The sequence below is a fragment of the Panthera leo genome, chromosome B2 (assembly GCF_018350215.1).
Source record: "Panthera leo isolate Ple1 chromosome B2, P.leo_Ple1_pat1.1, whole genome shotgun sequence".
Lineage (NCBI taxonomy): Eukaryota > Metazoa > Chordata > Mammalia > Carnivora > Felidae > Panthera > Panthera leo.
Genome location: NC_056683.1, coordinates 6,433,177 through 6,505,265, shown reverse-complemented (window position 1 = coordinate 6,505,265; position 72,089 = coordinate 6,433,177). Strand labels below are relative to the sequence as shown.

At 38.6% G+C, this 72,089-nt stretch overlaps 1 long non-coding RNA gene across 2 annotated transcripts; it reads left to right on the top strand.

Annotated features, from left to right (window-relative positions):
• Nucleotides 1-29,262: 29,262 nt before the first annotated feature.
• LOC122218928 lies at nt 29,263-46,264 on the top strand. 2 transcript variants are annotated; one of them, XR_006202174.1, is made up of 4 exons: nt 29,263-29,414; nt 42,675-42,801; nt 44,622-44,773; nt 45,759-46,264. It is a non-coding gene; the product is annotated as an uncharacterized LOC122218928 (long non-coding RNA). The 2 variants fall into 2 exon arrangements; XR_006202175.1 differs by lacking the exon at nt 29,263-29,414 and adding an exon at nt 32,426-32,509.
• Nucleotides 46,265-72,089: the final 25,825 nt, after the last annotated feature.

Genomic DNA, 72,089 nt, shown 5'->3' with positions numbered 1-72,089 from the left:
AATTTACTAGAGGATCAATAATTAATTTCAAAAAATATAATGAATAATTAGCATTTAAGGGGTGCCTAGGTGGCTCAGTCAGTTGAGCATCTGACTTCGGCTCACGTCATGATCTTACACTTTGTGGGTTTGAGCCCTGCATCAGGCTGTGTGCTGACAGCTTGCTCAGAGCCTGCAGCCTGCTTCAGATTCTGTGTCTCCTTCTCTCTCTCTGCCCCTCCCCAGCTCATGCTCTGTCTCTCTCTGTCTCTCAAAAATAAATAAATGTTTAAAAAAAATTTTAAATTAGCATTTAATATATGAAAAACATTTAATGAGAATAACAAGGATTCCAACATAAACTATTTTCATAACAAAATGGGTATATTTTCTAATAAAACTGAATCGAAAACATGGATGGACCTAGCAGGTATTATGCTAAGTGAAATAAGTCAGTCAGAGCAAGGCAGATACCGTATGATTTCACTCATATGTGGAATCTAAAGAACAAAACATCTGAATAACCAAACAAACCAAAAGCAGAAACAGACCCACAGACGGAGAACAAACTGATGGTTGACAGATGGGAGAGGGGCAGGGGCTGGGCAAAATGGGAGAAAGGGAGAGGGAGGTGCGGACTTCCAGTTATGGGATGGAACAAGTCATGGGAAAGAAAGCACAGCCTGGGGAATTGTCATCATGTTGTAGGGTGACAGACGGTAGCTACCCTTGAGGGGAGTAGAGGATAACAGAGAGTCGTCAATCACTGGATTGTCCACCGGAAACTAATGTAATGTGTGCCAACTACACTCAAAATGTCTTTTAAAAAACTGAAAAGTATTACCTAAAAGAAAACCTGCAGTTTAACTACTTTGTCATCATAATTTGTGTTTCTGGGGTCCCTGGGTGGCTCAGGGGGTCAAGCGTCCGATTTCAGCTCAGGTCATGATCTCTCAGTCCGTGGGTTCGAGCCCCGCATCCAGCTCTGAGCTGCTTCAGATTCTGTCTCTCTCTCTCTCTCTCTCTCTCTCTGCCCTTCCCCCCTCCCGCTCTCTTTCTCTGTCTCTCTTGAAAATAAATAAACATTAAAAAAATAAAAAAAAAAATAATAATTGTGTGTCTGTTCTCTCTGTATAACAAGTGGGACTATAGCACATGATCTTCCAATGTTGGTGAATTTGTGAGGAAAAATAGGAAATGAATGAATGGATGAGGGAATAAATAATAAAAAAGAAGGTGTAGCGACAGTTCTGAGGTTCTCAGTTCTACCAGCAGGAATGATTCCATTCTGCCTCCTTCCTCGGGGAGTGCAAAGAAACTATCATGACATGAGAGACCATGCATTGTTTGCTTGTAAACCTACGTGGTAAATTCTCTACTGTGGTGTTACGTTTTCCTCTCTCTACTTCTCTATTTTTATTGAGTGGTGAAGTGGCTGTCCTGCCTTCAGACAGAGAACAAGCTGGAGAGACTCCCTTGAAAAGCACAATTAAGCTGTACGTAGATCATATCATACTACTCGAAAATATAAATATGCACGTAAATAAATATATTTTACCTACATAAAACATTTGTAAGTAGAAATGCATGATGCTATTACAAGCCTATTGTGTTCTTAAATGAGTACATTATACTATTCACATCAAATGTTACATTTGACCTTGCATTTCGTTTTACTTGATCTTTTCAACCGGAAGCATAAACGTGGCCTTCTCATTTATGCAGTTCTTCTTTTTTTTTAATGTGTATTTATTTTTGAGAGAAACAGACAGAGAGAGAGAGAGACAGCGAGAAAGGCAGAGAAAGAGCAGGGGAAGGGAAACACAGAATCCACGGCAGGCTGTCTGCACAGAGCCTGACATGGGGCTCGAACTCATGGACCATGAGATCATGACCCAAGCTGAAGTCAGACACTTAACTGACTGAACCACCCAGCCGCCTCTCGTTTATGCAGTTCTGAGTAAAACATTCCTGAGTGGTAAAATAACTCACCAGGAATGGTTCTGCCTCTACTATAGCTGTATTATAGCTGTATTATCACACTGTATTATAATCACTGATTCATCTGGTTTCCCCTTCTTAACACAAAGAGGACCTCTAGCTCTGTATTTATAATTTAGCATCATGTCTTTTTTTTTTCTTAGCTCTTATTTAAATTCTAGTTAGTTAACCTACAGTGTAATATTAGTTTCAGAGGTACAATTTAGTAACTGAACACTTTCATACAATACCCAGTGCCCATCATGACAAATGCACTCCTCTTTCCCCATTACCTTTTTTAACCCATCCCCCCACCTACCTCCCCTTTGGCCACCATCACCTTGTTCTCTACGGTTAAGAATCTGTTTCTAGGTTTGCCTCTCTCTCTTTTTCCCTTTGCTTGTGTTGTTTCTTAAATTCCACATAGGAGTGAAATCATGTGGTATTTGTCTTTCTCTGATTTAGTTCACTTAGCATAACACACTGTAACTCCATCCATGTCTTTGCAACTGGCAAAATTTTATTCTTTTTTGTGGCTGAGTAATATTCCATTGTATATAAACCACATCTTCTTTATCCATTCATTAGTCAATGGACATTTGGGCTCTTTCCATACTTTGGCTATTGTTGATAACGCTGCTGTAAATATCAAGGTGTATGTGCCCCTTTGAATTAGCATGTTTGTACCCTTTGGGTAAACACCCAGTAGTTAGCATTATGTCTTAAAATTTACAACAAAGTGGGCGTTGGATAAAAACTTTATAAGTTTTAGTGGAAGAAAAAACATGAACTAATATCTTAGCAACTTTATTTCCAAATATCTTGATTGCTTCCAGACCTGTTGATATTAAACAGCTTTGAAATTTTGAAATGGAACCTAACATTCCTCTCTACTTTCCACCATCTCCTCAAAATTTAAATACTACTAGTGACACACAATGACATAGTCACAATTTCAATGACACTTAGAGGCAACATCCATTTATATGGCTCGGCAAATTCTACCTCGTATTTACTAAGAGTATACAGTAAGAGGAGTCAGACCCAACTGAATGAATATCATGAAGAGGGCTACAAAAGTTCTTGTCTCCGTAATGCTATTGTTGTCTATTTGCTTTGACCTAAGAAGGTTTCATTTATGAGAGACAAATGGGGAAGGTTAAAACGAAAATAATACCTACACAGATACTTCTATTTAAAGCAAAGAAGTCACTGCTTGTAAACTTCATGGGATATAATTGAGGAGAAACAATCTCTGCAAAGGAAATCCATTGCCAAAATGGACATTTATTTAAATATAAGTACTACCTGCTAAAGGGAGGGGCCATCATGAGCCTGTGCCAGATTTATTCTTACTAATGCTTATAACCAACAAGGATGGACTGCCAGGTGACCTAACCAGGAGTGACGGGTCTGTGTCACTAAGTGAAGGCCCAAAAATGTGCACTAAGAGAATGACTGGGATAATGAGATAAGTAAATTGGAGATCTGAAAGCAGGCTAATTTTATTAGGGCTGGAATAGAATAGTTACATAGGATGTCAAAATGAAAAATATTAGCCGACCAAGGGCGAATTAGGTAGGAAAACCCAGGACATGAGGACATCAGAATTGTTGATCAACAGCCACACATAAAGGATTTAAGGGGATTTCTACGAAAGATGGCTGAAAATAGTACGAAACGGTGGCTAATTGTAAGAACTGAAAATCAGTAGTCAGGCCTTAAATTTCTATTTCAATGGCACGCTTTGGAATTCTAAGCAAGTTATTTATAGCTTGGTTTCTTCATCTTTGCAATGGAGTAAATTATAAATCTGTAATAATAGTTACATTTATTGAGATTGAGATTAAGTGAGATAACATATGTAAAACACTTAGCATAGTGCCTGGTACATATAAACGGTCAATAAATAACATAGAAGCATATACACATTACTATTATTATTAGCATACAGTTTTAAATCAGGGAGCTACTTGGACACCAGTTTGTCATATGTTAAAAAAAAAATAGAAGAAAATGATTTTATTTTTTCTGTGCCTTAGAAAGCTACCCAGTAAGATTCTGTGCGAAATTGACAGAGAGGCCAAGTAGAACATTGAGAATTTTAAAATGGCTTAAAATCTTGGCTTCAATGGAACAATCTATCAGGTTATAATGAAAAGGCTGTGTTCTGTAGTTCACCAGTTGAAATATAACCTGTGCTCCTGTGACCTCAATGTGTGTTAAATTGTACTCTATAAATCGTAGATCACGTGTTCTGTAGAACGGTTCAAAAAAATTAAGTGAAATAGAATAAAGCCGAATGCCATATGCTTTGGTTTTAAACTCTCTAAACTCTTCTAGCTGCACAAGTGCAAGATAATCCTGTTAGCCACATACCAGTTATGTTCCATTCTCTCAGACCCATCATTGTTTCAAGGATAAACATTACCTAATTACCAGGCAACCTGGTAGTTTTTGTTGCTAAGAAAATTTTTTATAATAAGTCTTGACTTACAAAAATATGAATAGGGGTGACCGTGGTCAGGTTTAAATAATATGGAGATTCTTCTGGGTTATATCCACCACTTCTAGGTCCTGAAGAAGCGTCACGAATATTTAGTCTTTTCTCAATCAGCAGGTTAACGTTCATGCCAACACCAAATAAAAAGTGGCCACTGATTCTCTCTGTTGTTTTGCCTTGAGTCTTTAGAACGACCCGACTCCCCTTCAGCTTTCTGATCTATTCCTGATGTTTCTGGGTTCTGAACTTGTGACTTCCTTTACAATCACAGTTGTGTTTGTTCCAAGATTTGATCTCAGCATCATTGCCAGTGGTGTCCCGTTATGTCCTTGACAAGAGATGGATTTCTTCTTTGTCTCCACCGCCATGAGTTATTCTTTATAAATAACCCAAGTAGTCCAGCCAGGATTTGAGACTTTATCCCTCACCACCCACCCCCGAAGATAGATATGCATGTCATTTTCAGAGGAACCAGATCATGGGGCAGTCCCCAAGTTGGAGGCAATTTCTGTATAGAACTTCTAACTTCAAACTTGAGCCCACATGTATCATAGTGATGAAGATGTTGTAAAGACTCCTTTTAATACTCTTTCATTAGTTTGGTAAAATCCCCACACTTCCGTTCTGATCAGAAGATCCAAAGCCTCTTTTACTCCTCAAATGAATACATAATCAAGAGTTAAGTTACTTCTTTATTCAAGCTACAACCTAAAATTCCCTTCCCTGTCGTATATGGACAGAAAGATGTGTAGGCTTCAATAAGTATGTCTCCAGTGGCTTGTCTGTTTCTAGAACACAGGGAAGTGTGCCCTCTTACTACATCCTCAATCTTTTCTTGGTAGAGTCATATTTAGATCTCTTGACTCTATATCCATGAAACTTCCTACAATTTTTTCCCCTGAGAATTCGTGTGAGAGGCCAAAGTTAAGTGTGGGAAATCAAGTTATATCTCAGATCAGGTGATAGTGTCAACATCATCCTCATGACATCCCTGGATTATTTGATTTTATACCTTCCACCAAAGCTACCGGTTCCCTCCAGATTCCAGCCAGGCGATTCTTCCAGGTTCTGCTTGTACTTATAACTGTAATTTCCCTAGTTTATAATTAGTTTTCCACATTCACTGGGGAAGAAACGATGGAGGAGAGGGAAGGGAATGGCCATAATGCTTCAATTCTACAACATGATCAATTAGAAGAAAGTGAGATGAACATCACTGATTTAGTATTGGCTTGGGGGGGGGGGGCAGGAACCTTATAAAACACATCACAGATGTTTTAAAGGTGCAAAACATCTTAGGATGGAAAGAATGTAATACCTGTAGATTTTTTATTATCTTCTACTGGGTCAGGCAGTGTATGAGGCACATTTTAGGTGCATTAATTCACTTATTCTTCTCAATAGTCCCCACCTGCATTCGATTTTATCCATTTTGCAAAATGAGGAAACTGAATGACTTTATACCTAATGAGCTGGCTCAAGGTTTCTGATGTAGTCAGTCAAAGAAAGGCCTATGTTCTTTCATTTCAAGCACCAAGCTCATGAGTGCTCTCCTGGAGGTATGGTGGATGAAACATTCTGCCTACTAGCCTCAAGGAGCATTGGAAGGGACAGGGGTTTCAATGACTTCGGACGAGGCAACTGTCTTCTCCAACAACCTCTAAGCAACTCATTTCCAAGGTCTTCTATTTTCATTGCCTGAAATAATTGTAATCCTCAAAATTTGAATCTACAGTCCTACTCAAACCACAACATTTTGTTTACTGCTCATGTTTCCTTCATCTTCCTACTCACTTTCCTGATCTCCCAGCCCTTGAAACCCCTCTTTTCTTCCCACTGATGGATCCCATGTGTATCCTCACTTTCTTTTCTACTGAACTTGAATTAGCTGGCCCATCTTCTCATGTGCTCCTTCACCAGCAAACTTGCTCCCTCAGCCCCCTGTCCCTCTGTCCTCCCAACTCAATCCCCAATTTAGAATTGATCTAATCAATTCTCTGTCAAGCACTGTGTTCAGAAAATCATGCGACCATTCAGACCGTTTATATCCGTCACATGTGGTTGCTGTCCACCGACCTACCTAAGCCTCCAGCACTGCTGAAAATGTGTTTTCTACTCTTGCTGGTTACCTCATCTTGCTTGTCCCATAGTGGCTCTTCCGAACTCTCATTAGTTTCACTAGTTCCTTATTCCAAGCCCGTGTTGTTCTTAGATGATCTTGTTTCCTACTTTCCGGATAAGGCAGAAGAGTGAAGCCCCTTTTTTTCAAAACTCCTCCTCCTCTATGGACTCATGCCAGTAGCCCCCAATATCTAGAGATTCACTTGAACTCTTTCAAGACTTGGCTTACATGCCATTTATTTTTCTCAGTTCCAACTGCTTTATATAATTAAAAACATCTCCTTCCTCTGCTGATTTAGTCCTCCTGGTTCTTCTTAAAGCGATCACTTTCTAATATATTGTCTAATTTATTTACAGTGTCTATTATTATTGCTCACCGCCCCCAGTACAATGTAATCTCCACTAGGAGCTTCATCTATTTTGAACACCGATGTATTCTCAGCATCTGAGACGGTACCTGACTCATGGGAGGTGCCAATAGATATTTGCCGAATGAATGAAGAAACGTGCAGAAGTATTTTGGTTGCCTGCTTTCTTCCTTGTCCTTCCAGAGGAAGAGGTTATATAATCCACCTTCAGGTAAAAATGGTTATGAAACTGTTACTCCAGCAGAGATCGGGAAGATGGTGTAATTTTCTTCTTTACATCTGAATTATGATGCTAAGGTTGCATTCTTGATGCCCAGTCTGAGAAAGCTTTCCTTGTGACCCCTTCCACCTAACTAGTTCAAGGGCCGGGAATGCATTTGCTGACCCCCTCACCTCTGACTATCCCTCAATAAATCTGGGCAGAACACATACCTCTGCTCTACTCCATCTCTGTCACTAAATACATTCCCCCAAATGACTGGCCTCCAGGTTGACCCAAAGGCACTGAATTCTGCTGTATTTCATTTTTGTTTGATAGCTTTGGCCAGGGTTTTTTCATTGCAGTTGAATTCTGTGCAGACGATAGTCTACCAGAGACATCATTGACAGCAGCAAGTACATTTCTCTTTGGAACACAAGTCAAACTTGAGTCACAGTCCCCAGTGAACAGGAACAGTCCAGTGTAGAGCAGTAATATAATCCACTATCCCCTTTGGCTAAAAACTGTTTGCCTGGCATCCACAACCTACTGAAAAAAAGCAATGCAAACCTGCTGTTTACCAATTTCCTGGGATAAAATCTGATTCTGAGAAATACTTTATCAGATAGATAATACTTCTGAATGCTGAATTCCCAGGCTTTAGCGAAGAAGGCATTCTTAGAAGGTCCATTGCATTTACCCTGAGGGTCTAAGTCCCACATAACAAGTACATCTTTTCTTAATGTTTGAAAATGCTATTGTTGCCTGCCTTCTCATTCCCCTTTTGATGGACAATAGCAATTCCTCTCTCTCTCTCTCTCTCTCTCTCTCACACACACACACACACACACTCACACACACAACTCACAATGGTTTCGTTCAATTGACTCTTGGAGCTGTCTTTAATTCTTGCTTCTTACTCTTACCTGGGGTTGGCTTCATTTTGTTGATGTCAAATCATCTTTTTGATTAAGTAAAGTACTGCGTTAGACATGTGATTGTGTTTTTTTGGGGGGGGGGATATTAATACATTGTTTTAAGAAAAGAATTATGAATACAATCTGCAATCTGTATTTCATTGGCAACAATGTTTGACAGGAATGACTGCCATCCGCGTGCCTGCTATGGGGATGGGGAATTAAAGCAGTTTGTAGCTAAGGAAATTAGGTATGGAATTGTGTCCTCCCGTGTTTTCATTTAAAGAGCCTTTGTAGCTCTTATTTTCCTCTTTAAATAAACTATTGGATTAGAGATCTCACTTCACTTAGGCTGTGACAAGGCCAGACAAGCAGTCAGCCTCCAAATTACAAATGAATCATGTCACTAAAATGTGTTTGTTATCTGCCTTTGGTCCTGTGAATCCCTAATAGATTTTTATGCAGAAATGACATTCCTATGCCAGTTAACATGAGCCTCCTGTCATGATATTTCTTAGGTGAGAAAGGAGTGGCCATGGCCAGTCACTGTGTTTTGCTCTTTTATATCTCTTGTCCTTTCCATTTCTCTCTTTGGTTTCCATCATGCTTTCCCTCTGACCTTTCTGAGCCATTTCGTCCTTCCATTCTTCCTGTTTACTCTCAGTCTCTGAGCCTCCTGGTGTGGCTTCCATGCCATCCCTGCCAAATATCAACCCACTTGTCCGTAACTACACACTCACCAGCAATGTCGGCCTCTTGGCCTTCCATGACAAATATCTATCAAGGTGCTACTCCCCTGCCATCTGATCTGATACATTTATGGTTTGAGTCTTCACCTGGATATGCTACAATGTTTGATAATCCTCTTCCAAATTTTCACAATATCCTTTGGTTCTTTTGCTTCATTCCCACCCACTCTTTCACTCTCTCCAGGAAATGTGTTCCTTATAGAGAAATTGGAAACCACGGGACATGCATTCCTTAAACTTGCCACTAATGTAAATATTTCTCCTTATCTTCTTCCCATCTCTTTAAAAGGACATGTTGTTCCTCCTCTAACCAAGTTCAATCCTTCCACCTATGCTTTTGCACTTTTCTTCAGCCTTCTTAGACGTTTTTCTCCATCACTAATGATTATAGTGATGAAAATTATAATTTTCAACCACTTATTCTCCATTGGATCCTTTTTAAATGTGTATTTGAAAATATTCTATGTAGGGGCACCTGGGTGGCTCAGTCAGTTAAGCACCAACTCTTGATTTTGGCTCAGGTCAAGATATGGTTCGTGGATTTGAGCCCCGGGCTGGGGTCTGTGCTGGCAGTATGGAGCCTACTTGGGATCCTCTCTCTCCTTCTGTCTCTGCGCTCCCTTCTCTCTCTCTCAAAAAAATAATAATTTTTTAACAAACAAAGGATTCTGTGTATAAAAAAGAAATAGTAACAATCCATAAATGTTTCCTCTTATTTTCTCCATTTTTGTCCATCTCAACTAAGCTTCTAAAAGATTGGTCCAGTGCTAGGAGAATTTCACATGAAGCCAAGTTCTGGGATAAGCCCATGGTGACAGGTTGACAGGAAGCAAATGGAACAGGATGAGAAAGGAAAAGAAATAGAGAGGCTATGATGTTAGATGGATGCCAAAGTCAAGTTTGAAGTCAAACTTTGAAGCCAAAATAAAGGCCCAACTTAACTGGGAGAAAGCACTATGGTCAGGCACTAAAATATTAGTAAAATATTAATAAATGAACAGGAGACATCAGAAAGTCCATGGATGAGTTATGAGATGGGAAAAGAGGGGTTGGTATGAGCCTCCATGGAGCAGGAGTTTTACTCCATGGAGAAGGAAAAACAGTATAGATTCTAGAATGGAAGTCAGAGAACTGCCAAGGTAATTCCCAGATATGAGGTCCATGAGATGTTGGAGAAAAAATAGAATCCAATTGAAAGGGTTGCAGGAAAAATAGCTTTGCATGGCAAAATCCACTTCTAGTTAAGATTGGGAAGAGTGGGGATGTTGAGGAAACAACTCACATATGAGTGAAAAATTGGCTACAAGATCAGGGTCTTCTGAAGGCAGATGGAGGGCGAGTACTGAGCAGTGTACATTAACTGAGGATGTATTCTGTCAGTGAGTAGAAAGGCTCAGATCTCAGGCAATGAGCAAGGAGAACAGACCTGAGTAATGGCAGATTAAACTGGCCACCGACTGCCGAGATTTGCTGTGAGAATTTCTTTTTCACTTGGGAAAGACTAGCTATGGCTTAAGTTACGATCATTCTGAAGGAAGGGATACTCACTGAGGAACTTCTGACTTGAGTTCACTCTGCTAGCTCTGATGACAGGCTCTGGGTGTGTGGTTCCTACACTGAGGCCCCCTCCGTTGAGGTGTGCGTGCTGAAGAGTTAAGGTGGAGATCTAATGCTCAGAGGCTGAGTCATAGAAGCTAAGAGAAGATCCTCATTAATCCACGCTTCATAAATCCACAGGAGCCACCAACTACCAGAATCTCCATTAAGAGTACTCAGTCTTGTTCTAATTGACATGCCCCACAGTGGCCTGCATTACCCAGGGTTCTCCTCAGCAATCTAAGAGTTATGATTGCTGTGCAATTATTGAAGTGCTCGTCACCCCTTCACCTTCTTTCTTTTCCCCAGTAGATACATATTTTTGTTTAAAATACAGCCATCTCATGAGCTTGACTTGAATTTGTTCCTGATGCATTCATGGATGGAAAACAGAATTCGGCCAGCCTCGTTTCTGGGTTTGATGTGCTTTCCAGACTTGTTGGGGTTAGCTGGAAGTAATCTTACCCCGTATAGTGTTTAGATGTTTAAAAGTGCTTTGCTGCACATACAGAGCGGCTTTTTACTGCAGCTAATCAGAAATAAGCAAAGGGACAGATTTACAGTTGGAAAGACAGGGAATATAAAGGAAAGAGCTCTGCTTAACGAAACTGAATATAAAAATAAAGTGAAACCAGGATGCCTGGTAGGGGTTGCCATGCCTCCCATCTCCAGTTTTCATTTAGCTATTGTACATCAGGTAGACGAAGTTATTCATACCAAATCTGCTATAAAACATATTCCAATCTCTCTCATCTGCAGATTATGTTCATGCAGATGTTATGTGTCTTAAGATGGAAAGGCTTCCAAAAGAGGAAAGTGGTTTTCTTCACGTCAAATGTAATAAACCCAAACCAGGTAAGTCAGCTTTGCAGCCTGGAATCCTATTTGTTTGCATTAGGTTGGCTTTTGTCATTGATCTTTCACCGGTAATATCAGACCATACATCCATTCTGATGATGTATAAATGGAAAATTCTCAGTATAAGATCACATGGGAACCTCTACAAGATCATGCTTTTTCTCTTATTTTTTCCTGCTGCGATTTTGGAAGGCTCTACTTTTCTCCTGTTAAAATGATTAGTGCTTTAAGTGAATGAGATCACTTACTGAAATAAAAGTCCAGCCAAACCATATTCTCATATTGTGATCTCATACAGGCTCAGCCTCAAGAGGGGCCCCCTGAGAGATTTTGCAAAGTTGTTCATCCAATTGTTGTATGCAGCCTCCGTTCAAAAAGGAAACACGGTTGACAAAATGTAGTAAAAAGGGCCCCTGGATGCCAAAAACAATATAAACGCATGTATGCCTTAATACAGGCTGCTATCTTGCAAAAATAATCTTCCTCTGTTGTAAAGCTCGTGGTGCATAAAACACCTGAATACTTATGTAATTCTCACTTTCTGCATCGTGAAAGGCCCAAGACTCTGAGGTCTCTGTAGCCATGTGCCCACAAACAGACCGTGGGACATCTGGAAATCCTGAGACCCCCTCCCAGCATCGCTTGGCTTCAGAACTTTTAAACTTGCTGTTCCTCTGACACATATATCTTTCGATTTTCCAATTGCTATCCACTCCCAGCTAGGGGCCGTGGTTCTTGAACATGTCTTAGGTTCTAAGTCATTCCAAAATGATTATGAAAACATGAGATAAAATACAGTAATAATTGTTGGCTTACCTGCAGGATTAATCTAGAAAACACTACAAAGTAGTGCCTGCCACCTCACTGAGCTCTCTCTAGGACCTCCCCCATTCCTTCCCGTTAGAGTCTTTTTCTTCCCTCTCTAAATTCTCTCACCACCCATCCTGCCTACGTCTCGCTTACTCCCTCAAAATCTTCTAAAACAAAATGCATTTCATTTTGCCTACAAATCTATCTTATTTTTGTATTGAGGTAAATTTTACAGAAAGCAAAATGCCTACAAATCTGTCTTTTGTTTTTCATTTAACAAATATTTATTCAATGCTTAGTTGGGCAGTGTTGTGAGCCAGGACCTGGTCATGCATGGACCAGGAACCACGGGTTTAACTTCCAGACTAAAGCCTGAGCCCGAGGAACAGACCCCATCTCACCATCTTTATTTCTGATACTTCTCAGGCATTCTCAGGCATTATATATATATATATTTTTTTTTAATTTTAAATTCCAGTGTAACTAACGTACAGAGCTATATGTGTTTCAGGTGTACAACATAGTGATTCAACAGTTCCATACATCACCCTGTGTTCATCACTTCTTTTTTTTTTTTTTTTTTTGTATTGGAGCAAACTTTACATGACGTGAAATGCATAGAGTGAAATTAAGTGTATAATTTGATAAGCTTAATAAATCAACACACGCTTGTCCCATCTGTATCAAGGCAGAGACCACTCCTAACAGCCAAGAAAGTTGCTTGATGTTTCTGTTATCAACTCTACCCCCTGTAGGCAACCACTGTTTTGATTTCTAGTGTCATAGACAAATTTTGCTTGCTTTTGGACTCCTAACAAAAGGGAATCCTAGAGTGTATCCTCATTTCTTCCAGATCCTTTCAACTCACATGATTTTGAGATTCATCCGTGCACACCAGGAGAGGATTCTTTATAAGCTGTAAGTCCACCTTGATATGAATACCCCATGATTTATTTATTATTTTTCCATTGATGACTATTTGGTTTGTTTCCAGTTTTTGATATGATGAATTAAGCTGCTATGAAAAAAGTCTCATAGAAGTCTTTTGGGGGACACGTTTTCATTTCTGTTGGGAAAATACTTAGCAGTGAAATTGATGGATATGTTTAACTTTCTAAGAACCTGCAAAATAGTTTTTCAAACTGGTTGTGCCATTTTTTTTTAATTTTATTTTTTATTTTTTAAAATTTACATCCGAATTAGTTAGTGTATAGTGAAACAATGATTTCAGGAGTAGATACCTTAATGCCCCTTACCCATTTAGCCCATCCCCCCTTCCACAACCCCTCTGGTAACCCTCAGTTTCTTCTCCATATTTATGAGTCTCTTCTGTTTTGTCCCCCTCCCTGTTTTTATATTATTTTTGTTTCCCTTCCCTTTTATTCATCTGTTTTGTCTCTTAAAGTCCTCATATGAGTGAAGTCATATGATTTTTGTCTTTCTCTGACTGACTAATTTCACTTAGCATAATACCCTCCAGTTCCATCCACGTAGTTGCAAATGGCAAGTTTTCATTCTTTTTGATTGCCGAGTAATACTCCATTGTATATATATACAACATCTTCTTTATCCATTCAGCCATCGATGGACATTTGAGCTCTTTCCATACTTTGGCTATTGTTGCTAGTGCTGCTATAAACATTGGGGTTCATGTGTCCCTTCGAAACAGCAGACCTGTATCCCGTGGATAAATGCCTAGTAGTGTAATTGCTGGGTCGTAGGGTGGTTCTATTTTTAGTTTTTTGAGGAACCTCCATACTGTTTTCCAGAGTGGCTGCACCAGCTTGCATTGCCACCAACAATGCAAATGAGATCCTCTTACTTCACATCCTCATCAACATCTGTTGTTGCCTGAGTAGTTAATGTTAATCATTCTGACAGGTGAGAGGCGGTAGCTCATCATGGTTTTGATTTGTATTTCCCTGATGATGAGTGATGTTGAGCATTTTTTCATGTGTCAGTTGGTCATCTGGATGTCTTCCTTGGAGAAGTGTCTATTCATGTCTTTTCCCATTTCTTCACTGGATTATTTGTTTTTTGGGTGTTGAGTTTGAGAAGTTCTTTATAGATTTTGGATCCTAACCCTTTATCTGATATGTCATTTGCAAATATCTTCTTCCATTCTGTCGGTTGCTTTTTAGTTTTGCTGATTGTTTCCTTCTCTGTGCAGAAGCTTTTTATTTTGATGAGGTCCCAGTAGTTCATTTTTGCTTTTGTTTCCCTTGCCTCTGGAGATGTGTTGAGTAAGAAGTTGCTGCAGCCAAGATCAAAGAGGTTTTTGCCTGCTTTTTCCTTGAGGAGTGTGATGTCTTCCTGTCTTACATTGAGGTCTTTCATCCATTTTGAGTTTATTTTTGTGTCTGGTGTAAGAAAATGGTCCAGGTTCATTCTTCTGCATGTCACTGTCCAGTTTTCCCAGCACCACTTGCTGAAGAGACTGTCTTTATTCCATTAGATATTCTTTCCTGCTTTGTCAAAGATTAGTTGGCCACAGCTTTGTGGGTCCATTTCTGGGTTCTCTATTCTGTTTCATTGATCTGTCTGTTCTTGTGCCAGTACCATACTGTCTTGATGATTCAGCTTTGTAGTATAGCTTGAAGTCTCGGATGGTGATGCCTCCTGCTTTGGTTTTCTTTTTTAAGATTGCTTTGGCTATTCTGGTTCCATACCATTTTTGTTCAACTATCTATGAGATTTCCAGTTCTTCCAGACCCTGACCAATATTTTGTCTTTTTAATATAGCTGTTCTAGTGGATGTGAAATGTATCATATTCTGGCTTTAATTCACCTGATAATGAATGATATTGAGAATACTTCATGTATTTATTGGTTATTAATGTACTTTTATGACTGCTTTTTGCCCATATTTGTTGGGAAAGAGGTATTCTTTGCCCCTTCTATTGATGTGTTGGTGTTCTTTTATTTTCTGGGTACAAGCTCTTTATTAAATATTTGTATTTCAAATATATTGTTTCATTTTATGACCAGTCTTTTTAACTTTTTAATAGTGTCTTTTGATGAATAGAAATTTTTATTTTGCTTTAAGTTCAACTTTCCAGTATTTTATTTTATGCTCAATTTTCATGTCCTCTCTAAGAAAACTTTGCCCACTGCAAGGTCATTAAGATACTCTTTGATGTTTTCTTTTAGATATTTTATACTTTCAGCTTTTACATTTCTATAATACACTCTGAATTAATTTTTGTGTGCTGTCTGACAAAAATGCCAAATTTATTTTTTTAGTGAATCACTTTAATTTAGTTTTTACAGAGCAATTAAAAACCTGTATTTTTCTCATTGAATTGATTTTAGTGCCTTTGTTAAAAAATCAACTGACATCTACTCCAGGGACTAATATTAAGTTCTACATTTTGTTTCACTGGTGTTTTTGTTTATTTCTACACCAACACCATGGTCTTTTGATAACTAGCTTGATAGCAAGTCTTGAAATCAGACACCAAGAATCCTTCAATAACATTCTTGTTCAAAATTCCTTTTGCTATTCCAAATCTTTGGCTTTTTCATACAAATGTGTATAATTAACCTGTCAATTTTTATGAAAAAGGCAGTTGGCATTTGAGTTGGATTGCATTAAATTTATAGATCAATTTGGGGGCAATTCACACTTTGAAAATGTGTCAGCAAATGCTTTTTGTAAAGAACTAAAGAGTAAATATTTTAGGCTTTGAGAGTGGGCCATACTGTTGCAGCATCTGTTGTAAGAAATCAACTCTGCCATTGTGGGATGAAGGCAAAGAAAATACACAAATAAATGGCCATGGTTGTGCTTAAACACAATTTTACCAAAATTGGGATGGGGAGCCTGTGGGCTGTGGTTTGCCTTGCATTTAAAAAATTGAGTCTCCTAAATCTATGGACATAGTACATCTCACCATTTATTTAGGTATTATTTACTTATTCACTGCAGAGACTTGTGGTTTTCATTAAGGTCTTGCCTCTCTTTTTTAATTTATTCCTTGTCTCCTTATTTCTGATGTTATGGAAGTGGGATATTAAGATTTCATTTTCCAATATTTGCTGCTGCTCTAGAGAAATACAATTGATCTTAGTATATTGAGCTCATATCCTCGGAACTTGCTAAATAAACTGAATTTAGCAATTATTTTGAAGATACCATATGATAATCCATGAAAACAACTGTGCTGTCTGTGGAGAAAGATACTTTCATGTTTCCTTTCCTATCATTACACGATTGATCATCTCTTTCCCTCCCATTGCACTGGCTATGATTTCTAATAATAAATACATCCCAGCATTGTTCTTGACAGTAGGGGGGAAATACCTGATGTTTTACCATTAATTTTAATTTTAGCACTAGGTGTATGTAAATGCACTTTATCATATTGAAGTTTACTTCTATTCTTGGATTGCTGAGAATAATTATAAGATATTGAATAATGTCAACATTTTTCCTATATCTATTGAGATGTTCATATGAGATTTATCTTTTATTCTATTCGTATGGTGAAATGCAGTTATATTTGAGTCATTTTATTAAGGTAAAAATGATATATAATACACCACACATATTAAATTGGGCAGTTTTGCTATGTTTTGATATATGAATACACCTGTGAAACCATCGCCACAATCAAGATAATGAACATGTCCAACACAACCACTTATTTAAATTTTCTCTCTTAGCAATGTTCTATAGTTTTCTGTGCTATAGGTCTTAAACATCTTCTGTCAGACTTATAGCTGAGTGTTGCATATCTTCCTTGTTATTTTAAGTGATTTTCATTTCTGTTATACTCCTTATGTCTAGTACTATATGAAAATACATGGGAAAATGTTTACATTCATCTTACATTCTGTAAGCTTGCTAAACTCATATATTAGTTCTAGAAGCATTTTTGTAGATTCTCTAAGTTTTTATGTAGATTATTAGGTCACCTGAATAAGAACTGTTTTACTTTGTCCTTTCCAATCTGCATGCCTTTTCTTTTTACTGCCTGCAACGCACTGGCTGGAGTTTCTAATGTTCAATAGAAGTGGTGAGAGAGGACATCCTTGCTTCATTTCTGATCTTCGAAGAAAGACTTTTGGTATTTCACCACCTGAGTGTAATGTCAACTGTAGGTGTTTTGTGGATGAAGAACTAACCTATTTTTCTCAATTTAATTAGTTCATGTTTTAATCAGAAGTAATATTGGCTCTTTAAATAACTTTTTAGGATCTGTTGAGATGATTATATGGTTATTCCTATTTGGTTATTAATGTGGTGATTTGCCCTGATTGCTTTTCAAATGTAGAATCAACGTTGCCTTCCTGGGACAAATCCGACACAGTTATGACGTGGTAAGCTTTTTATATATTATTGAATTGCATGTGCTAAAATTCCATTTGTTTGATTCCTTGTTTATAAGTGACTTTTTAAAAATAGATTTGCTTTCTTGTAATGTCTTTGGGTTTGGTACCAGATTAATCTTGGATCATGGAATGAATTAGGAATAATTCTCTCTTCTCCAATATTCTAAAATAGTTGTGAAGAATTTGTATTATTTTCTCCTGAAAAACATTTCTTTTTAATTTCACCAATAAAGTCATCTGTGTTTGCAGATTTCTCCGTGGAAAGGTTTTTAACTACAAGTTTGATAATTTTTATATATCTAAGGCGGTACAGATTATCTACATATTGTAGTGAGAGCTCTGGTAGTTTGTGTCTTTGAAGGAAAGAATTTATCCATTTTCATCTAAGTTGTCTAAAATATTGGCCTAGAATTGTTCATAATATTCTCTTATTATCCTTTTAATCCATGGGATCTGTAATGATGCCACTTCCATTACAGATAATATTGTTAATTTTTGTCAAATCCTTTTTATCCCTGATCAGACTGACTGGAGGCAAGCTGACTGTATTGATCTTCTCAACAACGCCCCTTTGATTCTGTCAATTTTCTCCTTTTATTTTTTTTATTTCAGCTATTTTCCTTTTATAATTACTGTTTCCTTTCTTTTGTTTACTTTTGGTTTTATTTGCTCAATTTCCCCTCTTGATTCTAAAGTTAGAAGCTGATATCACTGATAAAAACTTATTCTTTCCTTACATGGGCATTGAGAACTATAGTTTCTCTCCCTCATTCCGATTTTTTTATATGGTATACTTTGATTTTCACTTGGTTTAAAAACAAGCTATATTTTTTTTTAATTTGACCCATGGGTTATCTAGAAGTATGTGCTTTGGTTTTCAGATATTTGGGAATAATTCCTAATCTAATTTCAGTGTGGGCTGTAAAAAGTTCTTTACTAATCCAAATTTTTTGAAATTTATTGCGACTGGTTTTATGACACAGAATATGGTTTATGTTGGTGAATATTTTATGTGCACGTGAAAAAAGCAAGTGTGTATCCTGCTGTTGTGTTCATTGTTCTATAATTGTCTATTAGGCCAATTTGATTATCTTCACATGCTTTCTGGGTTTGTTGTTCTTGCTGTTGTTGTTGTTGTTGTAATTATTGGAGACACAAGGGCTTAAATCTCAGACTCCAATTATGGATTTGTCTATTTTTCCTTGTACTTTTCTCATTTTCTGCTTCTTATATTTGGATTACTTCTGTTAATGTATACATATCCAGGATTGTTATGTCCTCTTGATATGACTCCATTATAATCATAAAACTGTGTTTATTATTACTCATATGTTTTGCTCTGAAATCTACATTGTCTGATGTTATTTAATATAGCCTTTCCAGTATTATTTGGGACAAAAGTGGGCCAGAGTATCTTATTTGGTACTTTATATTAACCATTGGTATCTTTATATTTAAAATAGTTTTCTTGTAGACACCTCATAGTCAGGTCTTGCTTTCTGTATCTAGTTTGACAGTCTCCTCCATTAATTATGATGTATAGATCAAATAATTTAACACAATAATTGATATAGCTAGCTGAATTTAAATCTTGCATCATGGTATTTGCTTTTTATTTGATCTATTGTCCTTTTTTTACTTCTTAAATTTTTTTCCTGTTATTTTGGAATGAATATTAATTATGATTTAATTTTTTCTCCTTTTCTGGCTTAGTAGCTATGACTATAATTTGTTTTATTTTAGTGTTTGCTCTAGGGTTTATATTGTACATCTTTAATTTATCATAGTCAACCTTAAAGTGATCTTTTGCCACTTCACACATAATAGGAAAATGATAGAATATTTAAAATTCTCCTCTCCTCAAACTTGTGTTTTCTTAACCATACATTGTACTTATTCATGTATTACCAACTCAGTAATTTATAATTATTCCTTTTCAGACCCACATTACAACAAATGAAACATGTTCTTAAAGTAGAACAACAATGATACCAAATGGAAATATGTATCTACACACAAAAAGATTAAAAGTCATGAAAATAGTGAATAAAATGATAAAAAGAAGAAGAAATTTTCCTCACTTGTAGATATTTTTTTAAATTTTTTTAATGTTTGTTTATTTTTGAGAGAGAGAGACAGCACGAGCAGGGGAAGGGCAGAGAGAGGGAGACACAGAATCTGAAGCAGGCTCCAGGCTCTGAGCTGTCAGCACAGAGCCCAATTTGTGGCTTGAATTCATAAACCTTAAGATGATGATCTGAGCCGAGTCAGAAGCTTAACTGACTCAGTCACCCAGGTGTCCCTCCTCACTTTTAGATATCTTTAAAAGACCATGGACAGTTTCAAAGAAAACAGCAACTATATGTGAAAACAATTACACATTTACAATAATATGGGTAAGTGGAAATATTCTAATTTAAGGCAAGCACACTATATGTAAAGTAGCATTATATTATTCAAATACTGACCACAAAAAATTAAAGATTCATATTGTAAATTCTAGAACAATCAGAAACATAAAAATACAGGGATATAACTAAAGAAAAAAGAAAAAGAGGAACAATATGCAGATAGGTACATAGGAAACATTCAGCAAGAAGGAATATTTAAAGGGGGCATAATGATAATTACTTTAAGGGTCAATAATATAAATAATGCAAATAGAAATCAGATTGTGTATATTTAAAAAAAAGCAAACACTTGATATATCTTAACTGCAAAAGGACATATATATTACATGGGATTAAGTGGGATATTTATACTCATAAAGAAATTAATACTCAAGAAGACATAATAATTTTAAATGGATATGCACCTAATAACAGAGCTTCAAAATGTGTAAAGCCAAAACTAATAGAATGGAAAGAAAAAAAAAAAACTATATTTATCGTTAGTTATCAACATTTAGCTCACAGTAACTAATAGAAAAAATTGACAAAAAAACTGTAAAAATATAGAACACTTGAGCAACACTATTGATGAAATTGATATAATTGATGTCTTATCAGGAGCTCAAGATAAATTATTAAATGGACACAGATATTGGCAATTATAGACATATTTTGGATGACAAGTCTCAACAACTTTAAAATATTTGAAAACATAAATCATATATGTTTTGAGCAAAACAGAATTAAAGTAGAAATCAGTAACAGAAAAATATCTGGAAAACCCCCGAATATTTGGAAATTAAGCAATTCACTTCTGAATAAATGCATTTTTGGAGAAAGTACACACATTATTTCTAATTGGATCATAGAATTAAATGTAAGAACTGAAACTATAAAATTTATAAACATTATCTTCGGAAAAATCTTCGCAAACCTACATAGAGTAATATTAATTCATGCAGAGAGAAGACTAACCATAAAAGAAAAAAAATTGATAAATTGGACTTTGTTGAACTTAAAACTATTAAAAGACAAGTCACAGACTGGAAGAAAATAGTGGCAAAACATATATCTGATAAAGGAGTCCTATCCAGAATATATAAAGAACACTTATAAATCAATAAGAAAGAAAAAATATATTTAAAAAGCCAAAGATTTGAACAGACATTTCTCAAAAAAATAAAATAAAATAAAATAAAATGACCAATAAACACATGAAAAGATGACCAGAATCTTTAGGAAAATGCAAACTAAACCCACAATAATAAACCACTACATACCTATTGGAATAGCTAAAATAAAAAAGCCTGATCACATCAAGATTATAGGGCAGTAAGAACCATTTTATAGTGCTGATAGGAATCCAGAATGTATAAATCACTTTGGAAACACTTTGATAGTCCCTTATAAAGTTATACATATTGCTCTAGGATTCAACCATCCCATTCTTAGTCATTTACCCCAAGAAATGAAACATGTTTACATAAAGACTTGGGGTCTAATTTTCAGGGGAGCTTTATTCACAGTAGTCAGAAAGTGGAAACAACCCAAATGGCCATCATCTGGTGAATGAATATACAAATCATGGTACGCACATATGATAAAACACTATTCAGCCATAAAAAAAGACACTAGCTGTTGATGCTATCAACTGAGTGGATGCATCTTGAAAGCATTATGCTAAGAGAAAGAAGCCAGAGACAAGAGATTATACAGTCAATGATTCTATTCAATGAAATTCTAGAAAATGTAAAACTATAGGGACAGAAAGTAGATATGTTTGCAAGTGCCAGAGGGTGGGAGTAGCACAGTGATTCCAAAGGGGCCCAGGTTACCTTTTGGGGTGATGGAAATATTCTATGTCATCACTCTGGTGTTGGCTACTTGATTATATGCATTTGTCCAAACACATTCCCTCGTATTGTTAAGATTGGTGAATTTTATAATATATAAATAATGCTGTTTAAACATCAATAATGCTGTTTAAAAACCATACAGCTCCAAAACTATAGACGACATATCCCAAACAATACAAAGAATACAGAAAAGAGAATTTCTGTGGAGTAGAACCAAAACCTGAATCATCTCTCCAGAGATTAATGATTTAGAATGGCCTCAAGAAGTACCTATTTTAAAGGGATGTGCGTATTCATAAAAGATCTCTATTTGATATTCACATAAGGGTGTGTGTGTGTGGGGGGGGGTTCTTGCGTGTGTGTATGTTTGCGTGTGTGCGTACGCGGATGTTTGGGGTTGTGGGACCATTGATGGAGACTGAGATACCAAGGGAGCCAACGGAGACATGAACTGGACCCCTGCCCTAGAAGGAACAGTGCCAAGAGGCTGGCCAAGAAGAGGCTCTTGGGAAGGCTGGCCAGGTTTGCAACATCTCTTTGAAAGCTCTTTGCTTATAAGTGCTTGTTTGCAAACATTAACCCATCTCTCCAGGTAGCATTCCCTATGTGTAAGTACCTTTCCTCAGCAACGAAGGAGGTGCAGATTTGCTGCTAATATGCAAAGTATTTCATTTAGTAAAGTCTTTCAGTAGGCTCATTTGAAGCTCTCCTACGGCTATGTTAATAGATTGGATCTATATGTTGTTTCCTAACGGTTGCCGTTTGCACTAAACACAATCAAATGGCAACATACCTCTAAAGTAAGCAAAGAAGGTTTTATTTATTCTGTTGGGGTTTTCTCCAAACAAAATTAACCTTACCACTATTTCTTGGTTCAAGTTATTTTCTCCCAAACTGCTTGGAGGCTTTCTGAGAATATCTGAGGTCCTTGTTTTCCCTCGTAGCAGGCAGGAAATTATCATTGGAGGGACAATAACACAGACAGGACTTTGTCTCCATGCTTTACCTTATAGCAGTCACCCTTGCTCCATCATTCAGTCGGTCCCTTCCCTTCCTCGCTCCTGAAAACAATGGGTCACCCTTACTGTACTTCAAAACCCTGGGTCTGGAGGATAAACAGAAGTGGGGAAGGTGTGGTAATGAAATAGTAGAGCTTGTTTGGGGAATGTTTGTTGATTTTCCCAGTGAACTGTTACCTGCTCAGCTGGGTTCGTTTGCCAGATCCTTCACAGAGGAAAGAGGTGCGAGGGTTTAAGAATTGTTGAAAGCAGTTGATAGAAACTGACTGATGATAGTCTGCTAGTCTGATTCTTTTCCATTCCACACGGGAAAACAGGATGCAGAAGGGGCTTTGCGTGGCAACCTAGTGTTTGTACATATTTGCCTGTCATTTTATTTCTATTTCCCGCAAATACTTGCTGATTTCTCCAGGTGAGACTATGTTCTCCATCAACATCTATTCTCGTCCACCTACAAAGTGAGCAACTGAACAACAAAAACAAAAACATCCCTTCATAGTAAGCAAGTGTGAATTGGTCTTTTAACTTATGAACCAATGTATTTCACATGTAGTTGAATCGAGTTGACGTCATCAGAGAGGATATGAGTGGGATATGCTGAGATTTATACTAAGTGACAGCATTCATCTGAATGTGCCTAATTACCTTCACGTAGCCATTTTATTCAGCCACTTTCTTGTCCCCATTGATGTGCATGCAAAATAATAATAAATAATAAAAACAAAATCACAATCTTTATCATGGTATAAACATGATTAACATGAATATTTATTTCTCTTCAAAAACCTAGCCGGTCTTACATGTCAGGTGGGGGGTTCTTGCTCTATTCAAACTCAGAATGTCATTTGAAATCTCCTAAAAGTCTCCAGGCTAAGCTATCAGTATTTGGGAGAAAAAAAAAAAATTACCTGATGATGCAATCATAGGATGGATGTGGGAAACAAAGGCAGAAGGGAAATGGCAAATAAAATGAAATTTCTGTATAACCTGCAGCCCATTGGCAAATACTTGAGGCCAATACAGAGTATAACATTTCTCCAGGAAATCCCTATTGTCTTAATGGTAATCCTTTGCTGGAGGGGAAAACAAGCTTAGCTTGACAATAGGTAGACCTCCAGTATCCTGTGAGTCTTCTTTAGCATAGGGAAATACCTTTGGAACTTCCTGTTGACTTTACCTCCCCAGCTCCCAAATACATAATCAGTATCCCCTCATGGTCCCCAGTGCAGCTTTTCGTGCTCCCGGGTCCTGTTCCCGTGCTTTAATAAAATCACTTTTTTGCAGCGAAGACATCTCAAGAATTCTTCCTTGGTCGTTGGCTCCGGACCATCACCACTCTAAAACTCCATCAGGATTACTGAATTTTATAGTGATTAGGGGCCATCAAGAACAAGTCAACCCCAGGAAACTGAGATTTACAGAACTCGCATGGATTTGCCCTTGAACATGTAGCTTGTATCAGACAGAGCTGGGATAAAATTCTCTAGAACTTTTAGTCTCAGTGTGGCGCCTGTCCCACTGCACCAGCAGTGCAGGAAAATGTGGCAATAAAAACACTGGCTATGTGTATTGATAAAATGGAAATATGTGTGCGTGTGTGTGTGTGTGTGTGTGTGTACTATACCTATATAGTAGATGGAAAAGAATTCCCTACTATAGGTAGTCAGAGAGGTTTGTGACAAGCAACCTGTTTCCAACCCAACCACAGATGCCTCACACACCCATCAGTAGGGAAGAAGACCAAGTCAGACTAAGTCACAACATGATTTACCTCTGATCATCCACTGGTTTTTCATTCCACCCCAAATTCTGTCTTGTGGTTCCAATTGATAAGGGGCATAAGGCGAGCTGAAGGCAAAGTATGAGATAGCACTGCCCTCCACTCCCAGGTGGGCTATGTGTGATGTTCCTCGGACACTGCTGGCTGCCCAAGAACGAAGGAAAGGAAAGGAAACAAATGGTCAATTGATAGAGATCACAGGCATCCGGGACAAGGGTCTCCACCAGTTTGTAAATATCTTCGTAAATTACAAGAAAAAGGCAATCTTATCAGTAGCCTAATCTCCAAAAACCCATAGACTCAAGTTTCCTGGAGCCCTTAGTATCACCCTCTCCTCCATAGGTGTGGGAACAAAGGAACAAAGGCAAGAAGGAAATAGCAGGCAAAATTAAATTTCTTTATAACCTGCATCCCATTGACAAATACTTGAGGCAAATACAGAGTAGAAAGTTTCTCCAGGAACCCCCTACCATCCTAAAGTTAATGTCTTACTAGAGTAAAAACAACCTTAGCTTGACAATAGGAAGGCCTCCGGTATCTTAAAAAGTTCTGTTTAGCACATCAGAGTCCTTCTGGAGGCCTCCCTTTTGTCTTTACCTCCCCAACTCCCGTAGTATATAACCAGTCACTCCTCACTACCCCTGTGCAGCTCTTCCTGCCCTGGGGTCCTGTCCCCACGTAATCACCTTTTTGCACGCAAAGATGTCTTCAGGAATTCTTTCTTGGCCATCAGCTCTGAACCTCACCATCATACCCAAACCTCATCACAATGGCTTTTCATTTTCCCAGTCTTCTGTCATCTTGTCACAATCTACAGAATTCAAAAGAATCTGGTTCCAGATTCAACAAATGCTGCTGGCACACATAGAACATAAGCTGCCTCGGGGCGCCTGGGTGGCTCAGTAGGTTGAGCGTCCGACTTTGGCTCAGGTCACAATTGCACAGTCCGTGAGTTCGAGCCCCGCGTCAGGCTCTGGGCTGATGGCTCAGAGCCTGGAGCCCACTTCCGATTCTGTGTCTCCCTCTCTCTCTGCCCCTCCCCCGTTCATGCTCTTTCTCTGTCTCAAAAATAAACATAAACATTAAAAAAAAAAAAAAAAGAACATAAGCTGCCTCTTGCAAGGCGCTGGCTGGACAGCACTGAGCCAACCAGAGATTACCCGTGCCCTTGTGTTGCTTACAGTCAAACTCAAAAGCGTCCTGGGTGACTTTTAAGTAAGTTTTTAACTTTTAACTTTTAAGTAAGTTTTCCAAAGATGTTGCTTGAAGAAGTCCACGGGCTCAGGCAGCTCAGGGGTACGAATCTTGAGAGCCATGACATCTGTATTGGTCTGGCTGGGGTTGCCTAACAGAATACCCTCGATTGTGTGGCTTTAACACAGAAATGCATTTCCCATAGCCCGGGACCAAGGTGCCAGCATCGTCGGTTTCCAATGAGGGCTCTCTTCCTGGCTTGCAGACAGCTTGTAGACAGCTACCCCAATGGCCTGTCTTGGGTACACATGCACAGAGCGAATGGGAAGAGTGAGCAAGCCTCTTCTTGTAGAAGTACTACTCCTACCAAACCCTACCCTCAGGACCTCTTCGAATTCCCTAATTACCTCCCAAAGGCCCCATCTCCAAAACCCATCACATTGGGGGTTAGCAATTCAAATATAAATGGGGGGAAGGGAGCATAATTCGGTCCATTGGAGCATATTTAGTACTTCCAGTCATTGTCCCATTGACCCTCATTGTCTTAGAATCTGGGGATCCTCTTGCTGGTGCTTCAACCTGTGACAGAATTAGAATCTCAGACAACTTAAACCTGCTCCCTGAGAGGATGCAATTTTTTAATGTTTATTTATTTTTGAAGGAGAGAGAGACAGAGAGTGAGCAGGGGAGGGGCAGAGAGGGAGGGAGACAGAATCCCAAGTAGGCTCTAGGCTCTGAGCCGTCAGCACAGAGCGCAATGCGGGGCTCGAACTCCCACAGTTCCCTCATGACCTGAGCCGAAGTCAGACGCTCAACCGACTGAGCCACCCAGGTGCCCCTAAATGCCTTTTTTAATGAAATAATAACTACCTTAAAAAATAGTCATGAATCATTTAGCTTAGGGTAGAAATAACTATTAGACGACATTAATGGCTCCCCCACCACCGATGTGACGTCTTCATTTGAGAATTCTAAACAGTGAACCTTCTAAAGGGATGGGTGGGGAGAACTGTGAACTCCAAGAGCATTTTGCATTTCACAGAAACATCTGAAATCTCTGCAAATGTATTCTCCCTTCCATATGTTCTGAATCAGTCCAGAGTAAATACATTCAAAATAAAAAGGGGAATGATATCTTGCTATTTTATAGCTGTAACCCAGGCCTTTCCCTGTCTTGAAAATAGCAGTTAAAATCTTTTTCTCAGAATTGAATCTTTGCATGTTTGGTGCAACTTCACACACACACACACACACACACACACACACACACAGTATAAAGATATTCTGAGTGTTTAGGTGCAAGAGTTGGCAGAGTGATGTAAGCATTTTTGACCATTACACACTTCAGATTTTCCTCTTCCATTACCTTGGACTTTTTGAGGTATAGTTGATATAAAAAAACGAAACCCCAAAACCCTGGACACATTTAATTTACATACTCCGGTGAGTGCAGAGATACGTATACACCCATGGAACTATCACAACAATCAAGGTGATAAACATTCATCACCCCCAAAAGTCTTCCCTTCCACTTTCATAGTGTCTCTGTGTATATAAGAATACGTAACATGAGACCTACCTCCTTAACAAATATTTAAGTGTACTATATTGAATTATCAGCCATAGGCACTGCGTACTACAGAAGAGAGCTAATACTTGTTTATCTTGTGTAACAGAAACTTGTCTAGAGTATTGTAAAACACATTCTTACTTGTAGATAAAGACAAACAAAAGTCTTGGCTTCTTTATATTGAGACATTACATACTGTGAGGCAAAGAGAGACTATGTTACCGGTCTCCAAGCTCTTTCTGGCTCAAGATCTGTATTCATGCTGACACTTGACCCTTCACTCTGACTTTCTATCCTGCCCCCTAATCCCAATCATATAGTTTGTTTAGGTCAGTGCCACCTCTGTGTTCTCTATTATCTCACTCAGAGAGCAGTTTTCACAATTTGGTGTTTCCTTTTTGGCCGATTCCGATATAAAATCTTTATTCCCTTTGCACCGTAAGCATTGCTTTTGGCACATAGCAGGTGCTCAAACATTTATTTGCTAGATTTATGAATTCACTGCATTGATAGGCAATCAGGACAGATGCATAGGGCAGGGGTTAGGAGACTTATATGCATTTTTGCTTAGTTTTGTGGATTTTTCTCCCCCAGAAATGGAATGCATGAAAGTATGCTAATCCTTCTCACTAAGAACACCTGACAGGATGTCACATTTCAGTATACTTGATAGGTCATGTTTAGTAAAATTAATTTGTTTTTTAATCAGATTTTGATTCTTGCATACCTGCCAGTGTTTATGAGAGAGAGAGAGAGAGAGAGAGAGAGAGAGAGAGAAGCCAATGGACCTGATATTCCTAGGAGTGTTGTTTTTTTTTCTTACATGGGTCTCTATAAAAAGAAATAAATAAATAAAAGGAAGAGATGTGGGTGATTACTGGCTCTTGCAATATGATTTTTCAGGTAACCACCATAGAAGAGAGTCAAGGAAATGTTGAACTCTTCCCAATTCCAAAAGACAACAGCTAAATTCATTTGCAAGCCAAACCCTTTGATACAAACGGAAAATATTCTTAAGCATACTGGTTCAAAGTTCAGCTTAATTTGTTTCTCGTCCTTACCAAATTATCCTACCCTTTGGATTCAAGCATATAGAAGTGACACAATCTCACCTCAAAGAAAAAAAAAATGAAAGGAATAAAGTGGAATAGAACCGATTCCAAATAATATCATGGGGTTTTACAGATAAGCACTTAAGCCCTAGAAGGTAGGCAATTATTTCTAGGGAACGAGAAATGTTGTCGATGCCCTTTACAATTAGGATGAACGTATCCCAGTTTGCCTGGCCTGGTGAAATTCTTAATAGTGCCTATTTTCACTTTCAAAAATGTTCTAGTTCAGACAGTAAATTATATGACCACCTTATTTATGATTTAAGAACACCTGCAACTTGGAAATCTAGGAATTCCAAAATGTGTCTAACTAAACAGCAAAACACACCTTCTAGTATTGGTTTTGCCATTTTAAAACATATTCTGGAAGATAACTGTCCTGAAATAACTGTTCAGAATAACAACTTGAATTCTTATTCCCCATATAGGACTGGATGTGGCAAATTCTTTCTGATAATGCATCCTGTGGTAATCATGCTTTGAGAATGTGTGTCAAATCAAATGCAGGGCGTTGAAACACTGATAAGTCACAGGATAACTATGGAAAACGCCCTCGACATTTAGAATTTCTTTTTTTAAGTTTAAAAAAATGTTTATTTGTTTTTGAAAGAGAGAGCAGGGGAGGGGCAGAGACAGGGGGACAGAGAATCTGAAGATGGGTCTGTGCTGACAACAGATAGCCTGATGTGGGGCTCAAACTCATGACCCATGAGATAGTGACCTGAGCCAAAGTCCGAAGCTTAACCAGCTGAGCCCCCCAGGCACCAGACACTTGGAATTTCTGCTCAGTGGACCCGGATTCTGGTCTAGGCTCCACCGTAAACTAACTCTGTGGCCATGGGCCATTCATTTCACTTTTCTAAACACGGATTTCCTGATACGTAAAAAGGGACTAAAAATATTTTCCCTTCCCATTGCGCAGAATTAACAGCATCTACTAAGAAAATGCATCGTGCGATTGCCATCATTCTACTTCATTTAAGGAAGATTTGCACGGAACCTTGCCTGGGAGAATAGACAACTGTGAGGCTCATGAGGTTCAGAATATGACTGGGCTTCCAGAGGTCCTGGCTTACCAGGTGACTTACTTGGGCAACTTACTCAATCTGCTTAATTCTAAGTTTGTTCATCTGCAAAATGGATAGAACTGTATTAACCTTAGGTTCTTTTGTGGCGAGATCATGCGAAACATCTCACAAATAAGTATTAGCTTTGGTGCTTCCGAGCCGGTTTCTGTGAAGATACATGATTTCTTGCAATACAAAGCAGGCAGTAGAACCCCAAGCACTTCTAGAAGCCTGAAATGTGTCTCTACATAGAGGAGACCCAACGAAGTGGTGTGGGTGGGGGTGGGGGCGAATCCAAACTGTTTTGGAAGCCAAGGAGTGACCACCTCCATAGACTCCATGTGGTAGTAGTTTGGGTTCCTTGACTTCTTCTCTATTTGATAATTGCCTATATATCCAATGGTACCAAATATTCAGTTTGCAGTGTGTTTGACTGTGAAGAGAATTTGACATGAAATAGTCACCGAAATGGAGACAGGAGAGTGTTAGTGATTATAGAGCGTCACTGGCTAGATTGAAGCAGATGGAGAGAGACCCAGGGTCTGATTTTCAGAGATTTAGAGTGATTAGGAGAAACATAAAGTAACAGGTGGATTTTCAGCCACATGATATTCAAAAGTTGTCACTGTGGTAGAGATTGATAACTGCAGTTGGAAACCCTAATAAAACTCAACCACAGTTACCTGGTTTCGCCTGTTTCTTGCCTTCAAGCACAAAAGCCTCACGTTTTTCATGGGCAAGAAATGATTGCAGATATTCACACATTTCAGAGTAAGGTTAATTATATATTTTTAATGTTATTTTTTATTGAGAGACAGAGAGACACAGAGCATGAGCAGAGGAGGGGTAGAGAGAGCGGGAGACATAGAATTTGAAGTAGGCTCCAGGCTCTGAGCTGTCAGCACAGAGCCCCACGCGGGGCTCAAACCCACAAACTGCGAGATCATGACCTGAGCTGAAGTCGGTCGCTTAACCGACTGAGCCACCCAGGCACCCCAGAGTAAGGTTAATTTTAAAATCAAAGAGAGGAGAAGCAAAATATGAAGACTTGTTGCTCCACTGAAATTTTTATGAATATAACTTGTTTTGTAGCTTTTTAAAATTTTTTTCTTCCAGTTCTTCATTAAACAAGATTTAAAATATTTTGTGTATTATTTGTTAAACATTGGATCTTTTATCACTTACTTTTTATGATCTGGGACTGGAAAGGAGAAAGATATTATAGTTAAACGGGGAAATAATTCATTTTTTACCTCTCTGGATTGAGAACTGTTATGAATGTATACCTAAATTGACATTTATTAATCAACATTGGCAAATTTTTACAGAGGTGCTTTCACTATTTGCCTTCTTGAGTATTAACTATTATTGATATATTCCCTAAGATGGGCATAAAAATGAGAGCAGACTCAACCTGACAAAAAAAAATAATTAGGGGGGGTGGAAATCAGCATAAAACCTTATAAATTGTAAAAAGATTACTAGTAATCAAAATGTCTGACTTTCTCTTTATGCAAATATTATTGAAATTCATGCATATGCAAATAAAGATGCTTCTTCATGACAGAGATTAAAGACATACAGTGCAGTCATTAGTATTCTTTGTATACATTCAAATACAGCAAGATTGATATGCAAGCAAAATGAATTACAATCAGGAATAACACTCTATTATTATCATATCACTCAAAACCCATACCCAAGTACCAAATAGGCAATATAGCATTCAGGGCAATGTGGAATGTGGTAAGGCATTCACAAGGGACACGAATATTTCACTTCTAGTAAGATGATTTTTATTACTCATGATTTAAAATCTATAGGCAACAAACAAAATAAAACACAATGGAAATTATAAGTATTTATAATTATATTGTATAATTATTTACAAAACAAAAACAGTCTTGCATATATTGCAGACCTTGGGCAGGGCTAGATCTTTTTAGGCTGAAAATCCATGCTCAACTTTTTACAGAAATTTTCGTTTCAGGAGAAAATTGTAAGTGGTTCCATCTAGTGTTTTACAAGGAAAAGAAATCCCTACAAAATCCAAATTAGATATTGAATTTGGAAGCTGTTTGGGGGAACCTACTCTTTCGTTAGGGAAATGATGTTTAAAAAAATGTTACACATGTCTACTGAGAAGGATCATTTGCCCCAAAGATTAACATAAAATATAGCTTATAAAAGATGAACATAAAATGCCTTTGAACATTGAGCCATAATATTAATTAGGATAATAATAATTTATAAGTATGAATTAATAAAGTGTCTTGTTCCCATACTGTTTACTTAAAATTATTATTTGGAAAGAATAAATATGGTATTTCTGAAATCCACTTCCTTTAGAAAGGCATATTGTGGAAAGTAGATTCGTTTAGTTCAGATCCATTGCCAAAGAATTTAAAATGTCCGAGCTTCGTCATAACCTAATCTAAAGGACTTGAGTTATTGCACCTACTTTTAGGTAGTTGATAGATCCATGCTGACCTGAACAATCCCTACTGTACCTCTGACTTGAGATTTGGAAATGTTGGAAGTGCCACGTGAAAAGATGGAAGCACATTTAAGAATTATGTTCTTCATCCTCAATCCTCTCCTAGGGTTATCAAAAAGAGAGAAGGAAAAAAGTAGCATCCCAAATAAGTAAATAAGTAATACATGAGCTTAGAAGACAGGTAATAAAGACAGGAAGAAGGGAGAACATAGAAGTTTAAATAGAGTGAAATAAACATCTCAAATCCAACACGTTTGGCTGAGCACCTAGGTCGTTAAATCACGCACTGTCACTGAAACAATTTCATATTGGGGATTGTCCAGTCTGGTCAATAGGATTGATTATTGCCACTTTTATATTTATATCTATTCAAAAAGTCCATGTATTTCCTTTCCAAATATGAGAAATGATCAGTATTTAACTTCCTACTTGTATAATGATTATGGTGATGATGATGATGGTTGTATAGAGCTATATAATGTACATGAATTATCTTTTTGGTCTTCCCAACAATACCAAAAGGGACCAGGGCAGATCTGAACATTAACCTTCTTTACCTGAGGAGATAAATGACCCACGAAGGCTACATGTCAAGGCCAATATGGCTGAGGTAAGTGACAGGGACCTAGGTAGTGAAGTTCCATACCCAGTACTCCATGGGAAATACCATATAACCACATTCTCACTGCCTCATGCTGAAACAGACACTTCCTCAGTCTTAACATTTGTGTAAAAATAGACAAATTGCTCTTTAGAATGCTGAATATGTGCTAGCATTTTCTATATTATGTTTCAGTTTTTAATTATCAAAACTGGAGTTAGTTTGCACTTATAAGGCAAGATTCTATTTTTATGTAGACCAATAGTAAATCATTGTTATGTTTTGTTTTGTTTCATTTAGCACAATAGTGTTGTTTACATTTCACTCTAAAAGCAGAAACTACCAGTCGCCTCCTTAGTGTCAGATCTGAAATCAGGTTATCAATCTTTACTAAAAGATAAGCCTCATTTTCTTTTTTTCTGGTCAACAATGGCACTCTTTGCCCAGCTAATTTACTTTCATTTTGCTTTATGTAATTTAACTTAATTTAATTTTTCCCAGCATTATTAAGTATGATTAACAAATAAAATTGTATATATTTAAAGTTTACAATGTGATGATTTGATATATGTATACATTGTGAACTGATTATCACAGCCATGTTAATTTAAAAAAATTAAAAAAATTAAAAGTAGTTATCACTTTTTTGTTATGAGAATACTTAATATTCACTCTTTTTAGCAAATTTTCAGTATACAATACAATATTATTAACATGGCACAATCCTTTACATTAGATTACCAGAACGTATTCCATCAGTAGATAGAGTTTTGTCCACAGTCCAAGAGCTCCAGCACGCCCTTCCTAATGAGCTACCCTCAGGATTTTAGATTGTTTAGACAGCCGCACTATTGTGTGGGTACACCCTTCTCCAGATACTTTGAGTATTGACTACTAACCCTCATAGTGCACCTTCTGGATATCACCCTCCTCCGACAAGAGCTACCTAGAAGGCAACAGCACAGCAGGAATGAGCTTCATGCCCACCAACGACCCTTGCGGATTCTTGTGATTATAATGGGTCCGTACAAATTATCCAGAATAATCTCCCTATTTTAAGTTGAATTATCTAAATTCATCAATATGAGTTCTGGTCCCAGATGGGATGTAAGAGTCTCCTGAATTCACATTCTCCAATGGACGAATATATATACTGAATATATAGCTACACATGTAGTAATTCCCTCTGCTAGAAATCCAAAAACTAGCTGAGTTACTCTTACAGATAAGACAAATGAGAAATATCTACTTTAAAAAATGGTGCTCAATGCAGAGTGAGGATACAGAAGCACCCATCTCTCAGTTTTTCCTCATAAGGTGTCTACTTGAATACTTTATGCTTCTCAAGTATCTGACTTACATTCGGCACGCATCTAGATGCAAATTGAGATTCTCCCTTTTGGGACATTGCAAGGTCAAGGCACACCCTCATATGCTGGAAGTCACTAAAAACAAAGAAGGCAGCTTGGACAATCATAAAGGTTTAAGAGAAAACCAAGAAGTTGGGATGAACTCAGTGTTAAGCTTCATCTCCTATATGAACCACTCTGTCAAGACTGGAAGAGATAGCTGTGCAGAAGGCAAAGAAAAGCCAAGAAACAGAGGAATATGTTTCAAACAAAAGAACAAGATAAAACTCCAGAAATTGGTCTTAATAGAAAGGAGATAAGTGATTAACTTGATAAATAATTCAAACTAATAGTTATAAAGATGTTCGCTGAGGTCACCAACACATGAATAAGGAATAATTTCAACAGAGACAGAAAATACTTTTAAAAATATTTTTTTAAAGAGTAATCACAGAGTTGAAGAATATAGTACCTTTACTGAAAAATTCAATGAAAGTGTTCAACAATAGACTAGGTCAAGCAGAAGAAAGAATCAGCAAACTCAAAGACAGGGCAATGACATTCATCCAGAGGGTCCAAAAGCAAAAAAGAATGAAAATGAGTGAAAGTAACTTAAGGCATTTTATGGGACACCATCAAGTGGACCAATATTCACATTATATGGATCACAGATGAGAAGGGAGAGAGAAAGTGGTAAAAATATTATTCAGAGAAATATTGGCTGAAAACTTATCTAGCCTGGGAAAAGAAACAGATGTCCAAATCCAGGAAGCATAGAAAGTTCAAAATGAGATGAACCAAAGAGACCCACACTGAGACACATTATACTTAAACTGTCAAAACTTAAAAACAGAGAGAAAGCCTGAAAAGCCACAAGAGAAAAACAACTTGTTAGGTACAAAGGAAGCCCCATAAGAAAATCAGCAGATTTTTCCACAGAAACCCTGCAGGCCAGAAGGGAGTGACACAATATATTCAAAGGACAGAAAGGAAAAGACAACAGTGACAAAAACAATCAAGAATATTCTAGCCGGCAAAGCTGTCCTTCAAAATTGAAGAAAAGATAAAGAGTTTTCCAAACAAGAAGCTAAAGGGCTTCATTACCACCAGAAGAGCCTTATAAAAAATGTTACATGGATTTCTTCAAGCTGAAATGAAAGCATATATCTCACTCATAAAGGTAAATGTATACTTTTAAATTAAGAATATTCTTAAAGGAGTAAGTAAATTACTTATAAATGTACTATGAAGGTTAAAATAAAAAAATACTAAAAATAACTAAGCTACAACAATTTCTCAACAGAAAAAAGAGATTAAAAGATGTAAATGGTGACATCCAAGGCATAAAATATGGGAAAGAGGGTAAAAATGTAGAGCTTTCAATGCATTCTTTCAAAATTGTTCATTATCAGCTTAAAATAGACTGTTACAAAAATAAAAATAAAATAGACTGTTGTAAATAAAAGATGACTTGGGGTGCCTGGATGGCTCAGTCGGTTGAGCAACCAACTTTGGCTCAGGTCATGATCTCACAATTTGTGAGTTCGAGCCCCACGTCAGGCCCTGTGCTGACAGCTCAGCGTCTGAAGCTTGGTTCTGATTCTGTGTCTCCTTCTCTCTCTGCCTCTCCCCCACTCATGGTCTGTCTCTCTCTGTCTCAGAAATACATAAACATAAAAAAAAAATAAAATAAAAAATAAATAAATAAAAGATGACTTATATAAACCTCATAGTAACCATAATTAAAAAACCTATATTAAATACCAAAAGATAAAAAGAAGGAAATCAAATCATACCACTACAGAAAATCATCAAATCAAAAAGGAGGAGAGCAAGCAAGCAAGAAACAAAAGAATCACAGAACAACTGGAAAACAATTAACAAAATAGCAATAGTATGTCCATACCTATCAATAATTACTTTAAATGGAAATAGACTAAATTCTCCAATCAAAAGATACAAAGGGTTTAATAGGCTAAAAGAAAGAAAAACCATATGTTGCCTACAAGAAACTCATTCAGCTTTAAGGATACACACATTGAAAGTGAATGGATAGAAAAGCATATACCGTGTAAATGGAAACTGGAAGAAAAGAGGGGTAGATATTTATTCTTACATCAGACAAAACAGACTTTAAGACAAAGACTGTAATAAGAGACAAGAATGGTCATTATACAGTGATAAAAGTGTCAATTCACAGGAGGCTATAATATTTGTAAATATTTATGAACCTAACAGAGAGGCACCTCAATATATGAGGCAAATAGAGGGAGACTTGAAGGGGAAAATAGACAATAATACAATGATAGCAGGGACTTTAATACTTCTCTTTCAACAATAAAAAAAAAATCATCGAGACAGAAAATCAATGAGGGAACATTGGATTTAAAACATACTTAGACCAGATAGATTTAACAGACATTTACAGAACTTTCCATCCAAGGTACACACGGGATATTGTCCAGAATAGATCTTTTGTAGACCACAAAGCCAGTCAATAAATTTAAGTAGACTGAAATAACATTAAGCATCTTTTCCAAACAAAATGGTATGAAACTAGAAACTAGTTTCAAGAACAAAAATGGAATATGTCAGATACGTGAAGATGAAACAACACGCTCCTGAAAAACCAATAAGTCAATGAAGAAATAAAAACAAAAAATGAAATGAAGCCTGAGATACATGAAAATGGAAATGCACCATATCACACTAATGGGATGCAGCACAAGCAGCTTTAAGAGGGAAGATCCTAGCAATAAACACCTACATAAAAGAAAAGGAAAAGATCTCAAATAAATAGCAAATTGTAAACTTCAAGAAACTAGAAACAAGCAAGCAAATTTATCACAAACTTAGTAGAATGAAAAAACTAACAAAATTATTAAATAGTTCATAGCAGAAATAAATAAAATAGAGATTAAAAAATGGGGCACCTGGGTGGCTCAGTCAGTTAAGCATCCAACTTCAGCTCAGGTCATGATCTCACAGTTTGTGAGTTCGAGTCCTGCATCGGGCTCTGTTCTGACAGCTCAAAGCCTGGAGCTGCTCAGATTCTGTGTCTCCCTCTCTCTCTGCCAATCCCCCACTTGTGCTCTGTCTGTCTCTCTCTCTCTCTCTCTTTCTCTCTCTCTCAAAAATTAATAAACATTAAAGAAAATAGAGAGAGTAAAAAAGATGATAGGAAAGACTACTAAAACAAAGGACTGGTTTTTTTAATGTTTTTATTTATTTTTGAGAGAGAGAGAAGGAGGCTTCAAACTCTGAGCTGTCAGCATGGAGTCCAGCGCAGATCTGGAAATCACGAGCCGTGAGATCATGACCTGAGCCACAGTCAGATGCTCAACCAACTGAGCCACCCAGGAACCCTGGACAGTTTTTTTTTAATTAATAAACAAACAAACTACCAGTTATACATGCCAAGAAAAAAAAAGGAGTCACTCAAGTAAATAAAATTAGAAATGAAAGGGAAGACATTATAATTGATACCAAAGGAAAACAAAACATCAAAGAGACTACTATAAACAATTATATGCCAACAAACTGGGCAACCTAGAAGAAATGGATAAATTCCTAGAAAAATACACCCTACCAAGACTGGATGATGAAGCAGTGGAAAACCTGAACACAGCAATAGGGAGAATGAATCAGTAATCAAAAACCTCCTAACAAAGAAAGACTTAGCACCAGATGACTTCTTTTGTAAAATCTACCAAACATTTAAGGAAGAATTAATGCCAATCTTTCTCAAACTCTTCCAAAAAATAGAAGCCAGGGGAAACTTCCAAACTCACATTAGGAGTCAGCATTACTCCAATGGCAAAGACAGATTTTTATTTGAAAGCTTTTTCTCTAAGACCAGAAATGAAACTCTACTCTCACTACTTTTACTCAACATAGTATTGGAAGTCTTAGCCAGAGTAATAAGGCAAGAAAAAGAAATAAAGGGCATCCAAATTAAAAAGGAAGTAAACTGTCAATATTAGCAGATAGCATGATATTATATATGGAAAACTCCAAAGACTCCACCAAAGTACTGTTACAGGTAATAAACAAATTCAGTAAAGTTTCAGAAAAAAAAATCAGTCTAAAACATCAATTGCATTTCTATACATCAGTAACAAAAAAATTAAGAAAAGCAATCCCATTTACAATTGCACCAAAAATAACAAAATTTCTAAGAATAAATTTAATGAAGGAAATGAAAAAACTCTACTCTGAAACTATAGTACATTGATGAAAGATATTGAAGACACAAATATTATTGGAAGGATTACTGTTGTTATAATGTCCATACTACCCAAAGCAATCTACAAGTTCAACGCAACCCCCATCAAAAGTCCAATGATATTTGTCACAGAAACAGAAAAAAACAATCCTAAAATATGTATGGAACCACAAAAGACCTCAATTAGGCAAAACGATCCTGAGAAAGAACCAGAAACCTGGAGTCATCATCACATTCCCTGATTTCAATCTATACTACAAACTGAGAGCAATCAAAACAGTATGGTATCAGCAGAAGAACAGACATATTGATTAATGGAACAGAATAGAGAGCCCAGATTTAAGCCCGTGTACATATGAGCAATTAGTTAACTAACACAAAAGAGCCAAGAATATACAATGGAGAAAGAAAAGTCTTCAAAAAATGGTATTAGGGAAACCTGATAATCACAGCAAAAGTATGAAACTGGACCTGTATCTTAAACCATCCACAAAAGTAAGCTCCAAATGGATTAAAGACTTGAGCATAAGACCTGAAACCATAAAACTATTGGAAGAAAATATAGGGAGTAAGCTCTTGGACATGGGTCTTGGCAATGATTTTTTTGTATTTGACACCAAAAGCAAAGGCAATAAAAGAAAAACAAATGGGGCTACATCAAAATAAAAATCTTCTGCACAGCAAAGGAAATCATCAACAGACAAGGTCACAAAAAGGCGATATATAAGGGAAGGGTTAAAACGTTCACAAATCACATATCTACTAAGGGGTTAATATCTAAACCATGCAAATAATTCATACAACTCAACAGCAAGAAAACAAACAAGTTGAGAAAAAATGAGCCGTTGAACTGAATAGGTGTTTTTCCAAAGAAGACATGCAAATGGCCAACAGACTCCTGAACAGGTGCACCATATAACTCATTATCAGAGAAATGCAAATCAAAACCACAATGAAATATCTCACACCTGTTGAAACGACCGTCATCAAAAAGACAACAGAAAACGATTGTCGGCAATAATGTGGAGAAAAGGAAACCTTTGTCCCTGTTGGTGGGAACGTAAATTGGTGCAGCCAGTAAGGGAAACAGTATGAAGGTTCCTCAACAATTAAAAAAGAATGACCTTGGGGCGCCTGGGTGGCTCAGTTGGTTAAGCCACCGATTCTTGATTTTGGCTCAGGTCATGATCCCATCATGAGATTGAGTGCCATGTGGGAGTCTGAGCTGACAACGTGGAGCCTGCTTGGGATTCTCTCTCTCCCTTTCATTCTGCCCCTCACAGACACTCTCTCTCTCAAAACAAATAAATAAACTTAAAAAAAAAAGAATGACCATATGATCTAGCAATCCTACTTCTGGGTGTATATCCAAAGATAATGAAAACAGGATATTGAAGAGGTATCTGTACCCCCATGTTTATTGTTATAGTATTCACATAAGCCAAGATATGGAAACAACCTAAGTGTCCTTCAATGGATGAATATATAAAAATGCATATATATACACAGTGGAATATTCTTCAGTCATGAGAAAGAAAGAAATCCTGCTACTCGCAACAGTACAGATGGAACTTAAGGTCATTATGCTAAATGAAATAAGCCAGACAGATATAGAGAAATACTTCATGGTATCTCTTATATATAAAATATTTTTATTTTTTTTATTTTTATTTTTTTTAATTTTGAGAGAGAGAGAGCGTGAGTAGGGGAGAGAGGCAGAGGGAGAGAGAGAGAGAGGATCTTAAGCAAGCTCAAAGTTCAGCACAGGCCTGACACATGGCTCTATCCCATGACCAGGATCATCACCTGAGCCCAAATAGAGTCGGACACTCAACCAACTGAGCCGCCCAGGCAACCCTAAAATATTTTTTAAAGCAAAGCAAAGCAAAGTCAAACTCATTGAAACGGAGAGTAGAAAGGGGCTTTCCAGGAACTGCGGGGAGGAGGGGCTGAGGGGGGATGGAGATTGGAAAAGATTGGTAACAGGTACAAATTTTCAGCTATAATATGAACAAGGTCTGGGTATCTAATGGAAAAATGGTAACTGTAGTTGATAACACTGTATTGTATAACTGAAATTTGCTAAGGAAGTAGATCTTAAATATTATCACAAAAAAAGACATATATGTGAGGGCATGAATGTGTTAGTTAACTGGATGGAGGGGAATTCTTTTACAATCTATATGTATTTCATATCACCATGATTGTCCACTTTAAGTATCTGACAACTTTATGTCATTTATATTTCATTAAGGCTGAAATTTAAAAAAAAACAAAAACAAAACTTAGTCACAATCCCATATATTAGATTTCCCTAAATGAAAGTTTATATTCTTTGACCAATATCCACACTTCTTCCCCACCCCCTATCAACTAGCATTCTATTCCCTATTTGTGTGAGTTTACCCCTTTCTGGGGGGTTTCACGTTACACCATGCATTACTTGTCTTTTTCTCTGCTTTATTTCACTTAGCATAATGTTTCCCAGTGTCATCCCCCTTCTCGTGGATGGCAGGATTTCCTTTTATTTTAAGGCTGAATAATATTCCATTGTGTGTGTGAATGCCTGTGTACACACACACACACACACACACACACACACACACATTCACCCATCAACAGACACCTAGGTTGTGCCCATGGTGATGCACCACATTACATTCCCATGAACAGTACTCAAGATTTCCCTTTTCCCTACATCCTTCTCAACACTTGTTACCTCCTGTCTTTCGATAATAAAGCAAAAGACAGTAAATGTGGATTCAGAGCTTGTTTTACTCCAGTTTCTTTGCTCTTCCATCGTGCAAACCTAAGGGAGGTAGAACTTTACTTCTACCCTCTTAGGGTCTTCTGCTGGACCTGAGAATGACCTTGACATAAACCAGATTAACAGGTGAAAAGCACCCAGATTTCATTCATATTTTGGGTGACAAGGGAGCCCGGTGAGGAAATACAGACCCAAGGAAGTGCCAACCCTAAATGCTTTTTATACTAGATTGAACAAGGAGACGATGTTGTTGAGAAATAACTGAAATATATGGGGAAACTAATGGAAGTGGAGCTTCTTGTTTTGTTTTGTTTTGTTTTGTTTTTAACAAGGTATGTTTGTACAGACTTCCCTTGGCTTTGGCTCCCCATTTCTGGTGATAAGAAGGTTTCTTTCCTTCTAGTTAGATAGGGAGACTCATAAGACTCCTATCCACTGCTTTCAGGAAGAAAAGGGAAAGTCAGACTGTTCTTCTCCCATGTGCTATTTTTTTCCCGTGCCTTTAGCTCAAAATGCACCTTATGCCAAAGTGGCATATTTACGAGTGGCCTACTCTGTCACCTTCCACACACTGCACAACGAAGAGGTTTCAGTTTATCAATTAGAAGACGTACATGAATATCGGTAGAAGAGCAATGGACGTATTTCCGGTTAACTTATAAAAAGATAAATGAAAGATTTAACTGTATATAACCTATATGTTAATAGTCTGATTTTTCTGTCCCAATGAATCATTCACTCAGAATAAGAGGGAAAAAAAATAACCAAAGAAGCCTGAGGTAGACATTTCATCACAGGCAAGAGGGTGCTACAAAATCAGGAGAGTGCAATTATTCTAAGAAGGAAACAACAACAAACGAACAAACAAACAACCCCTGAAATTAGCTATATGTCTATAAAGTGAGTTTCTGTAATCTTTGAAAGCTATTTCAAAGATTTATGTGATATCTGAATACTTGAAATTATGATTTCAGAATCAGCCGCATGAATAAGCAGTGGATAAAATAGATGTTGAGAATTTTTTTTTTCATTTTTTAAATGTGTATTTATTTTTGAGAGAGAGAGAGAGACACAGAGTGCGAGATGAGGAGGGGCAGAAGGAGAGGGAGGCACAGAATTCGAAGCAGGCTCCAGGCTCTGAGCTATCAGCACGGAGCCCGATGCGGGGCTCGAACCCATGAACTGGGAGATCATGACCTGAGCTGAAGTCATGACTTGAGCTGAAGTCGGACGCTTAACCGACTGAGCCACCCGGATGCCCCAAGAATTTAGAGTTAGGTCTAATCTTTAGATTTGTCTTAAAATGACCAAATGGGTTCTTGATAATGACATGTTCCTATCATTTATTTGATTGTGTTTTTTTGATTGTTCCAGGTCTTAATTAATTTTGGTGTTGAGTCTCTGTATTTATGAGAAAAGTATTAATTTTCTTTTTTTGATTTACTAAAACATCTACAACCTTTGATGAAACAGCAAATGGGTAGCTCATGTTTTAGTTGGGGGGGGGTACTGCTCTAATTCCAACATTTCCCACCTCTTAGGAAGACCTAACATATTTGAACACATTATATCATACAAAAACAAAGAAACAAGGGAAAAATAATAGAAAGAATTTTACAAGCTTTTTATGATATGTCTGAAACCTTTGCTTCTGCATTGGTAAGTAAGACATCCTAAGGGAGAAAAATCATAAAGCAAATGAAAAGCAAAGTCAAATGTTACATGCTTGATGTTAGACTCTAAATGTGGGCACATATAACACATTATAAAATCTGATTCCCCAAAAAACAGGTAATCCATAAAAATATTTAACCATTTCTATTTCTATTACAGGATTTCTGTGTTAAAAGATCCCTAAAATCTTGAAGGAGTTTTATGAATCTTACAGTAATAAATATAACTGAATTAAGACCTACGAATGATATTTCAGCAGCAGGAGAATTACTCTTGTGATTATCAGGTATATCACTTTTACAAGTATATTTTTATTTGGTTGTATTTCCTGGCCTTATCTTTAAAATTTATTGGTATAGATTATTATTTTTAACAGCTCTGCAAAGAGACAAATCAAATAGAGTTTTATGATTTGAAAATTATTTTGCTCCAGCAGCTTTATGTCTGTGAGAAAGTGAAATTTCTTACAGTGAAATCCAATGATGCAAATGGGTTGCTGACACCCTTGAATTAATGTAAGGAAAATCTATGTACACTCAACATAATTTAAATGACCAATAGTTGTACTTTTTGTCGGACGTTAAAATGAGAATGATGATATACTCTCCATACTCCATTCTTCGGAGGTGGCTCTGTATTTTCTATAAATTACTTCAACGATGTAGGTAGCAATAATCTGCTCATACATTTTAGTTTGCATCGCCTTTCAAAAATTTTAACCACGTGTCAAATTCCCTCTCTTTCAACCAATTTTCTTTAATGACATTAACACATTCTGGAACATTCAACTCTAATTTAATTGGTTGATTAATAGAACCTTCGAAGGTTTTATTTCTGCTTACAAATTTATGGTTTGAATGAATACAGCATTGGTCTTCCGTCCGTATGTACGGAAAATTAATTTCTAAGATGGGTTGGTTCAAAGTAACTTTGTGCGTACAGCTAAGGGAATTGATAAAATGCCTTAGGTACATTATTTTCCATTATGTAACCTTGTCAAGTAGCAAGCACATATCCCCGAGCCATTCAAAATCACAATTGGTTTCTATTAAATTCTAGTAATTCACATTTTATTTATTGGGATTAATATTGATTATGTCTCCTCAAAGTAGCTTTTATATAAACTCGCTGCCTTTTGTTGAAGTACAGGAAACAACAACCACATCGTTAATTCATAGAGGTCTTTGATTTGAAGCTATGGTAATAAACCTACCTATAAAACTCAGCTTATAACATTTCTAAGTACTCATATTTAGACTCCAGCTCATGAAATAAATCATTTAAGTTAAAGTGTCACTAAGTCACAGAGAAAATGAGGGGTTCAAGAATGGTAAGCAATAAATCTAAAACTATCTTAAAATCCTCTAGTGAAAATCAGGGCCAGTCTGAATGTTGACGATGACAGAAAGCTTCAGGAGGTAAGAATTTATTCAGGTATAGACTTATAAAAACTCAGAAGACCAAACATCGGAGAAAGCAGAAGAGAAAGGGGGCAGAAATAATGATCCAAAGGTAAAAGAGAAAAATGAACAAACCAACAAAAGTGAAGACTAGAAGGTACTTGGAAAAATAAATTAAAATAGATACGGTTTGCAATGGTTCGGCCTACAATCTAGAAATTGATAAAGACAAAGGAATTCTATAGAGAATGATAAAAGTAATGGAGGCAGAAGAGAATCCTGTTTTAAAAACAGACATACTCTTAGCAATCCAGAGGTTTAGCTTTATTTACAAGAACTGAGAGACTCAGGGGGAATATTTGGCCTCTCATGGTTTGGTGTGCCTCGGACAGGAAACTTGGCTCATGCGAATGATCTATGTGAAGTGAATACTTTGATGCCTAATTTATTAGTTTTTAATGAAGACTAGATCACAGATCCGGAACAAGTCAATAACCTTACTCTAGGTCTTATTTTCAATTACCTATTGCCAGCGAAGTGCAATTCATTTCCTCGTTAGCGGTAACTCCTGAGTCACTATTGAAAAGCAAACATGTAAATCATTTTTCTCTCCTAAGTTTCCAAGGCCAGAGAAAATGGCAATGGTGGTACTGAAACTTCTTTGACGTGAATCCCGCACTGATTATTCATTGATTTTTTTTTATAGTGTTCGCTACTTCCTAAAAATGTGAAGGAGGCAGCTTACCACGGAAGCTATAAATACAGACCAAATAAACAAGTATTTAAAGAGTAATAATAATAATTAATAATAATAACGCAAAACACAGTGGAGGGAAAGATCATTTCTAACACCTGAAGGTAAGAGTATGTAGCTTTAAGCACAAAACGTATCTTCGCGAATTTATGATACTAAACTTTGGAAACTACTGGCCCCCATTAAAGTCTTTTCCATTCCCCAAGGCTTCCCAGGTTCAGCTTCGCTGAGAGCTCTGTATCCTTTTCGGTATCTCCCTCTGTAACTGGATGTGTATCTAGAAACTATGTATCGGCCTCTCTGATTGCTTACCTTAAACTCCAAAGTCCAACCTCTTTTGGACCAGACTGATTCCTCTGTATGAAGGGGGTACACTTTTTCCTTTTGATGGGCTGATGAATTTCTGTCTTCAAAATTTGAGGGGCTAAAGTTCTTCTCCCTCTGATGCTTTTCCTACTCATCCTAGATATAATTAATGGCTTATATCTGTAACTCCAAATCAATCTTTTTCTCCGTATCAATAGCTCCCACTATTGATACATCTTTTAAGAGTTCATGGAGCAGGGGTCATCTGGGTGGCTCAGTCGGTTGAGCGCCCAACTTCGGCTCAGGTCACGATCTCGTGGTCCATGGGTTCGAGCCGGGCATCAGGCTCTGTGCTGACAGCTGGGAATCTGGAGCCTGCTTCAGATTCTGTGTCTCCCTCTCTCTCTCTCTGCACCTTCCCCACTCATGCTCTGTCTCTCTCTGTCTCAAAAAAAAAAAAAAAAAAAAAAGAGAGAGAGAGAGAGTTCTTGGAGCTTATATCTTATTGCTGTGTTTGGTTGCTTATCTTCCCCAGAAATTTTAGGATATATGAATTATAAAGATTTTAATTGTTAACAAATATTTGAAATGAGTTGATAAGAATGTGTAAAAAGAGTCAGAACTGATAAATAAAATTCAAGTTTCTTGAGGATTATCTACTTCAATTTTGCACATTTCCTTAAAGTCACTTGCTAGAGATGTACCCCACACCATTTATATTTTGACAAGCGATTTGCATTAACATTTAATAAATGACTAAATAAACACCTAAATAACTTGCAGTGCTATGATCACCATTGGTGTCCTTGCTGAATGGAAGATCAAACATCGAAATCTATTATTCTAAACTGGAAGTATCTAAGAGAAGAAGATGTAAATAAGGAAATAAAACAAGTAGAAGTAAATACAAAGCCATAAAAGTATGCCAGGTACTGTAAACCATTTAAAAACATAAATACAATCGACATGAATTTGTTTATCTTGTAGAGCCCCACATGGGTTAGTTTAATTGCACAACAAGAATGAAAGAACATATCCTGAAAAAAAAAAAAGAAAAAAGAAAAAGGAAAAGCGAAAGCTGCCAAGAATGAAAGCCAGTGATGTTTGCCTAAAAAAAACTGTAAACCCCTCCTTCCCTATATACAGCAGGATGCTTGGGTCACAGTCTCCAAGTCTTTTGTTCTGATGATGAGCGCTATGTTTCATTGGCCTGCAGGCCAGAAGACTATTTAGCAATGGAGACATTAAAGTACCAAATATTTGGGGGAACATCGGACCAAATGTTTATTTCAGATCAATAAATATACGTTGGAGACCAAGGATTGATTTTAAGGTTCTGTGACCTATTAGTGTTGTGTAAAATCTGAACATCTAACTAGTTCTATAAAATCTAAACAAATAACTAGTTGTATAAAATCTGAATGTCTGACTTTCCAGGCTACAATAAGATTATATGATTTATACCCCTTGATTTCCTGCCCCCCCCCATTCCCCATTCCAGATTTCTGACTGGGCCCTATATTTGAATCTTATTAATTCCCTTCTTCATTGTTATCTCTAATTATAGAGCTGTCAATCTCAAAACCCACAAAAGAGGGAAATTTGAAAACATTCTGGATTTGTATTATACTATTGAATGCATTGTGGGTTTTTTCGTATAGCTGGAAGGAGACAGCTTTAAATGAACTTTTCACAGGGGAAAAAATAGGTGAGTGTTTAACAAGAAAAAAAGGGAATTGACAGACATATAATTAGTTTAGTGTCTGCACTTTGTTTCTTTCTTCCCTTTTGTCAGCTGCCTTCTCTCTTGACTCGCCAACGTATCCCCCAAAAGTTATTTCATTCGTTCCCCTTTTATCACATGTACAAAGAGGCCTGAACAGGCATCTATTTGGGTTTTCTTCTTCAGGTGAAGCATTGAGAGTTGGCTGCAGGAACGCAGGGACTGAAATCTTCAGAAGCCAGGGGACTTGGCCCACAGCAAGAGTCATAGCCCCCACATTTATCTAGAGAAGAACGTCCCCGTAATTACTAGTTTTCAGCACAAAAACTATCCATGTGATGCAATCCAGAAGGATTCATTAAAAAAAAAATCAACGGAATACTTGTAATTAGAAAGGACACCAAAAACGTATGTGTGCTGAATGCCAGAAGTGAGTTTCACTCTGTATGCATATCAATATCCTTGTAATCCTCCTGCCATCAATAATAATCATAATTCAGGTGAGGGAAACAAAAAGAAGTCAGAGGTGTTATGCAAAAACTGTTTTTACAAAATGAAAGTGAAAAGACAGGAGAAAAATTCAGCCGGGGAATTACTCTCACTTTATGAATTGTAACCTCTCATCTCTGTGTATGGTAGCTGTCCCCATTACTTGAATCTACAGAGATGTCATTAAAATTCAATATGGCTTTAAAAATATGCACGTTTCTAACATTTATAACACTGCCACTTGTCTCAGGGTGAGGCCCCAATGTATGTTTTGATATTTTATTGTCAAAACTGTGTTTACTCTGCACCCCAAATTTCTAAAAAAACAGAAAGCACAAAGCAAAACACAGACTTACTATATATTCAAACATTGGTGTTTGAAATTAAGATATTTGTATATATTTTTTTATATATTAAACTACATTTTATATATTAAATTATTTTTACATAATAAAAGTACATAAAATTAATTCTATCCAACGCTAAGGTATGTCTTCTTTGTAACTGAATTATATTATCACAGCTATTAGAAACTATATTTTGGATCGCTGTATGAAAGAAGAATGAGTGACAGACCAGAGAATTGCTTTAGGAATATTACCATCTTTATTTAAAGAATTCTTACATGGCATTATCCTCTGACATTTCACATGCATCCTATGAATATGTATTGATAGAAGTTCAGATAAGATTACTTCCAGAAAATCCTGTCTCGTGGATTGCTGAATGAATTTTAGTTACATATTGGCTGAAATTGGCCAAATGTTTCTTTATTAGTAGAATGTCTAAAACAGTATATCATGACACATTACTTAATTCAGTATAATGACTTCAACTGTGAAATTTCTGTCTAAAATCAGAAGGAGGTGAACTGATTCTTTCAGCATAAAAATTATAGTAATATCAGTTATTTTGAATACAGCTAGATTCAATTCTCAGAAGCCAGGATTTGGCTAATTAAGGAGAATACTTCCTTCTTGCGAGTTATGGTCATTTATTTAATCCTATCCCACTTTTAAAGGTTGCTGAATTCCCTTCTTATACTCTAATTATTTTTAAAGTATGCAAAATGGAGTTAAAAATTAAGGGTTTGCTTGATTCTTGCAACTTTAATACCACGACACGTTTCTTTTATGACGTGGAAAGTAACACATTGCGATATATGACAGGTGGTTTTCATTCCAAAAGGAACCAGAACGAATGTCAGATTTATCTAAGGGGAAAAATACCATTGGTACTTCATATAAATCTCTTCTTCTATCCCCCAAATACAAATTAGCTTAATGTATGGTAGCAACTAACAATGACAATAAATGACTCATGACTGCTGGTCTAGTGATAATGTTGAAGCATATTCTTTCCTCTCTGATGTATAGCTCAATCCATCAAACTATCAACAAATATATGTAATTAATAAAACTGTATTTCTCTCTCCCAGCTTCAAAATTCCAAATCTTAATATATGATGGGCAAGATTCAACATTAGGTGCTCTGACAGTTGGTCCCAAAGTTCTTTTTGCCAGGCACGATGAAAAAAAAACAAAAAACCAAGAACTCATCTGGCAGATACATATGGTAATTATAGCTGGAGTAGTTTATACTATTGTTCAAGAGTATTCAGCCCTAGCTTCCTCTTCACTCTCACGGAAGAAAATATGTCCCTGCTCCTCGCCTTTGGGCTCAGCCACATTAATCGCTTTGTCCAGTGCAACATTAGTAGTCATGATGCAAGCAGGGACCTGCGGTGTTTACGGTTGGTCTGCGTGCATTCTTGCCTCTTCCAATCACTGTTTGAACAACATCTCTGGCCAGCCCGTTTGCCCAAGGAAGATGAATAGCAAAGCAGCAGATGACCTTGCCAACTTCTAGACCAGCAGTTGGAAGCAGAGTTGCCCTGAGCCACGAACCTGTAGACCAGGCAGCTATTGGCCACTGCACAGGCAAGTTAGTGGACCCAGCTGAGGCCACGGATAATCCGCCCATGTGTGAGAAATAGGAACTTCTTATCATGTGCCATATTTCACTGCTACCCAGATGAAAGCCAGCATTTATGGGATCTCTTACGTGTGTCAGATACTGTTCTAGCACCTTACATTTTATAGTTTTACATCAATTTGTTTAATCTCCACTACAGTTCTGTTGCAATCAGCATCCCCATTTTACTGCAAAGGAGACTGAGACACAAAGAGGTTAAGAATTTGTGCAGGGAGGCACAGCTAGTGAGCGGTGGTATTGGGATTCACATTCTTGCTGTGTGGTTCCAGAGCCACTCAAATGATGGACTCTCAGTAGGTATTTTCTATGTATTTGACTTAAGGCAGTGTGCGACATAGATAGACATAAATGATACGGTCACTACGAAAATAGAGACATCATTTTTTAAGTTTATTTATTTCTGAGAGAGAGACAGAGAGAGAACGCATGTGAATGGGAGAGGGGCAGACAGAAAGGGAGAGAGAGAGACCCAAGCAGACTGCACACTGTCAGCACAGAGCCCGCTGCGGGGCTCGATGTCACCAACCATGAGATCATGACCTGAACTGAAAGCAAGAGTTGGATACTTAACCGACTGAGTTACCCAGGCACCCCAACACCACTAACTTTTTTTTCAAATTTTTTTTAATGTTTTTTATTTATTTCTGAGACAGGGAGAGACAGAGCATGAGCAGGGGAGGGGCAGAGAGAGAGGGAGACACAGAATCCGATGCAGGCTCCAGGCTCTGAGCTGTCAGCACAGAGCCCGACGCGGGGCTCGAACTCACAGACCGTGAGATCATGACCTGAGCTGAAGTCGGATACTCAAACGACTGAGCCACCCAGGCTCCCCAGCACCACTAACTTTTTAATCAAACATCCCAGAACTGATCTCACCATGTGTTTTTAAGACCTGCTGCTCGGTCATCATTACTTTCACCGGAGTCACACATGTAGGGATTTGGGGGTCTTTTCAGAGCCCTCCGTTTCTTTCATCCTCCAAATCCAAGTGGCTGCCTAGTCCTCTCCATGGTTCCTCCATGGTTCCTAGTCCTCTCCATGGTTCCTCGGAAAGCTACACTTTCCGCTCGACCACTTTCATTGACCTTGATTTGTTCCCTTGTCTCGCACCCAGATAGTACAATGACTTCTTCAATGATCTTCCCACTACTTTTTCCTGTTTCTGTTTTTTAAGTGCGTAGGGCTTGCAAATATTACTTTCTGACTGGTGGCCTTCTCCAGTAAATCTGATCCTCCAAGGAAAAAAAATGTGTAAATGCATGTACACCCAAAATCATGCATGTAATTCAGAGGGTCTTTTGAACCTCCGCAGACTGTGCAGTGATCCCTCAGGGCACTGGATCCAGTCATTGCTCTGACCCCTCCCACCCAATAAGATCAGATATTTTTCAAAAATGGACATCTAATTATGTCCCTTCTCCAATTAAACCCTTCAGGGACTGCCTGTCTCCTGCAAGGTAAAAGTCAAATATATCAGTTTAGAATGGTAAGGTTCATTATCATTCCACTTGAGTTCTTCATTTTGGCTTTTTTTTTTTTTTTTTTTTTAAGTTCCCCACATGTACCATGGCCTTCAGTCACATTTAAAGCTCTCCAAAAGTCCTCAGCTGGCTTCATCCATTCTGTTTATCAATTCTTCTCTGCTTCGAGCACATTCTTCCTCACTGTCTTCCGAGTGAACTCCTGACCCAGGGCTCCTGCCACTTTCTCTATTAGAACATTCACCTGCCTCTGGCATAATGGATTTATCATTTGTCAAAGTCAGAGCATCCCATGAACTCTCTGAAAACCCGAACCGTGTCACTCACATCAGTGATAGCCATTATCTAACTCCGTGGCCAGCTGTTAGCAAGTTCTTAAAGCAAGTTCCTATAAACGAAGTGGAGGAGAAAGAGAAAGAGAGGGGGTGGGGGGAGAAAAAAGAAGTTGGGGAAAGGAAGGAAAAAGGGAAAGGGGGAGGGGAGGAGGAAGGAAAAGAACTAACACGATTCTGTTGAACTGAAGACCTTACATAGGTATGGCTGTGAAGACAATTCTATTTATGAAAAGGAAGATAGGTAATATATATTGAGCACGTTTTGAGTGGATATCACATAGGAAACATTCCCTGTCTACTGTCACCTAGTTCTTACAGCAGCTGTGTTTGTTAAAGCTTATAGGTGAATTCAGTGACGCACAGAGGACTACCTCTGAGTAGATGGTTTGCATGCCATCTCTGGGTTGGGCAGGGATGGTGCTGGGATCCTGACCCTTTTTCCATCACACCGGTTAGTCTTCTTAACAAAAGTCAACGAAGGATTTAGCCGTTCCCTGATTCACATACAATTTTTCACATGGATCCCAGGAACTCAGAAATGCACACAAAAATGCATGCCTACTTTCCAAAGATGCTGATTTAAAAAAAAAAAAATTATTGCCAAAGTTGGCTAACATACAGCGTATACAGTGTGCTCTTGGCTTCAGCGGTAGATTCCTGTGACACATTGCTTCCCTACAACACCCCATGCTCATCCCAACAAGTGCCCTCCTCAATGCCCATCACCCCTTTTCTCCTCCAAAAGTGCTGATTTTTAATTTTGCTAAACCAAGTCAGCTCACTTAACATTAACCGGTCTTACTGCAAGGGTCTCGAACTTTCCTTATCGATGTACAGGTTTAGGTCCAAGGCTGGTACATTATTTCTTAACTTAGCCACCAGTTAATAGTTGCTTTTGGCTGAAACACAAAATCCAGTTCCAAGCAGTGCTAGTGTAAGATGTAAAGAAAGATAAGCCTGTCACTTTCCATTTCTTTCTCCATAAACATCAACATAAAGCAATCGAGTGTACTTGGTTCTACTTATTAATAGTACACGGAAAACAGAGACCCAAGCAAAACTTCACCCCTGCTGCCAAAATACAGGGTCGGAAGCACTCAGAATAAGCGGCGACAACCAGAAGTAGCTTTAAGAACAGAGTGAACGGTGGCTTTTGTGATTTTACAGGCATGCAGAGAAGGAATGGCTACAGGCATCTTTCTCAGTGCAAACCGGATTCTACTTGTGAATGGGGTGGCCCAATGCACTATCTACTGTCCAGCTGCCTGGAGCCTCTTTCCCCCACCACCCAGCACCCAGGAGCCCCGCCCTGTGTCGTGGTCGTGGGTGGGGCTGCCAGGAGGGTGGCTGTGCTCCGCCCCTGGCAAAGATAACAGAAACTGACATCTTTTCAGAGCCCTGGCTTCTAAAGAGGGTGATTATGTCTGCAGCTGCTTTGGCTCTTCGCTGAAAAAAGTGTTTGTGTCTCAGATACCCGCTTCTAAATCATGTGGCGGTTTCCATCTAGGACCAAAGATGTGTTTGTCTTCAGACATTTCTCTGTTCATATCTTTCATGGTCTTCTAGGGGTTGTAGTCAAAACCGTTTAATTCCACTTTCTAACAGCTTAAATGCTTTTAAATACTTAATGATTTTTATCCAGTAGCTGCCAAATGCAGTCCTGAACTCTGAGCTTCTCCAGATCGTTAAAAACTAGCCCTCCCATTGCACCGTGTTTTTTTCTGAACAACAAGAAGAAAGAATTATTATAAACAGCATATATGATCCTGAGTGCTGTTGAGGTGGGGGGGGGGGTTAAACTTTTTTGAAGTGCTGGGTCTGTTTATTATAATGTGGATAAAGACATTGTTATGAACATTCTAGAAGTCTTAATGTTTGAAGTGAGATCTGCTCGGTTCCATATATCATCTCAGTGGTCAGACCTTTCTTGATTCATTTCAAGATGACTGCTTCCCCTACCTAAATCAGCCATATTTCTTTTGGTCGGTAGTAGGCAGAGCCTTAGAAAAGTTTAGAGTCTTAGGTTGTTAATAGTTTCATGAACCTGGATGGTGATCAAGTTTAATCCTATTTTCCTTGAAAGGAAATTTAGACACAGCCACTGCCAAAAATGTTCTCAAACTTTAATGTACTTGGAATTACCTGGAAGCCTTGCTAATAGGCAGGTTGCTGGACCCGCACCCCTAAAATGTTGGTTTCAGTAAGTCTGGATGGGATTGGAGAAAATCTGTTCCTAACAAGCTCCTAGGTGTTGCTGATGGTGTTGGTCACCAGGCCATTCTGTGAGAATCGTTGGCCTGAAGGATTGGCCAAAGAGACAAACAGGATGGAAACATGACCTCCTCACTTCTAAAACAGTGTTTGGCCACTCCTCCTAGCATGTCTTTGTCTCTCAATCCCCTACGCCAATTCCACTAAAAGTAATGTTTCCATTGAACGAACTCTTATGGCGGGTGTCAACCAATGAAGAAAAAGAAGATGTCCTTTGTTGAGATTTTCATTCCAAGAATGATAAATAGCAGCCTAGAGCACCTTCCCAACTGTATCTGTTCTATCTTGGAAACGGACTGTGATAAGGAGGTCTTTGGGCATTGGGTTGGAACGGCATTAGTATTAGGTTTAGCAAAAGCTAAAGTACCTTTCAAAATGAAGGAAAGAAGGAAAAGTGGGAGGACCATCCACTGTGCACTTTTTTTGGGGGGGTGGGGAGAAGGGATGGTTGAAATTCACATTTTGTTATATCAGGAAGCTGCGAGTTGAATAATCATATATTAATACTATTAATATAAACTGTATAGTACAGTTTTTTTCCTGAGAACTTTTCCCCTAGACATAAGGAGGATTTAAATACCGATAAACAGCCACGTCCAGGTCTTTCCAATCAGGTTGCTGTCTGATACCCATGCTAGGCCTACCTTTATCTCCAAACTGCAGGTGTAAGGACACCACAGGCTTCCAACCTTCTATCTGTTGCGCTAAGCAGGCCACCAGCACAGCTCAAGAGATATCTCATTCCCCCTGCCGCCAGCCTGGCGGGAAGCTGGAATAGTTAATGAAGGTGTGCATACTTACATCTGAGGAGGGGCCACAGGCATGTCTTTGTCTGTCTCAAGGTTATGCTCCTTGTATCATGTCTTTGTCTCCCAATCCCCTATGCCAATTCCACTAAAAGTAGCGTTTCCGTTGAACGAAATCTTATGGCGGGTGTCGAACCAATGAAGCAAAAGAAAATGGCAAAAGGAAAAACAAAACACTTGTTTGTTCCACAATCCGTAAGTTGTATAATGTAGGGCTTATAGTACCTTCTTGATAAATGAATTATAAATAGATTTATTAAGTTGAAAAGGCAACATGAATAAGTGAGGGGCCACAAGACTTGGGAACAGAAATGGAGAAATCATCTTAGAAACAGATATATGGACTCTCTTGGAAATATCTTCTAGGGTCCTAGCGGTGCCACTGGACTCACGAAGGATTGTTAGCAATGCTGGATACTTCTGTTCGAGCTCTAAATGCATTGTAAGTCCTTATGCATACAAAAGAAAACTTTGCGTTTCTATAATACGTGATGGCACATTTGATGCTCCTTCATCTTGAACCTTTCTGGTTGTGTTGTGTGCACTTGTCTTTACCCCTCCTCACTCCTACGCCCACCCTTATCCCTGATTCAGCCCAAGCATGGGGGATCCTAACAACCCAGGTGACCTATCACCACCGCCACTGTGTTCATCAGTTTTCATCTTTTTGGAATGCTCTTTCCCTCTCTCCTTGCCTATTTAAATCCTTTCTTTACTTCCAAGCCTGAAGTAACAGCCACTTCTTATGTTAAGCTACCCTTCCCACGTTTTTGTTCAATAATTTATTTGTTTATACCGACGTTTAGCATTGGAACATTAACCTTTGCCCTGTTATCAAATTTCAGGGAGCATGCCTTCTATTGGTATAGTAGGGATACATGAAACAAGTCAACAGGAACTTAGTTATGGGGAGTATTTACTTCAGGAAAATTCCGAGTTTTAAAAAATTTAATATGGCTTCTGGCTGATAGTCTCCAATGTTGCACACTGATTATGGCTTTGTTAAGAGAACAGGCTTGAGTGTCACATTGCCTGGGTTGGAGTTCCAATTCTACCACCTAAATGCTAGCAAGTTAGTGTTTCTGTATCTCAGGTTCTTCATGTGCAAAATGGAAATGAAGATAATACTCACCTCCTAGGGTTATTGAGGACGTTATATGAATTAATAAGGTGATTAGAACAGAGCCAGAACCATGCAGACAGCCAGCAAATATTAATTACTTTCATGGTTACGATTCATGAAGACATTTATGCTGCCCTAAGCAGCTCTTTAACTTGAAGATACCAGAACAATACTGTAATATATCAGAGTGATGGATTCAGACTTAAATATTCAGGTAAGACATAATAATAAACATGAACTCAATCCTTTCATTGAGCAAGGCATTGCCAAGTGGGAAGAGCATGCTTTCCACTTGCTTAGCTAAATTAAACATGCTATAAAACAACGTGGACCTTTTAACAGGCATTTTTGCACAGCCAATATCAGCGGTCAAAAAATACATAGAAATCACCCAATTTCTTTAGGAAGAGAGAGAAAAAGGATTTAAGGCTAATTTAAGGGCTTTTCAAAGTCTGAAGTACATGATGGTCTATTGCTTCTGGTGTTCATTAAGACTAGTAAATATTATGGGAAAGTGTATCACCAAAAAGGAAAACTGGAGCCCAAAGTAAAAATGTAAGCACCATAAGTATAATTGAAACAATGATGAAAGGATAGCAGTTATGTCCTTAGAAAAACAAAGGCTTATTAAAAATTTCCAGGAATTAACTCTTAAGTGTTCTGTAATTGTGATTCTTGTCAAACACACACACACACACACACACACACACACACACACACAACACCCCATGTCACATTGAGATGTTTACTATAATCTAAGTTCATCATGTACACTTTTCTATATGAAGCTATCATAATTGAAAAGATATTGTTAAATACCTTTTAAACTTTTTAAAATCTTTATTTATTTTGAGAGAGAAAGAGAGAGAGAGAATGCATGATACTTGGGGATGGGCAGAGAGAGAGAGAAAGAGAGAGAGAATCCCAAGCAGGCATTTCCCTGTCAGTGCAGAGCTCAACACATGTGGCTGAATTTCATGAACCATGAGATCATAACCTCAGCCAAAATTGAGAATTGGACACTCAACCGACTGAGCTACCCAGGTGACCCAATATTACTAAATACCTTAAAGATACTCTCATGAGCCTGTAATTTATTAAATTATTTAAAATATAGTTTTAAATAATTTATTAAATTATTTAAAATATAGTTTATAGGTGCCTGGGTGGCTCAGTCGGTTGAATGTCTGACTTTGGCTCAGGTCATGATCTCACAGTCCATGAGTTCAAGCCCTGCAATAGGCTCTGTACTAATAGCTCAGAGCCTGGACCCTGCTTCAAATTCTGTGTCTCTGTCTCTCTCTATGCCCCTCCTCTGTTTGCATTCTCTCTCCCTCTCTCTCTCAAAAATGAATAAACATTAAAAAAAATTTTAATAAAAATAAATATAAGGCGAGGGAAATAAAAGAAAAAATAAGCTACTGGGACCTCGTCAAGATAAAAAGCTTCTGCACTGCAAAAGGAAACAATCAACAAACCTAAAAGGCAACCTACAGAATGGGAGAAGATATTTGCAAATGACATATCAGATAAAGGGCTAGTAACCAAAATCTATAAAGAACTTATCAAACTCAACACCTGAAAAACAAATAATCCAGTGAAGAAATGAGCAGAATACATGAATAGACACTTTTCCAAAGAAGACATCCAGATGGCTAACAGACAGATGAAAAAATTCTCAACATCACTCATCATCAGGGAAATACAAATCAAAACCACACTGAGATACCACCTCACACCTGTCAGAATGGCTAACATTAACAACTCAGGGAACAACAGATGTTGGCAAGGATGTGGAGAAACGGGAACCCTCTTGCACTGGTGGTGGGAATGCAAACTGGTGCAGCTGCTCTGGAAAATAGTGTGGAGGTTCCTCAAAAAATTAAAAATAGAACTACCCTACAACCCAGTAATAGCACTACTAGAAATTTATCCAAAGGGTACAGCAGTGCTGATGCATAGGGGCACATGTACCCCAATGTTTATAGCGGTGCTATCAACAATAGCCAAATTATGAAAAGTGGCCAAATGTCCATCAACAGATGAAGGATAAAGAAGATGTGGTTTATGTATACAATGGAATACTACTTGGCGATGAGAAAGAATGAAATCCTGCCATTTGCAACAACGTGGATGGAACTGAAGGGTATTATGCTAAGTGAAACAAGTCAGTCAGAAAGACAGATATCATATGTTTTCACTCTCATGTAGAATTTGAGAAACTTAACAGAAGACCATGAGAGAAAGGAAGGGGAAAAAATAGTTTCAAACAAAGAGGCAGGCAAACCATAAGAGACTATTAAATACAGAGAACAAACTGAGGGTTGATGGGAGGGTGGGGCAGAGGGGAAAATGGGTGATGGGCATTGAGGAAGGCACTTGTTGGGATGAACACTGGGTATTGTATGGAAGTGATGAATCATGGGAATCTACCACTGAAATCAAGAGCACACCGTGCACACTGTATGTTAGCCAACTTGACAATAAATTATATTAAAATAATAAAAAATAATTTAAAATTAAAAAAATAATATAAATAAATAAACAGCTAGATAAACAAATAAATTAAAATGTAGTTTAAGTGACTGCAACCCTTGCCCAATAGGAATTTAATAATAATCCAAGATGGGAAATGCTGATGCTGTTATAAAATAAATGCAATGTATATAGAAAACAAACAGAAGAAAAGGAAAAAGTGATTACCTCAGTTCCATTTCATGAGAAAAAGTACGCAACGATGAAGAGGGAGTGGGAAGAGCAGAAAGCTAGTGAAGAATTAATATGTAGCCTTCCAAGTATAAGAAGAGACCCAAGATAGCCACAGAAATGGGATGAAACCAGTAGATGGGACAGGTTTTGACCCAACACCTCTGTTCAGGGCAGACCTTTTGCTTGGAATTTCCCACACGTTTCTATCTTATACAAACCTGGACTTACTTTAAAAATAAGTTCTATTTAAATAAGTTCATTTATAGAAAAGAAATTTCAAAGGAGGAAAAACTAATCTCTGGTAATAGGGGAAAAATGAATCTACGATATTAGAAATTAGGTTAATGGTATATTCAGGGAGGGTAGTAATTTAAAAGGGCAAGCAGGTGTTTTCTGGGTTACAGTTGTATTTTGCTTTTTGCTCTGTGTGCCTGTTATACTGTTTTTCACATTGTTATACACATTCATTGAGCTATACAAGTATATATTGTGCACTTTTCTGTCTGTATGTTTTATTTAAATAACATTTGCATTTTTCAAAATGTCAACTCACACAGCCTCTGCTATGAAGCTTGCCTGCAATATTTTTTCCACCTTAGGTAAGTCTTCTTTTTCTAGTCTCTCGGTACCTACAATATTAAAGTTCATTAAGAGCAAGAAAACATAAATATTTTCTTATTTTATCACCAGCAACTAGAAGAAGACTATTATTAATCAATGCTTAATAAATTACTGATGACATAAGTAATAACTGAATGACAAAAACCTAAGATTTGCATGATCAGACTATGAGTACCAGGAAGCGTAAGACAATTAAAAATTGATGATAATCAAGATCTTGAAGAAGATATTAAAGAAAGTCCTTAACTTATATACAAAAGACTAGTTAGCATGTAGATACTCTCTACCATTACTTCATACTCCACACATTTTAAATTAATATTGAAGGTGAAAGTTACAGAGGCTCTTTGCTTGTAACTTATCTTATGGTATTTATTTTATATATATTTATCTTATTCCTGTATTTTCATTAAAAAAGGGTTTCCAGTCAAGGAAATGTGGTCAAACCATATTTATTAATTAATTTGTGAATAGAAACTATCTAATCATAGTTACCTTGGATTTATTTATTCATTAAATACTTGTTGAGGGGCGCCTGGGTGGCTCAGTCCGTTGAGCGTCCGACTTTAGCTCAGGTCACGATCTCGTGGTCCGTGAGTTCGAGACCCGCGTCGGGCTCTGGGCTGATGGCTCAGAGCCTGGAGCCTGCTTCCGATTCTGTGTCTCCCTCTCTCTCTGCCCCTCCCCCATTCATGCTCTGTCTCTCTCTGTCTCAAAAATGAATAAATGTTAAAAAAAAATAAAAAAAAAATAAATACTTGTTGAGCCTCCTCTATATGATAGAATTTTTCATATTCAAGAGATACAAATACAAACAAAATAAGTTCCTTTCCTCAAGGCACTTCCTGGTCAGTAGGAAGAGAAATGTATATATATTAATTGCTACACTAAGGGTTAATACAGAGTGCTGGAAAAAGTTTTAGAAGAAGCTATAGTTCAGGTAAAGAAACCCAGATGTGAAACTTTTCTAGAGTTTCAAAGTAAGCAGATCTCTTGGCCTCAAAGACTTATCTTGATGTGATTTGTGATGTTATAAACTCCAAGGTCGTGAGACCAAAAAGCTTGTAGCAAAAGCACACTTTGGACCTAAAGATATAGGATGATTCCAGGTATTTGAGGGCTGTGGCTCTCGTATTTCCAGTGAAGTTTTAGGCACAAATCGAGTCTTTGGCTCATTTCTTGATCATGCATGGTAATTTTTCACATTGTAGCTATTCAATCCATCCTTGTTGATTTTTGAAACTGGGGATGTGGCTACGATGGCCTTATCTCTAGCATGTAATGGAAGTCTTTACTCCCATCCTTACAGCAAGAAAAAGCTGGACAAAGTGAAAACCAATGACTTTTCTCAGACCTATCCGAGAACCATTTTCTTGATATCTAGAAAGAAAGAGCCTCCAGATGTCCGGCTGCAATTTGCTCACCTGGAACAGGAGCTGCTTAAGCTAAAAGCTGGCAGGCACGCTTTCATGGTCATTTTGATGCATTGCTGAGGCTGAATTAGCATCCTAACTTCCTGGGGGCTTCAGTCTTTGGGGGCTGGTCCACATTTCTCTGGAATGGATCTCCAGGAAGGTACATGGAGATCCCTTTGTGGTTCTGGCAGGGAAAGGCGAAGAGGAAACATTTTGAAACACACCCAGAGCCTTGATAACAAAAGCCTATTCTCCATGGGAAAAGATTTGCCAGAGTTTTCCATTTTCCAGATGGGGGAAAAAACTTCTTCTACCCCAGCCACCTCTAGCCTTCCTGTGTCAGCTAATGAGGAAAAACAAAACGAAACAAAACCCACAGCCAACAGGTCAGGGCTTTAAGGAAACTGATTGAAAATGCATCCAGGCAAGGGAGAAGGAGGCAGAGGGATAAAAACATTTGTGAAGGTTATGGCCCTCAGACACAGGCCCACAAAAACACGGAGATGCAATCATAAAATTACAGATTACACTGCTTCTCCATGACTTCCCTTACACCTACATGTCTCCATACAATAATATACATTCCAAATAGAAGGACTGTAAGACATAGACTCTCTCTGAGAAGGAGCATTTAGGGAAGCCCAAAGTAAAGACAGGAAACTAAACCAAGGACATTAGAGAAATTTGAAGCCTCTGGCGTCTACAGAAAACATTAAACCTCACCACAGCTCATAGCGAGATTAACATAAATTCTCAAATTAAAGGCCTATTTACCTCCGTTCCTATTACCTGATAAGGCATGTCAGTCTTTTCAAAAAAATGTTTATTTATTTATTTCGAAAGAGAGAGTGTGAACAGGCGTGTTCCTGAGTGGGGGAGGGGCACAGAGAGAGGAGAGACAGAATTCCGAGCAGGCTATGTTCCAACGATGCATGAGCCTGACACAGGGCTCAAATTCACCAACTGTGAGATCTTGACTTGAGTGGCGATCAGGAGTCCGACATTCAGCCGACTGAGTCACCCAGGTGCCCCAGCATGTCAGGCTTCTGGCGTGAAATTATAAGGCATGCCAAAAGGCAAAACAAAAAAAACGAACACAAAACACACACACACACACACACACACACACACACCCCACAGTGTGAAGAGGTAAAGCAATCATCGTGCTTAGACTCAGAAGTGACACAGATTTTGGAATTATCAGGCTGGAAATTTAAAATAAATATGATACATATGTTAAAAGTTTTAATGGAAAAAATACTCAACATGCGATAGCAGATAGGTAATGTAGGCAGTAAGAAGGAAACTCTGAAACAGAACGCAATGGAAATGCTGCAAATCAAAAACACTGTGATGGAAATAAAGAGTGTCTCTGATGGGCTCATCAGTAAAATTTGACATAGTAGAATGCGGAATCTCTGGGTTTGATGACAAATGAATAGAAACTTCCTAACTAGAGACTCAGAGCAAAAAATAATTGAAAACTAGCAAAAACCAGAATGTACAAGAACAGGTATAATATCAAAAGGTGTAACATTTGCAAAATTTCAATAGAGGAAATTAAAAAAAAAAAAAAGACTGGAACGGAAGAAGTGTTTAGAATAACAATGACCAAGGATTTTCCAAACACCATTGGCCATCATCAAACCACAGGTCCAGGAAGCTTGGAAAACAACTTAAGGGGATATATACCAAACAGCAACAATAAAATGGCACACCCCCAAGCGTATCATATTTAGACTGTGGAAAACCAAAGACAAAGAAGGTGGAGAAGAGGGAAAACAAAACAAAACAGAACAGAACACCCTACCTATAAAGGAACAGGGATAAGAATTACAGTGGGCTTCTTTTCAGAAACCATACAAGCAAGAAACCATACAACCAGTAACTCAAGGTGATTCTCACCCCGGGAATTTATGGATCACATTTTAACTAACACAAACTATGCTCCAATGAACATGCCACGATGAGATTAGACATACAAGGGCTTTGTCAGTGGAAAAGCCTGTGAGACAAAACAGAGAGGCAGGCAGGAAGTTTGGGAGAGACCTCAGGCCACCCTGCAAGTTTAATCTCAAGTGAAGGAGTGGAGGGAAAAAAAAAATCTTTGGGTGGAAGAGTCTTAGACTGCCATCTGCTCTGAGGAAAATTCAATCAGGATGCTAGGGAGACCTTGAGACTAAATAGGCTATTACAGGAGTTCTCAGTCTCCAGGAACAGGCTGGCCTCCGTGCTGTAATCACACACAGTCCTTGGTTTGGAACAACACGTGGAAAGTATGGGCTCAGTACTCACGCTGCGATGGATTTCAGAGCCCAAGGTGTATTCTCATGCCTGCCCTAGTACCAGAGGAAGATAATGATATCAAGTCAAGGGTCTATGCAAAGAGAAGAGAGGAAGCTCAGATGTTTGCCACGAATGTTTGTGAGCAAAGCTCTTTCAATTTTGACAATCTGAGAAGGACAGTTTTCGTTTTGTTTTTTTTTTTTTTCACATCTAACTCATTAGAACTCTGGCAAATCTCGGCATTACAACAAAAGGATTAATTTAAATCTGTGAAATACAGCTATAGCATCGCATTTGATGTGGCAGTGAAAACACATCTGGGTGATGGGATTAAACGTTCACAGTGATCTTAAGGATAGCCAAGGTCACAGGTGAAGCACAATTTCTCGTGTGGTGTAATCGTCCAAAAGCACCGCGCAAAATTCTAGATGCGGCAGTTGTATGAAACAGTTGTGAGATTTCAGACCGTTTGCCAAAACAACAGTCAGAAATAAAGCACCCCTGCTTCTTAGCAAGTGGTGTTCGTTGAATCGCTTTTGCTTATGTTTGCTTGTTCTCTCTGGAAGGTCATTCTCTTAAATAGTGTATTGATAATTACATTCATTCTAGAACATGTATGACAAATTTGGGTCAGATTAATTTCAGGAGAGGCACTGTCCCAGATAAGGAGCTAATGGGTGGGGACTACAGCTGACTACAAAATCCAGTCAAGTGCCTGGCTGTGTATGAAATTAAGCGGGGTTTCTTTTGTGAAGTGCCCACGCTCGGACTTGATCTTTGTCATTGTGGAGTGCCAACACTGCTCTCGCTCCTCACAAGGCCGAAGAGTTTTGTGCGCTCATAACAAACAGGCATTATCTCTATTATGTAGCAAATTACCATTAAGATTAAAATACAATTAATCCTCCCTCTGGATCTCTCTTCGCTGTGCTGTAAATTAATCTGCATGACAGAGCTGCAGATATCAGAGCTGGACAGAACTTTACAAGGGCCCTTCTCTACTCCATTTTCTTCATTTAATAGAAGGGAAAAATGGAGTCCTAGAGACTAACATACCTTCACCAGGCCTACCTGTAAGGTGAAGACGAAAATGGCTTTCCCTTCTACTTCTCAGAATCTCTGTAGGAATCAAACTAGATGTGGGATTCCAATTTTTGGAAAACAATCCAGTCAATAATAACATAATCATAACCACAAAGGTAACATTTATTGAACACCAGGTAAGAACCGGACACCGATGATCTCACACATCAGCCCAACCCTTTCAAGACAGGTGCATTCATTACCCCGGTTTGGACAGGAAGAAACACATCTGGACTTGGCTGGTGGCGGAGCTGGGAAGTAGCCAGCCTAGGGAGTCTAACTCTAAAGCGTACACCCTTTGTCTCATGACCTAAGGACTCACACCTTTTTCAGAAGCAAAGCCCATACTGGACCACGATTTTCTGATAATCCAGGGGATTCCCCTTATGATAAATTAATTCCATAAGGTTCTCTTGGAAGTAGGAAAAATTGAACCTGCCTGTCCCTTTCTGGGCTTCATGTTTTATGTATTCTTTACTGTTAGCACTGAGTTTTAACGAAGAATAAAATAAATAGGAGATGCTGCTGCTGCTGTAGGGGTTCTGCCCAGTGCCGTGGTTTCCTATCGGCTGTATATTTTGACAGTTGAACCTCCAAAGTGTCCAGGGCTATTATATCCGAATATGCCTCTCATCACCCAGTGTTCTGCTTCCTTGCTGCAATAAGCATGAAGCTGTAAACTGCCCATCAGGAATTTAGAAAAGAGCCCAAAGACCATGGCAATGGCTTCTGGATGTGCTGTATGCCGATGACGTTAAAATGCTGCCACCTTCTGTTTAGCCCCAGCGCTGCGGATGCACCCTGTGCCCACCGCTTCCTCCTCTCTGAGCTGATTTGCACTGATCCCGAACTGCACTTCTGCAATATATAATATGACAAGCTAAACGCAGAGCCTGCCAAAAAATCTTGATAGGCTCAGCTTTTGTGCTGCAGCACTTGAAAAGACCATTACTACTGCCATCCCACTAAAGTGTGCTCAATATTTTTGACAGTGAATCATCTAAGCAGGAGTTTATCTCTGCATTCGTGGGGTGGGAGTGGGCTTCGCCCATTAAAGATTCAAAAGAGGGGAGATGAAAGGGGTGGGGGAAGGGATAATTTTCCATTGTCACTGGATGGTTTTCCGGATGTTGCAAGGGCTCTAGATTTATTCTCAGGGGCATTTTCTGCCGAGACGCTCAAAAGAAATGAAATTGCATGGGCAGGATCGTAAGTGAGGGAACAGCATGAGCACCTGCAGTTTTCTCCAACGAGGAAGGTTGGACGGGGCTTCCAGAAGCTGGTTTGTCCAGGACAATCACCTCTTGCTTATCAGCCTTAAACTATCATTCGGTCCAGGGTGGGAAACCTGTGGCAATCGCTGACACCATACAGGGCTCGGATTCCTTGGATCTGAAGGTCTGCTGGCCGGCAGTCTCATCCCTAATATTTCCCCAGGAAGCGCAAACAGGGCTTCATTCTACCTCAGCCTCTACAGCCTTGCAAAATTGGTTCTGTCCAGGATCATTTTAATCACTAGCATATGACCACCTCCAAGCATGTGTGTGCACTTAGGTCTGAGCGAGTTGGGACACCTTATACATTAAAATACCAGGATTGTTTAGTAAAGCTGGAAAGTCAGGAATGGAAAATAGTTGTAGCAGCCAAAACTGCCTACTTAGGTGCTTACTGACCAAGTTTTTCTTGACTAAGAAACTCGTGCCTTATGTCTCTATGATTATACTCAAATCCTCTCTTGGGTCTAAAATTTATCTATCTGTCCAGCTATCTAGTTTTGCATCTCTCGCTACAAGAGACAACAGACAAACAAAATATATTTTATTTCCTCCCGAAGCCCTATAGGAAAAAAAATCACCTAATCTTCCAATTTTTTCTCTCAAATGAATAATACCATTCTTAAGATTCTTACTTATTTTATCCATCATTTGCCTAGAAATGCTTCTCTATATTTTAAGTCTTACACATATGATACGCTTAACATGAATTGGAGGCAGTCTTGCTGGTCTTGGATCTTACAAATCCCTAAACTAATTAATAACTTAATTGCAAATAATTTCCAATATAAATGCAGTAAAACAAGATTTTCATATTTTTGGGAGATGATACTGCGTTCGAGGAAAGTTAACACCTCCGTGTAAGGGTGCTACGTAACTCTGTGGCAGACATGCACACAGACAGTAATCCTCCCCCAGCCTGGTTGGAAAGATATCAACAGAGAGCTTTCTTGAAGGGTAGACTCTGTACTTTTCAAGGGTTAACGCCCAAGAGTCAGGCATCTGCACAGAGAGTCACTCCGACATAGCAGATCTCAGATGGACCGAAGGCTAGAGCAATTCAGGTGCATATATTTCCCCACTCACTTTAGCATCCAGACCCCCATGCCTACTGGTAATATGTTTTCCATCTTCAATTTCTTCAAGTTGAACAGATACCAGCAAATACTTGCCAGTGTTCTGAGCTTGTTCGTGTACTATTTAACAGCAACCTCTGCCTTCTTCTGGTAACCAAGCTTTGATAATTTCCACTCAATTCTACTTCGTGGCACTGAAAGAAAAATCATAGAGCAACTGTGCCCTGAGACAGAACCATACAACCTGCAACTGTCAGACCTTCTCAGCAAGCCTGCGGAGTATCTGAATTACAGCAGTGAAAGGAGACTAGGGAAGACTCCATTCGTCAGATGCCAAGGCAGGAGGGAAGGAACTCTCCAAAAATCAGATCCAGAAAAACAAGGTGTTTCAAAGCTACATTGAGCAAGAGAGATCTTGATGCAATGCCATCGCTCTCTGTGAAGAAACCAAAATGCAGAGAAAGACTCAGCCATCAGGATAGAGCTAACTTAGTAAGGAATCAACCTGGAACCAAATCAACTGGCTGGCACGGCTTCTCTCCTTCTCTCCTTCAACTGCAACAAGAATTCTCAGATATTAGCATCAAAAGAAAATTCAGGGAGTTTTGAGTATTTTGTTGAGTAAGAAACAAACTGTTGGGGGAACAGAAGACTTCAAAACCTTCTCAGGAAGGTTACGGTGAGGTTTATAAAGTCAGGAAGAGGACGTCTGTAAAGCTTAAGTCTCATTGGTTAAGAGAGCAGGTTACTTAGACCATCCTTAATTTGTTACACCATGTTGAGTCAGATAAGACTCAAACGTTGTCCACAGTTTAAGTGGGTATTTCAGGGAGATGAATCCTTGTGCGTTTTTGCTGAGCTGGGTCTGGGCTCTTTGTTCAGAGGCAAAAGGTGGTCCCAGCCTCCATTTTTATTTTTATTTGACATTACTGTGTACAAAAATCACCTAGGGAATATGATGACCAGGCAGACACAGGCTCCCAGTGGAAGGGTCAGAGACATTAGGTCTCTCTGGAGCCCAGCAATCTGTATTTTTAATGGGTGATCATGACACAGGTGGCCTGAACACACTGCTTTAGGAAAAGCCTCCTTCCTTCATGGGAGTAGCTCCCCATTTGTTTTTAGGGAAAGACTTCTGGGATCAAAACTGATAAATTAATTATTCAAGTGTCTAGCCAAGGGGTCACCGAGGTTAACCGACTGGTGTGAGTTACCCTGCTTCCTGTTTCTCCACACTTAGAGTACTCAGGCTGATTTCGGGGGGAGACAGAATCGCGCGTACCAAAAAAACAGAATAAAATACAAAATAAATGTAAAAAGCCTAAATGTCAACTCTGCTCGACTCTGACCCCCAGTCACTTGCCAGTAAGAAAAGCTACAGTCAAAGGCTTCCTTCTCCTGCTGGTCTCTCAAACCTTCAAAGCTTCAAGAAAAATGATAGTTACTCTCTTTCTACAACCGACTCTTGTTTCTGGATCATTCTAAGGAGCTCGGTCCATATTCCTCACAGAAACAAATTCGGAGTTCCTCTTATCAGGGTCCTACACAAAAGCAGATGTGGAAACTTCTGTACATTGGATACGTTACAGGAATGGACGACAGGGATTTTGTTGATTCCAGAGGCCCCACGAGTCTTCTGCGATATTAGAGTAGCACAGATGGATGAGCGAATTCTGAACACCGTCACGGTCTTCAGCCATTGGTGGGCCTTCTCCCACGAGCACCGAGATCCTGAAGATCAGGCAGTTGGCCTTAGCATCGCAATTAGTTACCTGCTCCTCCCGGCCCTTCCCCCACCCTCTGGAGCTGCAGGCACCAGGCCTGGAGGAATCAAAGTAAAACGGATGCATTTCTTATTCCTTCTGCCTCCTACGGGGAGCCGCGGCCAGCCTCTGTGTTAGCAGTGGGAGAAAAGGTAGACCCATCCTATTTGATTCAGACTGTCACCGTCACAGGGTAGCTGCAATTAGCCCATGCCGGGCTTATTCAGGCCTTGGATTCTTTTCAGAAGGGAAAAAGGGAACACTTGAGGTCTATTGAATTGAAGCGTGGCATCTGCCGAACACCGAGGGGAGAGGTCGGGGGTCAGTGCTTGATTTTGATAAAGCGTGCCAGATTAATTGTCTTTGGTAATCCTGTTTGTCATGGTAGATGTGCAGAGGAGTCTTTGTGGCCCAGGCTGACATATGGGCCAGCCTGCTGCTTGCCTATTCAGCCCCCCCCACCCCTCCCCAGCACATGCTCTCCACAGTTGGACTGGTTCCCAGGGCCTTGTTTGCCGGGGGAACTGGAGGCCCTATTCAGCCATCCCCCATTTCCACAAACAGGCCTCCTAATCTCCAAGCCTGCCGGGGCTCCTGAAAGAGGCTGCATTATTCAGAAGGTCTGAAGAGAGAAAGGGAGACAAGGCGGTGGGGGGGGGGGGGGCGGAGTGGGGGGGGAGGGTGAAGGGGAGGGAGAAATCCAAATACCAGAGACCCCATGAAAGACTCTGCAGACTGAGGAGGGGGTTGGGGGGCAGAGAAATATAATTACAAAAAATAGCAGCCGTGTACTTCAGGGAGAACACTTCAGGAGGCTGATTACAGTTCCTCTCCAAATCTGAATCCATCACCAAATTATACCCTGCCTCTTTTGTAAAATAAATGTTAATAAGAGGTAATTTGGGCCCTGCTGATTGGTAAGCTCAATGGAGATAGACAATTTTTTTTTCTGCCTCTGTGTGTGTGTGTGTGTGTGTGTGTGTGTGTGTGTGTGTGTGTGTGTACGTGTTTATTGTAATATCTGGAGGGCGTTTTCCCCCCCCTTCTAACCAGAATTGATATTCAACCACAAAAGATGAAACAAATGTTCAATGGCCTGACCCAAGTGCCAGAAAATCGATAACAGTTTGAGTTTTATGATAAAGGGTGAACGAACAGATTGGCGATGGGCCCTCCGTCTGCTAGAGGGTGCAATTGGTATGCTCTGGAGAGAATGTCCCCTGAGATTTAGCTGCCAGTGGGGCCCTGGGAGGGGGGTGAACTAATGCCTGCCTCCTGGGGAGAGGAGGGTCCTTGCTCTAAATAGCTTTGCCTTTCTTTGGTTTAAAAGCAGGGTTGTTTTTTTTTTTTTTTCATTTACATAATCATTATTTTGAGTTGCTGACAATTCTTTTGGGGGTTTTTATATTTAAAAGCACACAAAAAAAATAGAGACAATCCTGTGACAGATCTTTTGAAAATGTTCTTATGATGTGTATTTATGAACAGATCCAGAAACGGCGCAATTAGAAACAATGAATAATAATGTTCCGATCAGACAAAAGCATGGAGATGTTAAACCACAAATCCTTGATCGTAAGGCCCTGAACCAGCCTTTCGTGTATCTTCCTTGCTCTGTCCCTCGCATCCGCAGGGCAGAGATGGGGCTGGTCAGTGAAGAGCCTCGCTCACCTCACATTGCTTAGGCTCTACTTGGGATTTCTGACTTAAATGCTTTGAAAACCGTGCGTGTGCGTGTGCGTGTGGGTCCGCGTGTGTATGTGATTAACTTGACAACGTCATTGTCAATTTCAAGGGAAAAAGAAGAGATTTTTCAAAATGTAAGAAATTGAACTAAGAAGAAATCGTTAAACGGGTTTTTTTTTTATTCCAGATATTCCAAGGTAAAGGTTTTGTGTGGGTTTTGTTTTCCCCTCTGCCCCAAATAGTTGGTAGCTATACTCGTGTTGCTGTTTGGGGATATATATTTCAATATTTATTTGTTTGACTTCTTATAGTGAAGCAGGTTGGGGACTCAGGAATTCAACACTGGGTACGCAGTGGAGACAGAAACAAAGTTTCTGCCTGCAAAGAGCCTAGGGTACATGAGGGCTCACTGTTGCTTTGCCAGTGCATAGAACAGGGCCAGGCACATCCTATGAACTCACTAAATTTTATTGATTCAAAAAGAATTTTTAGAAATATCGAATAAAAAATAACAAAAAAAAATCCACCTTGACATTGCCAAGGAGGAAAACTTGCTTTAACCTCTGCATTATATTATAAGGAAGGAGAAGGAAGCATAGGAAGAGGAGGAGGAAAAAAAGAAATAAATCACGTTTGTGAGCACATAGTCTCTGCCGGTGTAGACATTATCCCATATAATCCTTAACAGGACCCGTGGGATGGGAGCGCTGATATTCATGCGGAACACAGGGGTGCCTGAGTACTAGTTAGATGATCCTAACCACCCAGTAACCCTGTAAGATGGGTTGTGATTGATGCCCAAACATCAGTATTAAGAGGCTCCGACGGTGAGGTCTGGGCATCAGTATCTCGTAATGCTTCCCAGGTGATTCTGACAAAAATGCATGATGGAGAATCATTGATTTTAAGTCCTGCTTTTCAAATGGTGATGTGCGTGCCAATTAACCAGGGAGTCGGCTAAATCGAGGTTTCCCACTAGGTTGGTTTGTGGTGGGGCCTGAAATCCTATAGTCCTAACAAGCCATCAAGTGATGCTGGTATTATGGCTGGTCTTTGAACCTTCTCTTGAGACGAAAGTCTTTAAAGATTAAGCAGTTCACACAGTGGCTAGCCTACACTTTGAACCCTGGTTTTTCCAACTGAAGAAACGGAGTTCTTGAGCCCTCTTATATTCTACCTCTTATCAGATCAAATCCTGTGTTTATGGAAGTGTGGTGGGAACAGAGAAGCACTCATCTATGAGTCTGGAGATTTGGGGCTTTGTTATAAGCCTTTCTCTGCCTTTGACTCTGGGCCTTGCCTCCTTGGGTCTCAGTTTTCTTCTCTGAAATTTCTAGGATTTCAAGTTGATTATAGTTGCTGTCCTTGAATTCTTGATGTGTCAACTATTTAAACACCATCCATGAGATTAGACTTTTCTTATAGGGAAAATGCCACTTTAGGAAGAGCTAAAATTCTTTCTTTCTTTCTTTCTTTCTTTCTTTCTTTCTTTCTTTCTTTCCTTTTCTTTCTATTTCTTCCTTTTCTTTCTATTTCTTCCTTCCTTTTCTCTTTCTTTCTTTCTTTCTTCTTTCTTTTTCTTTCTTTCTGCTATTTCTTTCTTTCTTTCTTTTCCTTCTTTCCTTCCTTCCTTTTCTTTCTATTTCTTCCTTTTCTTTCTATTTCTTCCTTCCTTTTCTCTTTCTTTCTTTCTTTCTTCTTTTTCTTTCTTTCTTCTTTCTTTCTTTCTTTCTTTCTTTCTTTTCCTTCTTTCCTTCCTTCGTTTTCTTTCTATTTCTTCCTTCCTTTTCTTTCTACTTCTTTCTTCTTTCTTTCTTTCTTTCTTTCTTTCTTTCTTTCTTTCTTTTCCTTCCTTCCTTCCCACCCTTTCCCTCTCTCTATCTCTTTCTTTCTTTCTCTTTCTTTCTTTTCCTTCCTTCCTTCCTTCCTTCTTCTCCCTCTTTCTCTCTCTCTCTCTTTATCTCTCTCTTTCTTCCTTTCTAAAGGATTTATGTGTTTCATTATATGCTTTCTAGGATGAAAAAGAGATAAAAGAATATTTGGTGTTATTAAGAGGGGCCATTGTTTCTACAATATTCCCAGAACAACCCCATGTGAAGTCCTAGATTTTAATTTCCCCCATTTTGTATACTACTACTTGGTCATTTATCCATAAAGGAAACCAATTAAAATGGAAATCTGTGAGGAGATATTAATTATTTATGGCTTAGCATGATATGGTGCTTTCAGAATGCCCTGAGGCAACTCGGATGCAGGTTGGAGAAAAAGGGCGGATGTAGGTGACAGACAAATGGACGAGGCCTCATGAGCCAGAGCTACAATACCTGAGCCTCGCTGGCTGAGGCATAGATATAAAACAGATTCAGAAAGGCATAAATACCATGCCTTACTATTTTTTTTTTTTTTTTTTTTTTTTTTGGCTGGTTATCTGGAGAAATCTGTCTCAGGGTCCTCCAGCCTTTTCTGATATTGGCACTGGTAGAACCCCCCTGAAGAGAATGGAAAGTGACCAACACTTCACAGCACCTCCCTCCCTCACGTTAGCATGGTCTGAGCCAAACGCTTTTGAACTTGCGCGATTAGGCTCGGCGGGAGCCAACTGCCTTCCTCTGGAACAGAGGCGAATACCGCCCATCTTCTTCTCATGTTCTGTAGGCAATTATAACACAGGAATGTGCCTCCGAATTCCTCAGATCAGCTTATAGAGGCCGTGTGTCTGGGAAACCTGGGCTGGAGAGTGAGCTGGACTTCCAGATGGGCGTATTTCAGGAGAACCTCAGACATCCGGAAGGTCCACTGCCTAAGGAGGCACCGCTGTCCTCACCTTATTTCTTCTCACCTCACTTTTATTCAATTTATCTGTATCTCGATTTCTTTGCCCAGATTAGCCAAAAAGCTTCTTTGTCGATTTTCGAGTGAGTTTGACAAGTCTGCCCCAGAAAACGCTCCAGTGGCCGTCCAGCCTAAGCAGGCCTGTC